The 65504-nt window shown below is 53.2% G+C and overlaps 3 protein-coding genes across 3 annotated transcripts; 1 reads left to right on the top strand and 2 right to left on the bottom strand.

Annotated features, from left to right (window-relative positions):
• Positions 1-6622: 6622 nt before the first annotated feature.
• Positions 6623-17702, bottom strand: LOC142243813 (TBC1 domain family member 20-like). Its single transcript, XM_075316018.1, has 8 exons — positions 17603-17702; positions 13572-13760; positions 13083-13163; positions 11242-11428; positions 11063-11164; positions 9781-9922; positions 9222-9406; positions 6623-7161 (listed from the first exon to the last, which is right to left on the bottom strand). The coding sequence occupies exons 1-8, from the start codon at positions 17664-17666 to the stop codon at positions 6930-6932; spliced, it is 1182 nt and encodes a 393-aa protein (XP_075172133.1). The 5' UTR covers positions 17667-17702; the 3' UTR covers positions 6623-6929.
• Positions 17703-18027: 325 nt separating this feature from the next.
• DGAT1 (diacylglycerol O-acyltransferase 1) lies at positions 18028-37018 on the top strand. The gene is made up of 17 exons (XM_075352790.1): positions 18028-18232; positions 25451-25538; positions 28581-28621; positions 28709-28794; positions 28940-28992; positions 32046-32151; positions 32364-32492; positions 32581-32655; positions 32729-32832; positions 33419-33457; positions 34368-34409; positions 34518-34562; positions 34689-34801; positions 34923-34988; positions 35316-35403; positions 36114-36176; positions 36245-37018. Exons 1-17 carry the CDS (start codon positions 18114-18116, stop codon positions 36389-36391), a joined length of 1404 nt encoding a protein of 467 aa, XP_075208905.1. The 5' UTR covers positions 18028-18113; the 3' UTR covers positions 36392-37018.
• Positions 37019-37347: 329 nt separating this feature from the next.
• On the bottom strand, positions 37348-48577 carry CFAP20 (cilia and flagella associated protein 20). Its single transcript, XM_075316015.1, has 6 exons — positions 48360-48577; positions 40841-40920; positions 39723-39834; positions 38948-39136; positions 38728-38838; positions 37348-37499 (listed from the first exon to the last, which is right to left on the bottom strand). Exons 1-6 carry the CDS (start codon positions 48441-48443, stop codon positions 37494-37496), a joined length of 582 nt encoding a protein of 193 aa, XP_075172130.1. The 5' UTR covers positions 48444-48577; the 3' UTR covers positions 37348-37493.
• Positions 48578-65504: the final 16927 nt, after the last annotated feature.

The following is a 65504-nucleotide window of genomic DNA, read 5'->3' as shown; positions in this document are numbered from 1 at the left end:
AACCACCACTCCCGCACACCGCACCGCTAAAAGAATGCTGCTCCACCACAGCGCATCGCAACAAGAGCGACGCTCCACCACACCACAGCACTCTAAGACCGCTACTCCAGGACACCGCACGGCTCCAAGCGCACCGTTACACCACACTGCACAGCTACAAGAGCATCGCTCTAGTGCACTGATACAAGAGAGCTGCTCCACTAAACCGCTACAAGAGCGCCACTCCACCACACTGGACTTCTAGAAGAGTGCCGCTCCAGCACAGCACACAGCTGTAAGAGCGCTGTTTCAAGAGCACTGCTCCAGCACACCGCTACAAGAGCTCCACCGCACCGCTACAGCACAGCTCCACCACACTGCACCGCTACAAGAGCTCTGCTCCACCACACTACACCTCTACAAGAGCTCTGCTCCACCACACTGCACCGCTACAAGAGTGCCGCCACACACCTTATTGTCTATAAATGTGTATTGCTTCAGCCCCTCTGATTGCAGAGTTCAGAGGAAAATTATGCAGTCGGATTGAACTTGCGATCAATGAGAGAGCAGATATCTCCACCAATCCTGTAAGAGAAGTGATAGCCATAAAAGAGCCCTGCTTCTGTCACCAGGTTAGACTCTACATGACCCCAGGTGAGGAGCTTCGGTTCCAGCTGGGGAATCACTGAACTGCTTCACTTTGAATAGTCTACAGGATTCCAGCTGAAGGGTCACAGAACTGCTTCCTGAGCTTGCCGCTATCTCCTCTCAGTGGGTGCCCACCAAAAGCGGGGTGCTGCTGGCTGGGATAGTTGTCCCTGGAAGCCCTGACATCATAAAGACTCTAATCCCTTCCGGGCCAAGGGTGTTGCTTGCACCTTCTTGTGTTCTTGCTGGGAATGTACGATATGTTATTGCCTGTGGGAGAACCAATAAAGTCTTACCAATGTGTGGTTCCCTCACTCTGTGTTGTCTGTAGTTTTTTGCAAACGGGAAAGGAGTGTGAGCGTTCAGTGGAATGAGACCTGGTCCGTGTAGTCTGTAGACCGCCCGGCCAGTGGACGAGAGCACCTACTGACCCTCGTGTCTATACAGGTATCACAGCGATGCACTCACATCAGTCCGTGCAGAGAGGGATCACGAGAGCACTTGTGTCGCCCAAGGAAGGGGGTACTCGGTCCCGGGCGGTTGAAAACGGGAATGTCACTTCGGGTGGCTGTTGCCTGGTCCCCGTGCCATGGGGACGCTTAATATAAGGGCAGTATTTACAGGGGATAATAGAGTTAATGTTCGTGACGCCACCTGCGGGTTGCAGTTAAGGATGGGGAACCGCCGTTGCTCAACGTGGGTACTCCCAAGGATTATGATAGTGGCAGCTATGGTGGTAGGCCCTCCGCAGGTAGTGCTGTGCCTGGGAGATGTATGGTGTATAATGATGGAGACCACACCAGGTTAACTTTAACAGTCTCTACTCACTGTGGACCCAGAGGTTGTTGGTTCCGGTCCCAGGAGGACCAGTGCCAATGTAGTGACCCAGGTTGCTCTATCCCCGGCACTCTCTGTAGATTGAGTCCCCGTAGCGTGAAGCGTTTGGGAACCCCGACTGTCCCTTTTGGGGTACAGTCTCCTTCTCCGTACGGCGGGCAGTGCGGACCCTGTGGGGAGGTAAGTGTCCAAACCCCGACCCTAGTTTACTGCTGATGCCCCCGAATTATTTGGTTTGATGAAGTTCGTGGAGGTGTCCTCACCGGGCAGGTATTTATCAAACCGTTTAAAACTTGACCTAGGGCCCTGTGCCCCGTGCGTGCTCCGGTCCCAGCGATATCCTGGTACCCGTCCTGGTGACCTCTCTCCTGTGCCCCCCTGGTCACCGTTACACGGACCCAGCTCAGGCATGTCCGCACACCTCTCCTGTGCGCTACACTCTCTATCGACTCTCTACTGACTGCTGACCCCTCCCACCAGGCTGGCTATACCCAGGGACTCATTCCCATGGCAACCATCCCCTTACATGGTTAACCCTTTATGCCCAGTGTGGAGAGGAGAACTAGGATTTTAGATGTGTGTTGGTGGAATCGACACTGGTACTCCAGGTTCCAGGGGGTAGGTCCTACATCTCCTAGAGGATGCAGTTCCTTGTAGTGCCCTGAGGCTCTCAGGGGCGCTACACACTTCACATCAGTCCGTTGCGCAGGAGAGGGATCACAGTGAGCGCACTCACATCAGCCTGTGAACAGCTACGCTCCTGGATTCATCTCAGTTGTAGTTACCTATTATCAGTTCTTTCTTATGTCTAAAATGAAATGCTAGAAAAATTTCTAAAAGCTCCTGTAAAAAGTATTCACCAAAAAGCTCTGTTACAGATTGATTGTGTATAAGGGGATCACAGCATGAGTAGGTGTGCAGGTAGTGGATGCGTTTCCACGGTGGGTATGAGTTATTAGCCAGAGCATCCCCTTTACCGCTACAAGTCACCATGGGACCCCCCCATCTATCACTCCAAAATCTCTCTGAAATCTCGAATCTCTGAAGCGTGGATCCTTTATTATATACTACAAATGAATCATGCATAAATATAGGGGTTTGTAAAATAGTAACAAATAGCAGAATACATAGCTGCATAGTAAATACAGACACTCCCAGTATCCACCCAGCTTAGCCAAACCCCCTCAACAGCTCTTTGTTTCAAGAGTGGAATCCCACCCCGTAACAAAACAGAATTTGTTTTGGTCTTATAGCTTGTCTTATACATCTTGTCTTATAACTCATGATGTAATGGGAAGCAGCTATCACAGATGGGAGCGAAGCTTCACATTTCTATACACAGCCCTACTGCTCTTATTGGTGCACAGTTCGAAGGGACCTTGTTCTTTGTTCTCAAATACTACATAAACTGGTCACATTGTTGTTGCATTTTCATTGGTGTCAGATTACTGGGTGGCGCGGATTTGTACCATTTCCCTTGCAGACACTAAGGAAATACACCGCGTGCAGAATTATTATGCAAGTTGTATTTTAGAGGATTTTTTTTATTATTGATCAACAACTATGTTCTCAATCAACCCAAAAGACTCTCAAATATGAAAGCTTAACATTTTTGGCAGTTGGAGTGGGTTTTTTTTTTTTAGATTTATCTATCTTAGGAGGATAAATGCCCGGAGAGGAGAGTCACAATCCTCCAGATGTCTTTGTTCCAGGGTAATCGGAGTTTCTCAAAGTCTCTCTGGGGTGTTGGCCGCATCATCAGCGTCCCACAAAGGATCCATCTACTGCTTCTCTCTTGTCCTCCTCAGGCTCCCTCATTATATCCAGTGGTAGGCAGAGAGGTTGGATGGTTTTCAGGCCTCCCTAGCTAATCAGGTCCATGTGTAAGGTAAATCCTCTCAAAGAATCCCTGGTTGTAAAATGTTGGGAACTGAGGTGAAGCAGGTAGGAAAGTCCCGAGGATGCGGGTAGCTTGTTCCTATATAACTCCTGATATACCCAGAATTGGTCACAAAACAGGAGATTGTGAGAGAACAGAATCCATTTTATTCTTATAGTCTCCATCTTGACTTATAGCTTATTATGTCATGGGGTTCAGCTACCACTGATGGGTGGAGACATTTCACATTTCTTCACGCCCCTACTGCTCTTATTGGTGCATCGTTCAGAGGAACCTTGTTCTTGGTCTGAGATCCTAAATAAATTGGTCACAAGAGCCAATAAACCAGATGTCTTCAGTACACCATGAGGGGTTGTCCTGCTTGTTCTCAAATGCTCCTAAAACAAATCTTACTAATTTGAAGTTCAAATGGCAAAAAAGGAGTGGATTTCACTCAAATCACCACCGGACCCCCCTCTATATTACTCTAAGTCAACATCGTACTCCACCTCTATCAATCCAGATGACTGATGGACATCACTATCAGGTCACCATGGGAAACCCCCTATGTCACTCCAGGTCTACGTTGGATCTCAGTGTGACAAACAGCAAAGGGGGTCACACAGACATCCCAACGCTGCCACCAATATGTCAAATATGTCATAAACAGCTGGATGGGGTCAAGCAAACGCCCCACCGCTGTTCATCAACTGTGACAACACTGCATCGTTCATCCCCACCCTGACATCTCTAATACATTGGCGCCACGCAATACGGCCTTGTCACTTCCACCAACACGTGACGTTCTGCACCCTGAGGCGTACCTAAGATCAGCTTGGCACAGTGTTACATTGACACTCCCTGTCTACACAGGCACAGGGAAGCACGGGTAGGGAGACATAGGGGGCCCCGCGACCTCCGGCGCGACACCCCACTTGCTCATCACAACCTTGACAGACCCTTTCCACTAACCCCAGGGAAACAGGGCCCTGTCAGCCCAGACGTCTGCCACCAGTTCCTCGTTAGATATAAGCCTGGTCTGTTACTAGGACTATAAAGGGCCAAAACCCAGCCCAGGTAGCGTGTAATACTAAACCGAGCGCATGGACATGGGATTCATGGACTGAGACAAAAGAACAACCCAGAATTCAATTATATATATTTAATCACCTCAAGGGCTTACTAGATAAAACACTATATACATGACAAATTTACAGAAATTATGGTAAAAAATCCAGATACAAATAAGATGTACATATTAATAAGTTACCCATTAGGCCTGGTACCCCCCACACAGGACGTGAGCTCCTGAGAAGAACGCCTCTAAAATGTTCGCTTTGGTTTTTAATAACCCATGTAGCTCCCACATACTGCCCACCTGGTGACGTATGACGGGGCTGGGCATAGGATGTGCCTTCAGGTTCCAGGGAATGATGAAATGGCAGCTTTCCTCATATCTCTGCCTCTGAGTGTCCCACGCAGAAGATATTACCCTCATGTTTCCTATTATGATTTTATCTATCCATAGCTAGGAAACATGATGGGTCTATTGTTTTCCCTCGGCTAGTTATTAATTATTGACTGATACACATGTCCCACAATTAAGGCAAAATATGTGTTACATGCATCTTGCTGTCAAGAGACCAGAAATATGGCTGCGATATTTATAGGAACTACCTACACCCTAATTTTATAACTTTTATTTGGGAGCCTGTCTGTCTGAGGTGCCTGTTATGATTCAGTGACCGAGAAGGATCAACAAAAAAAAGGCACAAACTAGGAAATCCCGAGTGTCACCAGAGTGGTTGGAAACTCAGCTGACTGCAGACCTCATACTGACAACACAACTAGAAGTAGCCGTGGGACGAGCCTACGATGACCTGGTCATCTTGACACAGCCCGAAAAAGAATTCTTCCTAAAGGGAGTAAAACACGAAAAGCTAATCTGCCTCGGAGCAGTTCCCCAAAGATATTGATAGCCCCAAAACCTATAAAACCGGGGAGACAAGATGAAACACAGTACACAGGTAGAAAACAGATTCAGCAAAGATGAGGCCCAAGCTATCTATATAGGAAAGGACAGAAAAGAGCACTGTCTGTAGCCACGCAATACCCTAGAAAAAACCAACACACCTGATAGGAAAAAAGTTGAGACTACACGGCCTCTCCCCCACTATATCAGTACTCTGGTGTTACTGGGATTCAAGCAAAACACTAATATAGAGGAAGGAGTAACCAAGCATGACAAAACAAAAATACATTGCAGAATATAGAGCAAGGTACACAGATATTCACAGTAGGGAATGATCCAACTCCACCCAGGACTCCACAAGCAAAATCAGGAGACCAGCCTTAATACCTCCAATATAACAACAGAAAAATGAAAACAAAACCAGTAGAGGTAAAAAGACCAAACTTATCTGTTAGGCATTCAGGTGGAGACAGAAGATAGGGCAGGCTTCAGAATATCCATAGCACCACAGGAAGCAACATTGATCACTGGCCCAGACCAAGAAAAAATTACTCAGTTATATAGGCCCAGTCTGAAGAACCTGATTTCCAATCATCATCAACTGTCTGGCTTCTGTTAAGGAGACTAACTCCACTACCAGCACTGGCCACAAGACGGAGCCCCAAACCAGAACCCAGTCCAAATGTGTTCACAACAGGTGCCCCTTTGAAGCTTCTCTGAAACTAGCAATCGCCCGCCCACTTCCCTAGCTGAATTACTTTTGTCATCAGGGGGTCTGCTCTGCTCAGGGGCTTCTTCCTTCCTATAACTAATTTTCACCTCTAACGATTTGGCCCAGAATGGAGGTACTGGATTTCTATACTGAATACGGTGGCCTCTTGATGCAGATCAGGATGTGTGTAAATGTATTGGCAGGTGACTGGCATGTATGGATATACCATATTTCTCACACCCCCTCTTTTACTGCAGGTCACCATTGGACCCCCCCCCCCCCTCTATCACTCCAGGTCACTGTTGGACCCCCTCCTCTATCACTTAAGGTCATCGTCGGACCCCCTTTATCACATTAGATCACAATTGTACCCCTTCTATGACTCCAGGTAACCATTGGAAATCCCCTCTATCACTCCAGGTCAGCATTGGACCCCCCTCTATCACGCAAGGTCACCACTGGACCCCCCTCTATCACTCCCGGTCACAGTCGGACCTCTCTATCACTCCCGGTCAACGTTGGCCCCCCTCTATCACTCCAGGTCACCGTTGGACCCCCCCCCTCTATCACTCCAGGTCACCGTTGGACCCCCCCTCTATCACTCCAGGTCACCATCGCACCAACCTCTATCACTCCAGGTCATCGTTGGACCCCATTTATTACTCCAGGTCCCCATCTGACCCCAATTTATTACTCCAGGTCACTGTCATACTCCCCCTCTATCACTCCAGGTCACCGTTGGACCCCCCTCTATCACTCCATGTCACCGTTGGACCCCCCTCTATCACTCCATGTCACCGTTGGACCCCCCTCTATCACTCCATGTCACCGTTGGACCCTCCTCTCTTACTCCAGGTCACCGTTGGACCCCCCTATATCACTCCAGGTCTCTGTTGGCCTCCTCAGAAAAGGCCCAGCAGTAAATCGGGTCCCCACTCCAGTGCGGTCTGAGTCACAGCAAGAGCTGCAGCCCCCAAGGAAGCGGAGATCCCCCAGACGGCCAGCTTTAGTAGGGTGTTCTGAGACCGGGCGGGCAGCACATCAGACAGCGGGGTCATCTGCTGACAAAGCACAAAGTCTGGCCGCTGCTGTGCGCTGGAGATCTGCAGGGAGCGGAAGGACGCGGCCGAGATACTGAAAGACAGAACAGGAGACGATGAGAGGGGGTGACCCCGAACCCCAAAATATACAGAGAAGGTTCAATACATGTACACATGTGAGAGTACAGAGGGATCACAGCGAGTGCACTCTCATTAGTCCCTGTACAGAGGGATCACAGCAAGTGCACTCACATCAGTCCCTGTACAGAGGGATCACAGCGAGCGCACTCACATCAGTCCCTGTACAGAAAGATCACAGCGAGTGCACTCACATCAGTCCCTGTACAAAGAGGGAACACAGCGAGCGCACTCACATCAGTCCCTGTACAGAGGGATCACAGCGAGCGCAATCACATCAGTCCCTGTACAGAGAGATCACAGCGAGCGCACTCACATCAGTCCCTGTACAGAGGGATCACAGCGAGCGCAATCACATCAGTCACTGTACAGAGAGATCACAGCGAGCGCACTCACATCAGTCCCTGTACAGAGGGATCACAGCGAGCGCAATCACATCAGTCACTGTACAGAGGGATCACAGTGAGTGCACTCACATCAGTCCCTGTACAGAGAGATCACAGCGAGCGCACTCACATCAGTCCCTGTACAGAGGGATCACAGCGAGTGCACTCACATCAGTCCCTGTACAGAGGGATCACAGCGAGCGCACTCACATCAGTCCCTGTACAGAGGGATCACAGCGAGCGCAATCACATCAGTCCCTGTACAGAGGGATCACAGCGAGTGCACTCACATCAGTCCCTGTACAGAGGGATCACAGCGAGTGCACTCACATCAGTCACTGTACAGAGGGATCACAGCGAGTGCACTCACATCAGTCCCTGTACAGAGGGATCACAGCGAGTGCACTCACATCAGTCACTGTACAGAGGGATCACAGCGAGTGCACTCACATCAGTCCCTGTACAGAGGGATCACAGCGAGTGCACTCACATCAGTCACTGTACAGAGGGATCACAGCGAGTGCACTCACATCAGTCACTGTACAGAGAGATCACAGCGAGTGCACTCACATCAGTCCCTGTACAAAGAGGGAACACAGCGAGCGCACTCACATCAGTCCCTGTACAGAAAGATCACAGCGAGTGCACTCACATCAGTCCCTGTACAAAGAGGGAACACAGCGAGCGCACTCACATCAGTCCCTGTACAGAGGGATCACAGCGAGCGCAATCACATCAGTCCCTGTACAGAGAGATCACAGCGAGCGCACTCACATCAGTCCCTGTACAGAGGGATCACAGCGAGCGCAATCACATCAGTCACTGTACAGAGAGATCACAGCGAGCGCACTCACATCAGTCCCTGTACAGAGGGATCACAGCGAGCGCAATCACATCAGTCACTGTACAGAGGGATCACAGTGAGTGCACTCACATCAGTCCCTGTACAGAGAGATCACAGCGAGCGCACTCACATCAGTCACTGTACAGAGGGATCACAGCGAGTGCACTCACATCAGTCCCTGTACAGAGGGATCACAGCGAGTGCACTGACATCAGTCCCTGTACAGAGAGATCACAGCGAGTGCACTCACATCAGTCCCTGTACAGAGAGATCACAGCGAGTGCACTCACATCAGTCCCTGTACAGAGGGATCACAGCGAGTGCACTCACATCAGTCCCTGTACAGAGGGATCACAGCGAGCGCACTCACATCAGTCCCTGTACAGAGGGATCACAGTGAGTGCACTCACATCAGTCCCTGTACAGAGGGATCACAGTGAGTGCACTCACATCAGTCCCTGTACAGAGGGATCACAGCGAGTGCACTCACATCAGTCCCTGTACAGAGGGATCACAGCGAGTGCACTCACATCAGTCCCTGTACAGAGAGATCACAGCGAGTGCACTCACATCAGTCCCTGTACAGAGGGATCACAGCGAGTGCACTCACATCAGTCCCTGTACAGAGGGATCACAGCGAGTGCACTCACATCAGTCCCTGTACAGAGGGATCACAGCGAGTGCACTCACATCACACCTGGCTCTGCTGGATGCTGGGTGGGGTCAGAGGAAAAAAAAAATAAAAAAACATAACCCGTCTGACGATCCTGACAATCCCCCACTCACCTCTTCAGCCGCTGTAGAGACGTCGGCCGCTCCAGCTCAGACGGGGGGCGACTCCTGAGCAAGCTGTGAGCGCGGGAGATCAGGGTCTCATACGGGAAATTCGAGGGGATCTGGGAGAGGAGCTGGTGGACGCTGGGCATGTCACAGTCTGCCCGGAGGACCTCCGCCTCCCGAATCAGAACCATCTGTGGACAGAACATGAATATACGAGTCAGGTCACCCCCAGACGGCGCCGATACCAAATAATCAGCCCAAATATACTATCACATAGAGACAGACCCGGTACACTAGAGGAAGAAGACGACATCATCCATACACCCCAATAACCCCCGCCCCCGAGGACCCCAATACCATACAATACACAAGGGGCGACCTCATCCAAACACCGCAATAACCCCCGCCCCCGAGGACCCCAGTTCCAGTGCAGTACATTATACAAAAGGCGCCTCATCCACACACCCCAATAACCCCCAGCCCCGAGGACCCCAGTACAGTACAATACAAAGGGGGCACCTCATCCACACATCCCTATAACCCCCACCCCTGAGGACCCCAGTACCTGTGCAGCACAATACACTGGGGTTAGAGGGTGAGACGCCAGGAAGAAGTCATATAAACGAAGGACTTGGTGGAAGTCGCTCAGGACGTGTCCATACCAGGTGATCAACCAGCTCAGAGCGAAAATGCAGCCGACCTCCGACCTGCGGGTGATCACTGATCAGATGCTGTAACATAATAATCTTACACCTGTGCCCCCGCCCCGTACACCTGTGACCCCCGGCCTGTACACCTGTGACCCCCGTCCCGTACACCTGTAACCCCCGCCCCGTACACCTGTGACCCCCGCCCCGTACACCTGTGACCCCCGTCCTGTACACCTGTGACTCCCGTCCCGTACACCTGTGACCCCAGCCCCGTACACCTGTGATTCCCGCCCCGTACACCTGTGACTCCCGTCCCGTACACCTGTGACCCCAGCCCCGTACACCTGTGATTCCCGCCCCGTACACCTGTGACCCCCGTCCTGTACACCTGTGACTCCCGTCCCGTACACCTGTGACCCCAGCCCCGTACACCTGTGACTCCCGTCCCGTACACCTGTGACCCCAGCCCCGTACACCTGTGACCCCCGCCCCGTACACCTGTGACCCCCGTCCTGTACACCTGTGACTCCCGTCCCGTACACCTGTGACCCCAGCCCCGTACACCTGTGATTCCCGCCCCGTACACCTGTGACTCCCGCCCCGTACACCTGTGACCCCAGCCCCGTACACCTGTGACTCCCGCCCCGTACACCTGTGACCCCAGCCCCGTACACCTGTGACTCCCGCCCCGTACACCTGTGACCCCAGCCCCGTACACCTGTGACCCCAGCCCCGTACACCTGTGACCCCAGCCCCGTACACCTGTGACCCCAGCCCCGTACACCTGTGACCCCAGCCCCGTACACCTGTGACCCCAGCCCCGTACACCTGTGACCCCAGCCCCGTACACCTGTGACCCCAGCCCCGTACACCTGTGATTCCCGCCCCGTACACCTGTGACCCCAGCCCCGTACACCTGTGACTCCCGCCCCGTACACCTGTGACCCCAGCCCCGTACACCTGTGACCCCAGCCCCGTACACCTGTGACCCCAGCCCCGTACACCTGTGACCCCAGCCCCGTACACCTGTGACCCACTCTCGCTGCCCACAGTTGTTAGTGTCCCTCTTAAAGTAAGGTTATGAACTCAGCGTGGTCACTTGATGTGATATAACAGCCCCCAGGGCTAAGGAGATCATCACCACCATCTACCCTACATGCTGATGGTCTCTACCGTCTCGGCCATGAGGCTGCGCACCTAAGCAGGAAGTGGTGCAGCGCGGGGCTCTCACTCTGGATTAGGGGCATCAGGTGGCTCAGCACACAGCGGGTCCTCTCCATTGTCGGGTCCATGAAATCTCTGCCAAAAAGAAAAGACAAAGATGGCGCATCCTGACTGCAGAAGGATAAAGACAGAGATGAGAACAGCGCACATACCTGAGATGATGTGTAGAAAGGGTCTGCAGCATGGCGGTCCCCAAACGAAGGCCGACCGTCAACAGCAGAGTGACGGCCACATCATGGAAGCCCTGGTAATAGTGCAGCTCTGGGTGTGAGCGGAGGACGCACAGGATCATGTCTACCAGCTGCTCTTGTAACACAGAGCGCTCGGCCTCCACCATTCCTGGAAGGGTCATATGGGGCAAAGTAAAAACAGGCCACCCATAAAGGGGGTAAGTGTACACTACCTACAATACATGAGACAGCCCTCCACCCAAAAGAACAACCAACGAGGCCCTCCACCAAACCGAGACTCTCGCCCCACCAATGACAGCCTACATATACACGAAAGCCCTCCATCCAACCAACCAGGTCCTCCACCAAACAGAAACCCTCTTCCCCACCGACACCCTACAAATACATGACAGCCCTCCATCCAACCAACGACAATCTACACATACAAAACAGTCCTCCACCCAATGAACAAGACTCTCCACCAAACCGAGATCTTACGATCCCCCAACGACAGCCTACAAATACATGACAACCCTTCATTCAACCAACGACAGCCTACACATACAGATCAGTCCTCTGCTGAATCAATGAGACCCTCCACCAAACCGAGACCCTCTGCGCCATCGACAGCCTACATATACACGACAGCCCTCGATCCAACCAACAACCTACACAAAGAGAACAGCCCTCCGCCCATTGAACGAGGCCCTGCACTCAACGAACAGTCTACACATACACGACAGCCCTCCATCCAATCAACGAGGCTCTTCACCCAACCAACAACTACCTACATATACACAACAGTCCTCCACCCAATCAGCGAGGCCCTCAACCTCTGCCCAACCAATGACAGCGTACACATACACAACATCCCTCCGTACAATAAACAAGCCCCTCCACTCAACCAGCTACAACGTACAGATACACTTTACCCAAATAATGACAGTCTACACATACATGAAAGCCCTCGATTCCACCAATGAAAGCCTACACAACACAGACCTCCACCCAACCAACAAGACCCTACAGACACAACAGGCCTCCACTCAATCAACAAGACCCTACACGTACACAACAAACCTCCACTCAACCAACAAATCCCCCCCACATACAACAGGCCTCCACTCAACCAACCAGACTCTACGCACACACACAACAGATCTCCACTCAACCAACAATACCCCACACGTACACAACAGACCTCCACCAACCAACAAGACCCTACACGCACACAACAGACCACCAAAACAACAAGACCCTTCACACACACACATACACAACAGACCTCCACTCAACCAACAAGAACCTAAACACACACAACAGAACTCGACTCAAACTCAACCAACAAGATGCTGAACACACACACAACTGACCTGAACTCAAAAAACAAGACCTTACATGCACACAACAGACCTCCACCCAACCAATGAGACTCTACATGTACACAATAGACCTTCACCTGATTAATGAGACTCTACATATACACGATAGACCTCCACCTGATTGACGAGACAATACAAATACAGGATAGACCTCCACCTGATTGACGAGACAATACAAATACAGGATAGACCTCCACCTGATTGATGAGACCCTACAAATACAGGATAGACCTCCACCTGATTGATGTGACCCTACAAATACACAATAGACCTCCAGCTGATTGATGAGACCCTACAAATACACGATAGACCTCCACCTGATTGACAAGACCCTACAAATACAGGATAGATCTGCAGCTGATTGAAAGACCCTACAAATACAGGATAGACCTCCAGCTGATTGACAAGACCCTACAAATACAGGATAGACTGTCTACTTACCTTTAGGAAATCTCTTGAGTGAACGTCTGACGTCCATCAGCACCTGGTTATAGTCGCGGTGATTGGTGCGGATGCAGGGTCCTGATGACACAGGAAACAACGCACATTATTTCAATAATACAGAACGTAATTAGGAATCAAAAAATTGCAAAAGATAAAACATCTAATTTGCAAATGAATGTTTCCTACAGTTTGATAACCCATCATCACTGGTGTATTCCCACCTTCGTGATGTCCTTCCTTGGCAATCGCTTTCTCAGTATTGATATGTAAGAGGACATTCCCCGAGCCAGAAAATTCCAAACTCACCGCCCTCTGCTATTTTCTGCCTAAGAACGGGGGCATTTCCCCGAAACGTAGCTAAAGCCAGCCACTGTGTTTGGAGCTAATTAGATTTTTTTCTTGATTGTACATTGGAAGGACCACCGAACCCCAGAAAGACGCGAAACCTTGGAACCTTCCAGAACACGGGGTCCCGAGGAAACTGACCTGGTTTGGGGGGCAGACAAAATACATTGATGTTGAGCAGTTTTGGCCACACCTTGCGCCTGATCTCCTGACTGAGGAGCCCACCCTCGCTGACCGCCGCTGCCCGCAGGACCCCCACATCCACAGGGTCACACGTCAGAGCTTCATGAATCCGGACAGACTTCTCCTTCCGCCAAGATAGGCTGTGCCCTGCGGGGAAGACCACACAGGCGTCAATGCCACATTCTTCTCACCACCCGGCCATTTCCGTCAATACTACCATATGAGGGATGATTTTTGTGGCCATTTGCATAAAACCATTAATTTTACCATATAGTGAACTATAGAAAGCGGGAAAAATCCAAGTGCGGAGAAATGACAAAAAAATGGGAATTTCACAAATGTTTTTTGGGGAGTTTTATTTCCCGTGTTCACTATATGATAACACTGAGCTGACGTTGTCACCCCCGGGGCAGGACCGGCCGCTTACACTTTATTTAACTGGTTAAAAAAAAATTCTGATGTTTGTAAAAAAATTATTAAAACATTTTTCCTTTTGGCGCCATTTTCTGAGACCCGCAACATTTTCATTTGTCAGCATTTATTCTCACTTTCTATTGTATTTACTCAGGGTCCCCAACTCCAGTCCTCGAGGGCCACCAACACGGCAGGTTCTCAGGATGTCCTTAGCATTGCATGGGTGCTGGAATCATCAACTGTGCAGGTGATTAAATTATCACCTGTGCAAGACTAAGGAGACCCTGAAAACATGCACTGCTGGCGGCCCTCGAGGACTGGAGATGGGGACCCAAATTTACTAGTCCACTTCTGGGACTTCAATCTGCGGTCATCATATCACTTGTACAGAGAAGTGCATCAGCCTCAGCCTCATCATCATCAGCCTCATCATCAGCCTCATCATCATCATCAGCCTCATCATCATCATCAGCCTCATCATCATCATCAGCCTCACCATCATCATCAGCCTCACCATCATCAGCCTCATCATCATCAGCCTCACCATCACCATCATCATCATCAGCCTCATCATCAGCCTCACCATCATCAGCCTCATCATCAGCCTCATCATCATCACCAGCCTCATCATCAGCGTCATCATCATCAGCCTCATCACCATCAGCCTCACCATCATCAGCCTCATCATCATCAGCCTCACCATCATCAGCCTCATCATCATCAGCCTCACCATCACCATCATCATCACCAGCCTCATCATCAGCGTCATCATCATCAGCCTCATCACCATCAGCCTCATCACCATCAGCCTCATCACCATCAGCCTCACCATCATCATCATCAGCCTCATCATCATCATCAGCCTCATCATCATCATCAGCCTCATCATCATCATCAGCCTCACCATCATCAGCCTCATCATCATCAGCCTCACCATCACCATCATCATCATCACCATCATCAGCCTCATCATCAGCCTCATCATCATCAGCCTCACCATCACCATCATCATCACCAGCCTCATCATCAGCGTCATCATCATCAGCCTCATCACCATCAGCCTCATCACCATCAGCCTCATCACCATCATCATCATCACCATCATCATCATCAGCCTCACCATCAGCAGCAGCAAAGTCACAACCTTCTATGAATGTCAGCTCGCTGACCCCATGTGGTCTTAAACCCACGATCACGCAATGTGCAAGATCATGAAGGGGTTAATATACAAGTTTCCTTTCTTCCTGCCCCTCTTCTCTCTCCTGCGCTCTGCTCTCCTCCTCTGCGCTCTCCTCTCCTCCTCTGCGCTCTCCTCTCCTCCTCTGCGCTCTCCTCTCCTCCTCTGCGCTCTCCTCTCCTCCTCTGCGCTCTCCTCTCCTCCTCTGCTCTCTGCTCTCCTCCTCTGTTCTCTGCTCTCCTCCTCTGTTCTCTGCTCTCCTCTGTGCTCTGCTCTCCTCCTCTGTGCTCTGCTCTCCTCCTCTTCTCTCCTCTGTGCTCTGCTCTCCTCCTCTGTACTCTGCTCTGCTCCTCTTCTCTCCTCTGTGCTCTGCTCTCTTCCTCTGTGCTCTGCTCTCTTCCTCTGTGCTCTGCTCTCTTCCTCTGTGCTCTGCTCTCTTCCTCTGTGCTCTGCTCTCTTCCTCTGTAATCTCCTCTCTTCCTCTGTACTCTTCTCTCCTCTGTACTCCGCTCTGCTCCTCTTCTCTCCTCTGTGCTCTGCTCTCCTCCTCTGTACTCTCCTCTCTTCCTCTGTGCTCTGCTCTCCTCCTCTGTGCTCTGCTCTCCTCCTCTTCTCTCCTCTGTACTCTGCTCTGCTCCTCTTCTCTCCTCTGTACTCTTCTCTCCTCTGTGCTCTGCTCTCCTCCTCTGTACTCTCCTCTCTTCCTCTGTACTCTTCTCTCCTCTGTACTCTTCTCTCCTCTGTACTCTGCTCTCTTCCTCTGTACTCTGCTCTCCTCTGTACTCCGCTCTGCTCCTCTTCTCTCCTCTGTGCTCTGCTCTCCTCCTCTGTACTCTCCTCTCTTCCTCTGTACTCTTCTCTCCTCTGTACTCTGCTCTCCTCCTCTGTACTCTTCTCTCCTCTGTACTCTGCTCTCCTCCTCTGTACTCTTCTCTCCTCTGTACTCTGCTCTCCTCCTCTGTTCTCTGCTCTCCTCCTCTGTACTCTGCTCTCCTCCTCTGTACTCTGCTCTCCTCCTCTGTACTCTGCTCTCCTCTGTACTCCGCTCTGCTCCTCTTCTCTCCTCTGTGCTCTGCTCTCCTCCTCTGTACTCTTCTCTCCTCTGTACTCCGCTCTGCTCCTCTTCTCTCCTCTGTACTCTTGTCTCCTCTGTACTCTGCTCTCCTCCTCTGTTCTCTGCTCTCCTCCTCTGTACTCTTCTCTCCTCTGTACTCTTCTCTCCTCTGTACTCTTCTCTCCTCTGTTCTCTGCTCTCCTCCTCTGTACTCTACTCTCCTCTGTACTCTGCTCTCCTCCTCTGTACTCTGCTCTCCTCCTCTGTACTCTGCTCTGCTCCTCTTCTCTCCTCTGTACTCTCCTCTGTACTCTCCTCTCTTCCTCTGTACTCTACTCTTCTCTCCTCTGTGCTCTGCTCTCTTCCTCTGTGCTCTGCTCTCCTCCTCTGTACTCTGCTCTTCTCCTCTTCTCTCCTCTGTTCTCTGCTCTCTTCCTCTGTACTCTACTCTTCTCTCCTCTGTACTCTACTCTCTTCCTCTGTACTCTGCTCTCTTCCTCTGTACTCTGCTCTCTTCCTCTGTACTCTCCTCTCTTCCTCTGTACTCTCCTCTCTTCCTCTGTACTCTCCTCTCTTCCTCTGTACTCTTCTCTCCTCTGTACTCCACTCTGCTCCTCTTCTCTCATCTGTGCTCTGCTCTCCTCCTCTGTACTCTCCTCTCTTCCTCTGTACTCTGCTCTCCTCCTCTGTTCTCTGCTCTCCTCTGTACTCTCCTCTCTTCCTCTGTACTCTTCTCTCCTCTGTACTCTGCTCTCCTCCTCTGTACTCTGCTCTCTTCCTCTGTACTCTCCTCTCTTCCTCTGTACTCTCCTCTCTTCCTCTGTACTCTCCTCTCTTCCTCTGTACTCTTCTCTCCTCTGTACTCCACTCTGCTCCTCTTCTCTCATCTGTGCTCTGCTCTCCTCCTCTGTACTCTCCTCTCTTCCTCTGTACTCTTCTCTCCTCTGTTCTCTGCTCTCCTCCTCTGTACTCTGCTCTGCTCCTCTTCTCTCCTCTGTACTCTCCTCTCTTCCTCTGTACTCTTCTCTCCTCTGTACTCCACTCTGCTCCTCTTCTCTCATCTGTGCTCTGCTCTCCTCCTCTGTACTCTCCTCTCTTCCTCTGTACTCTTCTCTCCTCTGTTCTCTGCTCTCCTCCTCTGTGCTCTGCTCTGCTCCTCTTCTCTCCTCTGTACTCTCCTCTCTTCCTCTGTACTCTACTCTTCTCTCCTCTGTACTCTGCTCTCTTCCTCTGTACTCTGCTCTCTTCCTCTGTACTCCGCTCACTGGACCTGTCACATTATCTCTGGTCAGTGTCTGCAGGAATGCTGAGGTTTGTAGTTCCCCTGCCCTTAACTCCTCCCACCTGGCGCTCCGGAGCACGTGACATTCCGCCGCCGTTTGCTCTTTCCCGGAGCGGTTTCCGTCATTTCTGAACAGCTGGAATCAGTCACACGGATCCAATCACTTCCGCCAATCTGCATCATCCACGTCACGCAATCCCCGCCCGGAGTTACGTCACGCCACACGTGGCTCTCGGGACGTTCACACTACATTTCCCAGCAGGCCATGCGCTGATGGGCTGAGGCGGGGCGGTCTATTGTGCGGAAAGCGGGAAGTAGATAATGGGCGTGGCCAAATATTACTTCTGGGTGTGGCTTGAAGTTTTTGTATTTCCTGAGTGGACACAAAGTTTGTCCGTGTTGGAGGCGGAGTTTGCTCGGCGTCTCTAGTTGTTGATTAGTCAGGGGGCGGAGACTCGGCAGCGCTCCTCTGAGGGATTGGAGGATTGGCTTAGTGGGTGGGATCTATCTTACGGCCTCCGAGTGTGGAAAGCGAGAAAGCGGGTGACCCGCGGGTGAGAGGGAACCGGAGAGATGGCGGAGGGCAGCGGAGGAGCGGCGCGGAGGAAGAAGCCGGTGCAGAGGCTGCAGAGCGCGAACCACAGCCCCGAGGAAGCGGAGCCCGAGAGAGACCGAGGGGAGGCGGAGTTCCGGTACTGACCTCTGACCATGAGAGACCGAGGGGAGGCGGAGCTCCGGTACTGACCTCTGACCATGAGAGACCGAGGGGAGGCGGAGTTCCGGTACTGACCTCTGACCATGAGAGACCGAGGGGAGGCGGAGCTCCGGTACTGACCCCTGACCCCGAGAGACCGAGGGGAGGCGGAGCTCCGGTACTGACCTCTGACCCTGAGATACCGAGGGGAGGCGGAGCTCCGGTACTGACCTCTGACCATGAGAGACCGAGGGGAGGCGGAGCTCCGGTACTGACCCCTGACCATGAGAGACCGAGGGGAGGCGGAGCTCCGGTACTGACCTCTGACCATGAGAGACCGAGGGGAGGCGGAGCTCCGGTACTGACCTCTGACCATGAGAGACCGAGGGGAGGCGGAGCTCCGGTACTGACCTCTGACCCTGAGAGACCGAGGGGAGGCGGAGCTCCGGTACTGACCTCTGACCCTGAGATACCGAGGGGAGGCGGAGCTCCGGTACTGACCTCTGACCATGAGAGACCGAGGGGAGGCGGAGCTCCGGTACTGACCCCTGACCATGAGAGACCGAGGGGAGGCGGAGCTCCGGTACTGACCTCTGACCATGAGAGACCGAGGGGAGGCGGAGCTCCGGTACTGACCTCTGACCATGAGAGACCGAGGGGAGGCGGAGCTCCGGTACTGACCTCTGACCATGAGAGACCGAGGGGAGGCGGAGCTCCGGTACTGACCTCTGACCATGAGAGACCGAGGGGAGGCGGAGCTCCGGTACTGACCTCTGACCATGAGAGACCGAGGGGAGGCGGAGCTCCGGTACTGACCCCTGACCCTGAGAGACCGAGGGGAGGCGGAGCTCCGGTACTGACCTCTGACCATGAGAGACCGAGGGGAGGCGGAGCTCCGGTACTGACCCCTGACCATGAGAGACCGAGGGGAGGCGGAGCTCCGGTACTGACCTCTGACCATGAGAGACCGAGGGGAGGCGGAGCTCCGGTACTGACCCCTGACCATGAGAGACCGAGGGGAGGCGGAGCTCCGGTACTGACCTCTGACCATGAGAGACCGAGGGGAGGCGGAGCTCCGGTACTGACCCCCCGACCCCGAGAGACCGAGGGGAGGCGGAGCTCCGGTACTGACCCCTGACCATGAGAGACCGAGGGGAGGCGGAGCTCCGGTACTGACCTCTGACCATGAGAGACCGAGGGGAGGCGGAGCTCCGGTACTGACCTCTGACCATGAGAGACCCGAGGGGAGGCGGAGCTCCGGTACTGACCTCTGACCATGAGAGACCGAGGGGAGGCGGAGCTCCGGTACTGACCTCTGACCATGAGAGACCGAGGGGAGGCGGAGCTCCGGTACTGACCTCTGACCATGAGAGACCGAGGGGAGGCGGAGCTCCGGTACTGACCTCTGACCATGAGAGACCGAGGGGAGGCGGAGCTCCGGTACTGACCTCTGACCATGAGAGACCGAGGGAGGCGGAGCTCCGGTACTGACCTCTGACCATGAGAGACCGAGGGGAGGCGGAGCTCCGGTACTGACCTCTGACCATGAGAGACCGAGGGGAGGCGGAGCTCCGGTACTGACCTCTGACCATGAGAGACCGAGGGGAGGCGGAGCTCCGGTACTGACCTCTGACCATGAGAGACCGAGGGGAGGCGGAGCTCCGGTACTGACCTCTGACCATGAGAGACCGAGGGGAGGCGGAGCTCCGGTACTGACCTCTGACCATGAGAGACCGAGGGGAGGCGGAGCTCCGGTACTGACCTCTGACCATGAGAGACCGAGGGGAGGCGGAGCTCCGGTACTGACCTCTGACCATGAGAGACCGAGGGGAGGCGGAGCTCCGGTACTGACCTCTGACCATGAGAGACCGAGGGGAGGCGGAGCTCCGGTACTGACCTCTGACCATGAGAGACCGAGGGGAGGCGGAGCTCCGGTACTGACCTCTGACCATGAGAGACCGAGGGGAGGCGGAGCTCCGGTACTGACCTCTGACCATGAGAGACCGAGGGGAGGCGGAGCTCCGGTACTGACCTCTGACCATGAGAGACCGAGGGGAGGCGGAGCTCCGGTACTGACCTCTGACCATGAGAGACCGAGGGGAGGCGGAGCTCCGGTACTGACCTCTGACCATGAGAGACCGAGGGGAGGCGGAGCTCCGGTACTGACCTCTGACCATGAGAGACCGAGGGGAGGCGGAGCTCCGGTACTGACCTCTGACCATGAGAGACCGAGGGGAGGCGGAGCTCCGGTACTGACCTCTGACCATGAGAGACCGAGGGGAGGCGGAGCTCCGGTACTGACCTCTGACCATGAGAGACCGAGGGGAGGCGGAGCTCCGGTACTGACCTCTGACCATGAGAGACCGAGGGGAGGCGGAGCTCCGGTACTGACCTCTGACCATGAGAGACCGAGGGGAGGCGGAGCTCCGGTACTGACCTCTGACCATGAGAGACCGAGGGGAGGCGGAGCTCCGGTACTGACCTCTGACCATGAGAGACCGAGGGGAGGCGGAGCTCCGGTACTGACCTCTGACCATGAGAGACCGAGGGGAGGCGGAGCTCCGGTACTGACCTCTGACCATGAGAGACCGAGGGGAGGCGGAGCTCCGGTACTGACCTCTGACCATGAGAGACCGAGGGGAGGCGGAGCTCCGGTACTGACCTCTGACCATGAGAGACCGAGGGGAGGCGGAGCTCCGGTACTGACCTCTGACCATGAGAGACCGAGGGGAGGCGGAGCTCCGGTACTGACCTCTGACCATGAGAGACCGAGGGGAGGCGGAGCTCCGGTACTGACCTCTGACCATGAGAGACCGAGGGGAGGCGGAGCTCCGGTACTGACCTCTGACCCTGAGAGACCGAGGGGAGGCGGAGCTCCGGTACTGACCTCTGACCATGAGAGACCGAGGGGAGGCGGAGCTCCGGTACTGACCCCTGACCCTGAGAGACCGAGGGGAGGCGGAGCTCCGGTACTGACCCTCTGACCATGAGAGACCGAGGGGAGGCGGAGCTCCGGTACTGACCCCTGACCATGAGAGACCGAGGGGAGGCGGAGCTCCGGTACTGACCCCTGACCATGAGAGACCGAGGGGAGGCGGAGCTCCGGTACTGACCCCTGACCATGAGAGACCGAGGGGAGGCGGAGCTCCGGTACTGACCCCTGACCATGAGAGACCGAGGGGAGGCGGAGCTCCGGTACTGACCCCTGACCATGAGAGACCGAGGGGAGGCGGAGCTCCGGTACTGACCCCTGACCATGAGAGACCGAGGGGAGGCGGAGCTCCGGTACTGACCTCTGACCATGAGAGACCGAGGGGAGGCGGAGCTCCGGTACTGACCTCTGACCATGAGAGACCGAGGGGAGGCGGAGCTCCGGTACTGACCCCCCCAAGAGACCGAGGGGAGGCGGAGCTCCGGTACTGACCTCTGACCATGAGAGACCGAGGGGAGGCGGAGTTCCGGTACTGACCTCTGACCCTGAGAGACCGAGGGGAGGCGGAGCTCCGGTACTGACCTCTGACCATGAGAGACCGAGGGGAGGCGGAGCTCCGGTACTGACCCCTGACCATGAGAGACCGAGGGGAGGCGGAGCTCCGGTACTGACCTCTGACCATGAGAGACCGAGGGGAGGCGGAGCTCCGGTACTGACCCCTGACCATGAGAGACCGAGGGGAGGCGGAGCTCCGGTACTGACCTCTGACCCTGAGAGACCGAGGGGAGGCGGAGCTCCGGTACTGACCTCTGACCATGAGAGACCGAGGGGAGGCGGAGCTCCGGTACTGACCTCTGACCATGAGAGACCGAGGGGAGGCGGAGCTCCGGGTACTGACCTCTGACCATGAGAGACCGAGGGGAGGCGGAGCTCCGGTACTGACCTCTGACCATGAGAGACCGAGGGGAGGCGGAGCTCCGGTACTGACCTCTGACCCTGAGAGACCGAGGGGAGGCGGAGCTCCGGTACTGACCTCTGACCCTGAGAGACCGAGGGGAGGCGGAGCTCCGGTACTGACCTCTGACCCTGAGAGACCGAGGGGAGGCGGAGCTCCGGTACTGACCTCTGACCCTGAGAGACCGAGGGGAGGCGGAGCTCCGGTACTGACCTCTGACCCTGAGAGACCGAGGGGAGGCGGAGCTCCGGTACTGACCTCTGACCCTGAGAGACCGAGGGGAGGCGGAGCTCCGGTACTGACCTCTGACCCTGAGAGACCGAGGGGAGGCGGAGCTCCGGTACTGACCTCTGACCCTGAGAGACCGAGGGGAGGCGGAGCTCCGGTACTGACCTCTGACCCTGAGAGACCGAGGGGAGGCGGAGCTCCGGTACTGACCTCTGACCCTGAGAGACCGAGGGGAGGCGGAGCTCCGGTACTGACCTCTGACCCTGAGAGACCGAGGGGAGGCGGAGCTCCGGTACTGACCTCTGACCCTGAGAGACCGAGGGGAGGCGGAGCTCCGGTACTGACCTCTGACCATGAGAGACCGAGGGGAGGCGGAGCTCCGGTACTGACCCCCCAAGAGACCGAGGGGAGGCGGAGCTCCGGTACTGACCCCTGACCCTGAGAGACCGAGGGGAGGCGGAGCTCCGGTACTGACCTCTGACCATGAGAGACCGAGGGGAGGCGGAGCTCCGGTACTGACCCCTGACCATGAGAGACCGAGGGGAGGCGGAGCTCCGGTACTGACCCCTGACCATGAGAGACCGAGGGGAGGCGGAGCTCCGGTACTGACCTCTGACCATGAGAGACCGAGGGGAGGCGGAGCTCCGGTACTGACCCCCCAAGAGACCGAGGGGAGGCGGAGCTCCGGTACTGACCCCTGACCCTGAGAGACCGAGGGGAGGCGGAGCTCCGGTACTGACCTCTGACCATGAGAGACCGAGGGGAGGCGGAGCTCCGGTACTGACCCCTGACCATGAGAGACCGAGGGGAGGCGGAGCTCCGGTACTGACCCCCCGACCCCGAGAGACCGAGGGGAGGCGGAGCTCCGGTACTGACCTCTGACCATGAGAGACCGAGGGGAGGCGGAGCTCCGGTACTGACCCCTGACCATGAGAGACCGAGGGGAGGCGGAGCCCCGGTACTGACCTCTGACCATGAGAGACCGAGGGGAGGCGGAGCTCCGGTACTGACCCCCCGACCCCGAGAGACCGAGGGGAGGCGGAGCTCCGGTACTGACCCCTGACCCAGAGAGACCGAGGGGAGGCGGAGCTCCGGTACTGACCCCCCCAAGAGACCGAGGGGAGGCGGAGCTCCGGTACTGACCCCCCGACCCCGAGAGACCGAGGGGAGGCGTAGTTCCGGTACTGACCTCTGACCCTGAGAGACCGAGGGGAGGCGGAGCTCCGGTACTGACCCTGAGAGACCGAGGGGAGGCGGAGCTCCGGTACTGACCCCTGACCCTGAGAGACCGAGGGGAGGCGGAGCTCCGGTACTGACCCCTGACCCTGATAGACCGAGGGGAAGCGGAGCTCCGGTACTGACCCCTGACCCTGAGAGACCGAGGGGAGGCGGAGCGCCGGTACTGACCCCTGACCATGAGAGACCGAGGGGAGGCGGAGCTCCGGTACTGACCCCTGACCCTGAGAGACCGAGGGGAGGCGGAGCTCCGGTACTGACCCCTGACCCCTGACCCTGAGAGACCGAGGGGAGGCGGAGCTCCGGTACTGACCCCTGACCCTGAGAGACCGAGGGGAGGCGGAGCTCCGGTACTGACCTCTGACCATGAGAGACCGAGGGGAAGCGGAGCTCCGGTACAGACCTCTGACCATGAGAGACCGAGGGGAAGCGGAGCTCCGGTACAGACCTCTGACCATGAGAGACCGAGGGGAAGCGGAGCTCCGGTACAGACCTCTGACCATGAGAGACCGAGGGGAAGTGGAGCTCCGGTACTGACCCCTGACCCCGAGAGACCGAGGGGAGGTGGAGCTCCGGTACTGACCCCGAGAGACCGAGGGGAGGCGGAGCTCCTGTACTGACCCCCCCCAAGAGACCGAGGGGAGGCGGAGCTCCGGTACTGACCCCCCGACCCCGAGAGACCGAGGGGAGGCGTAGTTCCGGTACTGACCTCTGACCATGAGAGACCGAGGGGAGGCGGAGCTCCGGTACTGACCCTGAGAGACCGAGGGGAGGCGGAGCTCCAGTACTGACCCCTGACCCTGAGAGACCGAGGGGAGGCGGAGCTCCGGTACTGACCCCTGACCCTGAGAGACCGAGGGGAAGCGGAGCTCCGGTACTGACCCCTGACCCTGAGAGACCGAGGGGAGGCGGAGCGCCGGTACTGACCCCTGACCCTGAGAGACCGAGGGGAGGCGGAGCTCCGGTACTGACCCCTGACCCTGAGAGACCGAGGGGAGGCGGAGCTCCGGTACTGACCCCTGACCCTGAGAGACCGAGGGGAGGCGGAGCTCCGGTACTGACCCCTGACCCTGAGAGACCGAGGGGAGGCGGAGCTCCGGTACTGACCCCTGACCCTGAGAGACCGAGGGGAGGCGGAGCTCCGGTACTGACCCCTGACCCTGAGAGACCGAGGGGAGGCGGAGCTCCGGTACTGACCCCTGACCCTGAGAGACCGAGGGGAGGCGGAGCTCCGGTACTGACCCCTGACCCTGAGAGACCGAGGGGAGGCGGAGCTCCGGTACTGACCCCTGACCCTGAGAGACCGAGGGGAGGCGGAGCTCCGGTACTGACCCCTGACCCTGAGAGACCGAGGGGAGGCGGAGCTCCGGTACTGACCTCTGACCCTGAGAGACCGAGGGGAGGCGGAGCTCCGGTACAGACCTCTGACCATGAGAGACCGAGGGGAGGCGGAGCTCCGGTACTGACCTCTGACCATGAGAGACCGAGGGGAGGCGGAGCTCCGGTACTGACCCCCCAAGAGACCGAGGGGAGGCGGAGCTCCGGTACTGACCCCCGACCCCGAGAGACCGAGGGGAGGCGGAGTTCCGGTACTGACCCCGAGAGATCGAGGGGAGGCGGAGTTCCGGTACTGACCCCCGACCCCGAGAGATCGAGGGGAGGCGGAGCTCCGGTACTGACCTCCGACCCCGAGAGATCGAGGGGAGGCGGAGCTCCGGTACTGACCGACCTGGGAGATCGAGGGGAGGCGGAGCTCCGGTACTGACACCCCCCCCCCCCCCGAGTTCTTTCGCCCCGGTGACCTGAGCCCCCGTCTTTCTCCCCATGGCACCTTGTGTCGCTCCCATCCTCCTCTGTCCTTACAGATGTCACCGGCTGCAGGAATCTCTTCTCAGCTCGGCCAGCGGCTTCAGCAACTACCGGGGGGTCCTGAACTGGTGTGTCATCATGCTGGTGAGTGCGTCCCCCAATACACAGAACGCAGCCTTTCTCTGGGGTCTGTGCCATCGCTGGACGTGATTGGGGGGGGGGGGGGGGGCTGTGCCATCGCTGGGGAGGGGTCTGTGCCATCGCGGAGGTGATGGGGGGGGGGGCACTGTGCCATCGCTGGAGGCGATTGGGGGGGGGGGGCACTGTGCCATCGCTGGAGGCGATTGGGGGGGGGGGGGCACTGTGCCATCGCTGGAGGCGATTGGGGGGGGGGGGGGCACTGTGCCATCGCTGGAGGCGATTGGGGGGGGGCACTGTGCCATCGCTGGAGGCGATTGGGGGGGGGGGGCACTGTGCCATCGCTGGAGGCGATTGGGGGGGGGGGCACTGTGCCATCGCTGGAGGCGATTGGGGGGGGGGGGGCACTGTGCCATCGCTGGAGGCGATTGGGGGGGGGGGCACTGTGCCATCGCTGGGGGCGATTGGGGGGGGCACTGTGCCATCGCTGGAGGTGATTGGGGGGGGGCACTGTGCCATCGCTGGAGGTGATTGGGGGGGGGGGCACTGTGCCATCGCTGGAGGTGATTGGGGGGGGGCACTGTGCCATCGCTGGGGGCGATTGGGGGGGGGGGGCACTGTGCCATCGCTGGAGGTGATTGGGGGGGGGCACTGTGCCATCGCTGGAGGTGATTGGGGGGGGGGGCACTGTGCCATCGCTGGAGGTGATTGGGGGGGGGCACTGTGCCATCGCTGGAGGTGATTGGGGGGGGGCACTGTGCCATCGCTGGGGGGGCACTGTGCCATCGCTGGAGGTGATTGGGGGGGGTCTGTGCCATCGCTGGAGGTGATTGGGGGGGGGGTCTGTGCCATCGCTGGAGGTGATTGGGGGGGGGGGGTCTGTGCCATCGCTGGAGGTGATTGGGGGTGGGGGGGGTCTGTGCCATCGCTGGAGGCGATTGGGGGGGGGGCACTGTGCCATCGCTGGAGGCGATTGGGGGGGGGGCACTGTGCCATCGCTGGAGGCGATTGGGGGGGGGGGCACTGTGCCATCGCTGGAGGCGATTGGGGGGGGGGGCACTGTGCCATCGCTGGAGGCGATTGGGGGGGGGGGCACTGTGCCATCGCTGGAGGCGATTGGGGGGGGGGGCACTGTGCCATCGCTGGAGGCGATTGGGGGGGGGGGCACTGTGCCATCGCTGGAGGCGATTGGGGGGGGGTCTGTGCCATCGCTGGAGGCGATTGGGGGGGGGTCTGTGCCATCGCTGGAGGCGATTGGGGGGGGGTCTGTGCCATCGCTGGAGGTGATTGGGGGGGGGGGTCTGTGCCATCGCTGGAGGTGATTGGGGGGGGGGGGGTCTGTGCCATCGCTGGAGGTGATTGGGGGGGGGGGGGGCACTGTGCCATCGCTGGAGGCGATTGGGGGGGGGGCACTGTGCCATCGCTGGAGGCGATTGGGGGGGGGGGCACTGTGCCATCGCTGGAGGCGATTGGGGGGGGGGGCACTGTGCCATCGCTGGAGGCGATTGGGGGGGGCACTGTGCCATCGCTGGAGGCGATTGGGGGGGGGCACTGTGCCATCGCTGGAGGCGATTGGGGGGGGGCACTGTGCCATCGCTGGAGGCGATTGGGGGGGGGCACTGTGCCATCGCTGGAGGTGATTGGGGGGGGGCACTGTGCCATCGCTGAAGGTCAGGCGGACATTTGGGGGAGGCGGTCGTCGGAGGCTTTCAGATGCGATTAAAGATCTCTCTGCTGCAGAGGATCCAGGCAGAGATGGGAGCGGAGAGGCGGAGGAGGATAACCCTGACATTCTGCTGATAACATGGGAGGGGCACTGCGATCCGTGCGGGGGTCAGAGTCCTCTCTTATCAGCCGATCATGTGACTGCCTGTGGCAGACGAGGCAGAGGTCGCAGGGCAGTGATGGAGGGCCAGGGGCAGAGGTCGCAGGAGAGTGATGGAGGGGCAGAGGTCGCAGGAGAGTGATGGAGGGCCAGGGACAGAGGTCGCAGGGCAGTGATGGAGGGCCAGGGGTAGGGGCAGAGGTCGCAGGAGAGTGATGGAGGGCCAGGGGCAGAGGTCGCAGGAGAGTGATGGAGGGCCAGGGGCAGAGGTCGCAGGAGAGTGATGGAGGGCCAGGGGCAGAGGTCGCAGGAGAGTGATGGAGGGCCAGGGGCAGAGGTCGCAGGAGAGTGATGGAGGGGCAGAGGTCGCAGGAGAGTGATGGAGGGCCAGGGGCAGAGGTCGCAGGAGAGTGATGGAGGGGCAGAGGTCGCAGTAGAGTGATGGAGGGGCAGAGGCAGAGGTCGCAGGAGAGTGATGGAGGGGCAGAGGTCGCAGGAGAGTGATGGAGGGCCAGGGGCAGAGGTCGCAGGAGAGTGATGGAGGGCCAGGGGCAGAGGTCGCAGGAGAGTGATGGAGGGCCAGGGGCAGAGGTCGCAGGAGAGTGATGAGGGCCAGGGGCAGAGGTCGCAGGACAGTGATGGAGGGCCAGGGGCAGAGGTCGCAGGAGAGTGATGAGGGCCAGGGGCAGAGGTCGCAGGAGAGTGATGGAGGGCCAGGGGCAGAGGTCGCAGGAGAGTGATGGAGGGCCAGGGGCAGAGGTCGCAGGAGAGTGATGGAGGGCCAGGGGCAGAGGTCGCAGGACAGTGATGGAGGGCCAGGGGCAGAGGTCGCAGGACAGTGATGGAGGGCCAGGGGCAGAGGTCGCAGGACAGTGATGGAGGAACCGGGCCAGGGGCAGAGGTCGCAGGACAGTGATGGAGGGCCAGAGGCAGAGGTCGCAGGAGAGTGATGGAGGGGCAGAGGTCGCAGGAGAGTGATGGAGGGCCCGGGCCAGGGGCAGAGGTCGCAGGACAGTGATGGAGGGCCAGGGGCAGAGGTCGAGGTCGCAGGAGAGTGATGAGGGCCCAGGCCCGGTTGTGTCTGCAGCTCCTGCGCTTCCAGCCACGCGTGGTCTGACACCTCCCCCGCCTCTATAGTCATGTGACTTCTGGAGGGGGGGCGGGCGGGTGCATTTACAGTCATGTGACTTGCGCCCACCTATATTTCTGTGCTCGTGTTTCAGGTTCTGGGGAACGCGCGCCTCTTCTTGGAGAACATCATTAAGTAAGTGCCCCCCTCCTGCTCCGCCCTGTACAGGTCACGTGACTGGTAGGTAGGGGGTTATTAACGCCTGCTCTCCCCCTCCTCCAGGTATGGAATATTGGTGGACCCCATCCAGGTGGTGTCGCTCTTCCTCAAGGACCCCTACAGCTGGCCCTCGCTCATTCTGATATTGGGTAAGGCCCCATCTTGTGCTAACTCAATCTCCAATCCTCATCTTCTGGCGGCTCCCCCCATCGTTTGCTCGTTCCTCAGCCCCCCACCCCCTTCCCTGTCTGGTGGTTTTCTTCCCCCATCTGACACCTTGTTTCTCTCTCGTAGGCTCCAACATTTTCATATTGGGGTCTCTGCACTTGGAGCGGCGCCTGGCATCAGTAAGTAGACGCAAGCTTGTCCTTAATATATTCCCACTATTAAAGAGCCAGTGGGAGCGCCTGACTCTTTCCTTGGGGGGAGGGGGAGCCGGGAGGGGCTGAATCTTTTCTTGGGGGGAGGCGGGAGGGGATGACTCTCTTTTTTTTGGGGGGGGGAGGAGGAGCCGGGAGGGGTTGACTCTCTTTTCGTGGGTGGGTGGGGGAGGGGGAGCCAGGAGGGGCTGACTCTTTCCTCTTTTTGGGGAGGATCTGACTACTCGGGGGGGGAAAGCGGAATTTAGTAGAACGTCATGGGAAGCGGGAGTGGTCCCTCTAGATTAAAAAAGGGCAAATGTGCTCTCCTCTACAAAAGGGTGAAAAATGAGGATCCAGGGGATCACAGACCAGTAAACCTGACCTCCATAGAAGGAAAATTTTCCTGAAAATTGTCCAGGAGCATTTCCTGAGGCACCTGGATGTGACGCCATTAAACCATTAATACCGGAGCCACGCAGCTTTATAGCCAATAAACCTCGTTACACCAACCTGATCTCCTTCTATAACAAAGTCCCTGAATGGCTGGAGCTGTGGATATAGTATATACCTTGTGTCACAGGATCCTTCTCCGGTATCACACAATCAACAGAGCGAGAGATGAATGAACAATCCAAAGATCCTTTATTATATGAAAACCAAAAGGGCCATAAAACAATCCACCACACAGAGGGTAAAATAGTCCAGTAACAGGATAAATGCCAGGAGATGGGAGTCACAATCCTCCAGATGTCTCTGTTTCAGGGTGATTAGAGTTTCTCCAAGTCTCTCTGGGGTGCAGGCCGCAGCTTCAGCGTCCTACAAAGGATGAATCTTACTTAAAAGGACCGGAGCATAAAACTAAGAGAGAGCACCGGAGAAAAGGACCGGAGCATAAAACTAAGAGAGAGCACCGGAGAAAAGGACTGGAGCATAAAACTAAGAGAGAGCACCGGGGAAAAGGACCGGAGCATAAAACTAAGAGAGAGCACCGGGGAAAAGGACCGGAGCATAAAACTAAGAGATAGCACCGGGGAAAAGGACCGGAGCATAAAACTAAGAGATAGCACCGGGGAAAAGGACCGGAGCATAAACCTAAGAGATAGCACCGGAGAAAAGGACCGGAGCATAAAACTAAGAGAGAGCACCGGGGAAAAGGACCGGAGCATAAACCTAAGAGATAGCACCGGAGAAAAGGACTGGAGCATAAAACTAAGCGATAGCACCGGGGAAAAGGACTGGAGCATAAAACTAAGAGCGAGCACCGGGGAAAAGGACCGGAGCATAAAACTAAGAGATAGCACCGGGGAAAAGGACTGGAGCATAAAACTAAGAGATAGCACCGGAGAAAAGGACCGGAGCATAAAACTAAGAGCGAGCACCGGGGAAAAGGACTGGAGCATAAAACTAAGAGAGAGCACCGGAGAAAAGGACTGGAGCATAAAACTAAGAGAGAGCACTGGAGAAAAGGACCGGAGCATAAAACTAAGAGAGAGCACCGGGGAAAAGGACTGGAGCATAAAACTAAGAGAGAGCACCGGGGAAAAGGACCGGAGCATAAAACTAAGAGACAGCACCGGGGAAAAGGACTGGAGCATAAAACTAAGAGACAGCACCGGGGAAAAGGACTGGAGCATAAAACTAAGAGAGAGCACCGGGGAAAAGGACTGGAGCATAAAACTAAGAGAGAGCACCGGGGAAAAGGACCGGAGCATAAAACTAAGAGAGAGCACCGGGGAAAAGGACCGGAGCATAAAACTAAGAGAGAGCACCGGGGAAAAGGACTGGAGCATAAAACTAAGAGAGAGCACCGGGGAAAAGGACCGGAGCAGAATAGTAAATCCCAGATTCATAATGAGTCACAGTGCGGAGCTGCAGCTAAAAAGGAGAAATTCTGGGATGTATGAATACAAGCATTGAACCTAGAGAGAGGGGATTATTCCCCTATACTCTGCCCTGGTCAGACCCCACCTGGAATACTGTGGAAAGACATCAATATATTGGAGCAGGTCCAGGGAAGAACAACAAAGATGATGGAAGATCTGCAGACCATGTCCTGTGAAGACCGGCTACAAGAACTAAAGAGCAGGCTGAGAGGAGACTTAATAGTTGTCTACAAATATCTGAAAGATCAGAGGGAACCACGATATTCTCATTATCACAAGGAAGTACAAGAAGCAATGGGAGGAAACTAAAAGGAAGGAGACACAGTAGACATTTGGAAAAACTTCCTGACAGTAAGAGCAGTCCGAGAGTGGAACAGGCGGCCACAGGAGGCAGTGAGGGCAGTCCGAGAGTGGAGCAGACTGCCACGGGAGGCAGTGAGAGCAGACCGAGAGTGGAGCAGACTGCCACGGGAGGCAGTGAGCTCTCCATCAATGGAATTCTTAAAGAGGAAGCCAGAGAAACGTATAGCTGGGCGTTTTTGGGAAAACCTGCATTCGCAGGGACTGGACCTGATGGCACTGGAAGTCCCTTCTAACGCTATTATTCCATAAAAAACCGACCCTTTATTTCCCTTGGGTGGGTAGGAGATGACTCATCGGGGAGGTGGGATTTGGGAGAAGCTGACTTTTTTTTTTTCCTCCGGGTAGGAAGGAGCTGATTCCTGGGGACGGGGGGGGGGGGGGGGGGGGGGTTTGTAAGAAGCTGACTCCGATTCAGGGGGGATGACTCCTTCCTGGGTGGTGGGGGGGGGGGGGTCTGGCTCTTTCTTTTTGAGTAGGTATTTTGGAGACGCTGACTCCTCTGGCTGAGGAGTAGTTGACTCCTCGGGGAGGGAGGATTTGGGAGGAGCTGAGGTGTTTTCTATGGCTGGGAAAGAGCTGAGTCCTTGGGGGGGAGAGAGGGATTGGGGAGGAGCTAATTCCGGGGGAGAAGGGATTTGGGAGAAGCCGACGGTTTCCTCTGGTTGGGGAAGAGTTGACTCCTCGGGGGAGGAGGTGTGTAGGAGAAGCTGACTCTTCTCTGGGTGTGGAGGATGTGGAATGAGCGCTCTTGACTTGGGGAAATTATGTGACTCTTTATTTCGCTTTCTGCAGGGAGCTTTTCCGGAACGTGTGGGGCTGGTGCTATATGCCGTCCTCCTCCCCGCCATCCTGTGCATCCCGGTGCTGGTAGTTTTTACGGTTCTGTCCATAACACCAGGTAACATCTCTGCAGATAAGTCTGTGCCATCCAGCAGTTGGGGATGGGGTACAAGGGACAGGAGGTCGGAGTGTGGAGGAGGTGGGTTTGGGATTAGTTTGTAGTAGACAGATGGTGTAGTGTGGGAGGGGCTTAACAGGAGGGTGGGATCTCACTGAGTATTTGCGGGGTTTTGGGGCTGCGCTGATTTCCATCCTGTCCTGTCTCTGCAGTGGGCTCCGTCGTCGCCCTCATGGTCTACACCATCCTCTTTCTGAAGCTCTTCTCCTATAAAGATGTGAATCGCTGGAGCCGGGAGAGGAGGCGGGCGCAGGTCCGGGCGCTCAGCCGCACTCAGTCTGGTGAGATTGACCCCCCAACCCCCAACCCACCACCCCCGGGGTCCATATGGGACTCGTCATCTATGACACTCATCCATTCTGTTCTCAGCTCCTGTGATGAGAAAAGTGGCGGGAGATGTCGGGAAGCAGGAGGTGATGTATCCCGGGAATCTGACGCACCGAGGTGGGTGATACCTGCCGCTCCAGCTGTGTGGTCTGCGCCGCCCCTGTCCTAACCGCATCTCTTCACCCCTCAGATATCTATTACTTCATTCTTGCCCCAACTCTCTGCTACGAGATGAACTTCCCTCGTTCTCCGAGGATTCGCAAGAGATTCCTGCTCAGACGTCTGTTAGAAATGGTGAGAAGGAGATGACGAAAGGAGGAAGCGAGCGGCCGCCCGACACTGCCCCCACACTCGTGAGACATATCTATCACTTCTCCACCTCCAAAAGCATGAGCCTTGCTTTATATTGCACCACATCTGTCTACTGTTCCCACCACACCTTCCCCATCGCACCCAACTACCTCCCTCTGTACTCCCCCCATCACATGCGGCTACCGACCTCTTTACCCCCCCCCCCATCACACCCAACTACCGCCCTCAGTGCACCTCCCCCATCACGTCTGTCCCCACTGCAGCTCCTCCATCACACCTGACTACCGTCGTCCTCAGTACTTCTCCTCCATCACACCCGACTACTGCCCTCAGTACTCCTCCCCCATCACACCTATCGCCCCCATTACCTCTGTCTACTGTCCTCACTGCAGCTTTTCCATCACACCCAACTACTGCTCTCAGTGCAACTCCCCCATCATACCAGACTGCTGTCCCCGCTGCACTTCACCCATCCTCTTCCTTCGCTGCACATTCCCCATCCTCCTCCTTCCCCGCACCTGCCCTTGTTCTTGCCACTCATCCTGACTTCGTCTTCTCTCACATCCAGCTATTCATCATGCAGCTCCTGGTTGGACTGATCCAGCAGGTAAGTTTATGAACCAGTGGTCCATCTTACTGTGTAGAGGCCGATAGAGAAGGCTGAGGGGTTGGGCTGGCGGTCAGCCGATTAGGGACTGAGAGAGAAGGTTGAGAGGTCGGCAGTTTGGGGGCTGATGGAGAAGGCTGAAGGGGTCGGGCTTAGGGGTTGGTCGATTGTCTATTGGGGGCTCTTCAAGGATGGGCCAGGTTTGGCCGTCGGCTGGTTGGGGGCTGACTAAGGAGGGGCTGGGCATGGTAATTGGCCGGTTTGGGGGCTGAAGGAGGAGGGGCCGGGTGTAGTGATTGGCCAGTTGGGGGCTGAGGGGTCGGATCTGGAAATTGGCCGGCTGAGGCAGAGGAGTGGGGCTTGGCAGTCAACCGATTGGGGGCTGATGGAGAAAGCGGAAAGGTAGGGCCTGGCGATCGGCCAGTTGGGAGCTGATGGAGGAGCCAGATCTGGCGGTCAACCGGTTGTGGTCTGATGGAAAAGGCAGAAGGGCCTGGCTCTTGGACGGTTGGGGGCTGAGGGGTCGGATCTGGAAGCTGGCCGGCTGAGGCAGAGGGGTGGGGCTTGGCAGTCAAGCGATTGGGGGCTGATTGAGCAAGGGGAAAGGTGGGGCCTGGCGATCGGCCAGTTGAGAGCTGATGGAGGAGCCAGATCTGGCGGTTGACCGGTTGGGGTCTGATGGAAAATTCAGAGGGGCCTGGCTCTCGGACGGTTTGGGACTGAGAGCGGCAGAGATGGCCTGGTGATCACTCGGTTTGGGCCTGATGGACAAGGCAGAGGGTCGGGCGGTCGTCCGGTTTGGGCCTGATGGCGGAGGGGTCGTTAGGGCTGTAGCCGCCAAGTAGCAGAACCGTGTTGTTAAGACTGTGTAGGGCTGGACTGTGGGTGATCGTCTTGTGTTGTGTTTTAGTGGATGGTCCCAGCAATCCAGAACTCCATGAAACCTTTCCGGGTGAGTATCCCATTTTGTGCTCACACTCTTCAGCTACTAATCCCTACAGACGGCCGGAGAGGAGTCTCCTCTGTGCCTCCCTTCTTACTCTGCTCTTCTCACCTCTAGGATATGGATTATTCGAGGATTGTTGAACGGCTCCTGAAGTTAGCGGTGAGTGTAGTCGTCCCCCTGACCTCTCTGCCCTTCTGTCTGCCTTTTGTTGTACGCCTACCTTGACTTCTCGTCTCATGTCGTATGTCCATTTTCGGGGCGCACTGACACTGCCGCTCTTTGCAGGTCCCCAACCACCTGATCTGGTTGATCTTCTTCTACTGGTTCTTTCATTCTTCCATGAACTTTGTGGCTGAGTTGATGCGTTTTGGGGATCGTGAGTTCTACAGGGACTGGTGGTGAGTGATATCTGCTGCCTGCAATCCGGGACCATCCACTAGGAGTGACCTGATCATTGTCTGTGGTTAATCTGGGACCAGGAGCCAAAATCCATAATAATCTACTAATCTGATTCTCCAGGAACTCTGAAACGGTGACCTACTTCTGGCAGAACTGGAATATCCCCGTTCACAAATGGTGCATCAGGTAGTATGAGGAGGTGCAGACACATCGGCGGGACGGGGGACTGAGGAGACCTTTGTATCGGCAGGGCAAGGGGGCACAGTCATGTTAGCCGGTGCAAGAGGGCGAGGAGCGCGTGTGGGTAATTGTCACAGAATACAGGGTAAGGAGCTGTCAGTAGCTGGAGGGGACAGTGTGGGTGAGGAGCCGTGGAGCAGGGAGGACTGCTGTCAGCGGACACAAGGAGAGGGACCAGGGAGCGACTGCAGGTAGGGCTCAGGAGCGGCGGGTCAGAGGATAGAATTGAGGGTACATGACAATAAATTTCTTGCACCATTTTGTTTCTTTCAGACACTTCTACAAGCCAATGATGAGACGTGGGGTCCCCAGATGGGCCGCACAGACGGCCGTTTTCTGCGCTTCAGCTTTTTTCCACGAGGTTAGAACATATTATGAGCCAATGCACTAGAGGCCGGGTGGGGGGGGTCAAAGCCGGCTGTGTCTCGGTTGAGCAAAGTTTTGGTTTTAAGGGATGGTCCGCGGTGGGTTGATGATCCCGCCAGGTAGGGTCTGGGCGCTCCAACGGGTAGTGTCGGGGCAAGAGGAGGTTGGTGCTCTGCTGGGCAATGTCTGGGCGCTTCTCTGGGGGAGGTGTTGGAGCATCTTCGGGAGGGGGATGGCACTCTGCTGGACAGTGTCTGCAGCCTTGGTGCTCCACCGGGCAGTGTATGGGTGGGAGGGTTGGTGCTCTGGCAGGATCCCTTGCTCTGCAGTCTCGTGACCTCTGCTTTGTGTCCTCAGTACCTGGTCAGCATTCCTCTGAAGATGCTCGGGGTGGGGTGGGGTGGGGTGGCGCTGCACCGGGCTGTGGTTGCTGGTGTTGCGCCGGGCTGTGGTTGCTGGTGTTTCGCTGGGCAGTTGGGGGGGGGGGGGGTTGGTGCTTAGCTCTGCAATCTCGTGACGTCTCCTCAGTACCTGGTCAGCATTCCTCTGAAGATGCTCTGGGTGGGGGGGTGGTGCTGCACCGAGCAGTGTTTGGGCGGGTGGTGGTTGGTGGTGTTTCATCGGGCAATGTATGGGTGGGAAGGTTGGTGCTCCGGCAGAATCCATTGCTCTGCAGTCTCGTGACCTCTGCTTTGTCTCCTCCAGTACCTGGTCAGCATTCCTCTGAAGATGTTCCGGCTCTGGGCTTTCATGGGGATGATGTCTCAGGTTTGTACTAGTCTTCGGCCTGTTCTCTGCTGTGAGCGCCATGTCTGACTTCGCCTTCTTTTCTGCAGCTCCCTCTGGCCTGGTTCGTAGGGCGGTTTCTCCGGGGGAATTATGGGAACGCAGCGGTGTGGATCTCTCTGATGATAGGGCAGCCTATCGCGGTGCTCATGTATGTACACGACTATTACATTCTGAACTATGGGATCGGAGCCTGAGAATCCCGGAGCTGATGCAGCTGTGGACTGGAGCACTCTACGTCTTTGGTGAAGAAGTCTTCCATTTCATCAGATCCGTACAATATCTACGATGGAGGATCTGATGGTACCTAAGAACCGATGCCCCGGCTCCCACAACGCAGCACTCAGTCTGCACTTCTGCTGCTCGTCATAGAACGTCCGTCCACGACCTCTGGTTTTCTGTCCTTCGTTCCGTCCTGTCTGAACCAATAATTGATCCGTCCTTCTGGGAGCGCTCACGGCCACTTTCTTCACTCCCTTCTTGATTTTGCACTGGTTTATCTGCTGTGGCCGGAGAGATGTGCACTATGTCCTGCAGTCACCGCTGCAGCCTCCTGGGCAGGTGATGACCACTGACTATGGTAACTCGTGCCTGTCCGTCATATCCTGGGGTCGAGGGGTGATCTTCGGCACCAGGTTCATGGCCTGGTGGGTGGAGCAGAGCTGGTGATGGCAGGGTCTCCGGGCAGAGTGTACGGCGGCTCTCACTTGCTGTGTCTGGAGTAATGTCGCTGCTTTTTTGGTCTCGGCAGGAGCTTTGGCTTCTCGAGATTCAGGTTAATCACGTTTTGCAAACTGTGAAATTAAAATTGTTGGTTTTCATCCTCTGGCGAGATTAATTTATCCATCGTCTCCTCTAGTGAACGGGGTTTAGATTACTACCGGGGTCCATGTTAAGAGAAACTGGTTTCATTTTGGGGTCCTGGTGATTGTTGTCCAGAGAGAACGAGATCTGCTAACCCCGCACAGCCTGGTTTGTCCTCAGGGCCGCTCCGAACAGGTGCGATTATTGGGAGCTCCGATCTGGGGGAGGGGTGGTTGGGTGGGTCTCATAATGAGCCAGCATTCACTGCTAGACTCGCATCATTACGGAGATGTCTCCCTCAGATCAGCACCGACCGTGACCCAGAAGCCCCATGAGAACGAGAAGCACAAACAGTCAAAATCAAATTTATTACAAAAACAGCTGCAGTTCTGCGTCACTCGGCCCGAAACACTTCATAAGTTAGACGTCGATGCAAAGCGGGAACTGCTCAATGTAGAAAACACAAAATCCCGGGAGAAGTCGAGCTGGTGCCAGTCACTGCTGCAAGACAACGGAAGGAAGGTCAATGCAAAGAAGAGGAAGGATAAGAGGGAGCGAAAGGAAGCGAGAGGTCGGAAGGATGAGAGAGAGGAAGCGAGAGGTCGGAAGGATGAGAGAGAGGAAGCGAGAGGTCGGAAGGATGAGAGAGAGAAGAGGAAGCGAGAGGCCGGAAGGATGAGAGAGGAAGCGAGAGGTCGGAAGGATGAGAGAGAGAAGAGGAAGCGAGAGGCCGGAAGGATGAGAGAGAGGAAGCGAGAGGCCGGAAGGATGAGAGAGGAAGCGAGAGGCCGGAAGGATGAGAGAGAGAGAGGAAGCGAGAGGCCGGAAGGATGAGAGAGGAAGCGAGAGGTCGGAAGGATAAGAGAGAGAGGAAGCGAGAGGTCGGAAGGATGAGAGAGAGGAAGCGAGAGGTCGGAAGGATGAGAGTGAGGTCGGAAGGATGAGAGAGGGGGAAGCGAGAGGTCGGAAGGATGAGAGAGAGGAAGCGAGAGATCGGAAGGATGAGAGAGAGGGAAGCGAGAGGTCAGAAGGATGAGAGAGAGGAAGCGAGAGGTCGGAAGGATGAGAGAGAGGAAGCGAGAGGTCGGAAGGATGAGAGAGAGGAAGCGAGAGGTCGGAAGGATGAGAGAGGGGGAAGCGAGAGGTCGGAAGGATGAGAGAGAGGAAGCGAGAGGTCGGAAGGATGAGAGAGAGGGAAGCGAGAGGTCGGAAGGATGAGAGATCGGAAGGATGAGAGAGAGGGAAGCGAGAGGTCGGAAGGATGAGAGAGAGGGAAGCGAGAGGTCGGAAGGATGAGAGAGAGGGAAGCGAGAGGTCGGAAGGATGAGAGAGAGGGAAGCGAGAGGTCGGAAGGATGAGAGAGAGGGAAGCGAGAGGTCGGAAGGATGAGAGAGAGGGAAGCGAGAGGTCGGAAGGATGAGAGAGAGGGAAGCGAGAGGTCGGAAGGATGAGAGAGAGGGAAGCGAGAGGTCGGAAGGAGGAGAGATCGGAAGGATGAGAGAGAGGAAGCGAGAGGTCGGAAGGATGAGAGAGAGGGAAGCGAGAGGTCGGAAGGAGGAGAGATCGGAAGCGAGAGGTCTGAAGGGAGAGAGATCGGAAGGAGGAGAGAGAGGAAGCGAGAGGTCGGAAGGAGGAGAGAGACCGGAAGAGAGGGAGCTAGAGGCCGGAAGGAAGGGGGAGCAGAATGGAAGCTAGGAGTGTGAGAGAGGAAGGGGCCGGGTGTACTTACTTTCGCCTTGTTCTGGACGGGAAGGTACAGCTTGAACTCTGCGGGCAGCTCATCTTCAGAATACAGACGATCTGAGAAATATACTCGTCGAATTCTGCAGTTTGCGTGAATCTAAAACAAGAAGCAGAAATGTCCTGGATGTCACAGCTCATCACAGGGTGGAGGGGGGATGTGTAGGGTGTGAGTGGCACGGGAGCAGGTGCAGGGAGGACAATTCAACCTGTACTCGGAGGGTCTCGATGTAATTTGTGCCGTAGGCCCGGCGGGTGAAGTCTGAGAGGTTAAACTGTATCTGGTTCCAGCCATCGTCCAGTCTCATGGGCATCGTGCAGATGAACGGCTTCACCCGCGTTGTGCTCTGGTAGTTACTGGCACGAAACCTCCGCCGCACGTTCTTATCATCCAGCACCTGCATAAAACAAGACATGTTGTAACGCCCTGCAGCGGGAAGACATGACGCCCTATATCACCCAACACCCTGCAGTGGGAGGAGATGACCCCACATATCACCCAACACCCTGCAGTGGGAGGAGATGACCCCACATATCACCCAACACCCTGCAGTGGGAGGAGACGACCCCACATATCACCCAACACCCTGCAGTGGGAGGAGACGACCCCACATATCACCCAACACCCTGCAGTGGGAGGAGATGACCCCACATATCACCCAACACCCTGCAGTGGGAGGAGACGACCCCACATATCACCCAACACCCTGCAGTGGGAGGAGACGACCCCACATATCACCCAACACCCTGCAGTGGGAGGAGATGACCCCACATATCACCCAACACCCTGCAGTGGGAGGAGACGACCCCACATATCACCCAACACCCTGCAGTGGGAGGAGACGACCCCACATATCACCCAACACCCTGCAGTGGGAGGAGACGACCCCACATATCACCCAACACCCTGCAGTGGGAGGAGATGACACCGCATATCGCCCTCCGTCGCCCTGCAGAAGCACAGGCAGGACGCCGGCCGCTCACCTGCACTTCGAAGGTGAAATATTTCTTCAGGTTTTTGATGATCATGACCAGGAAGGGCAGCTTGATGCCCAGGGTTTTCTTGGGGTCTGCTGGGCACGTTATGTATGTGGTACTAGAAAAGGAAGATGGGAGGTCATCATATACAACATCTGGGGCGCTACCCCTGCGTCAGAACACGCAGACCCCCAAACTAAGCATTACAAACTAAGCAGAGACATTACATCAGAGTACCAAGAGATGGGGAAACAAGTCTATCAGAAACCGGTGAAAAGCCTCCAGACCCCACCGCCCCTCCCGTGACATCAGCAGCAGCCCCCACCGCCCCTCCAGTGACAGCAGCAGCAGCCCCCACCGCCCCTCCAGTGACAGCAGCAGCAGCCCCCACCGCCCCTCCAGTGACAGCAGCAGCAGCCCCCACCGCCCCTCCAGTGACATCAGCAGCAGCCCCCACCGCCCCGCCAGTGACAGCAGCAGCAGCCCCCACCGCCCCGCCAGTGACAGCAGCAGCAGCCCCCACCGCCCCGCCAGTGACATCAGCCCTCACCCCAGACCCCACCAGTGCCATCAGCAGCAGCCCCCACCGCCCCTCCAGTGACATCAGCCCTCACCCCAGCCCCCACCGCCCCTCCAGCGACATCAGCAGCAGCCCCCACCACCCCTCCAGCGACATCAGCAGCAGCCCCCACCGCCCCTCCAGCGACATCAGCAGCAGCCCCCACCGCCCCGCCAGCGACATCAGCAGCAGCCCCCACCGCCCCGCCAGTGACATCAGACCCCACCGCCCCTCCAGTGACATCAGCAGCAGCCCCCACCGCCCCGCCAGTGACAGCAGCAGCAGCCCCCACCGCCCCTCCAGTGACAGCAGCAGCAGCCCCCACCGCCCCTCCAGTGACAGCAGCAGCAGCCCCCACCGCCCCGCCAGTGACAGCAGCAGCAGCCCCCACCGCCCCGCCAGTGACATCAGCAGCCCCCACCGCCCCGCCAGTGACATCAGCCCTCACCCCAGCCCCCACCGCCCCTCCAGTGACAGCAGCAGCCCCCACCGCCCCTCCAGTGACATCAGCCCTCACCCCAGACCCCACCACCCCTCCAGTGACTCCCTGGCTGCAGACATTCACCTGACATTGGTTCCCTCCACCTCCAGCACCAGGGACTGGATGTCGTTGTCAGTTATCCTCTTGATGTGACCGTTCCGTACCTGCCGAGGAGACACAGGAGGCGGAGTCAGTGGAGGAGGGTCTTATGTGGACACGCCCTCTGCTCACAGACTACAATTGACACGGAGTAATGACAGCAAATCTATAAGGGCCATATACATTATACACAGATGTTACCTCAGGGTCATTGCACATCTTTAGATTACATATACATTATGTACTGGGTATCTGCACATCTATAGGAGCCATATACATTATACATAGGGTCACACTGCACATCTATAAATGCCATATATATTATACATAGGGTCACAAGGCACATCTATAGGGCCATATACATTATACACTGGGGCACATTGCAAATCTATAGGGGCCATATACATTACACACAGGATCACACTGCACATCTATAGGTACCATATACATCATACAGGTGGGGTAACACTGCACATATACAGAGGCCATGCTGCACATCTATAGGAACCTTATACATAAACACTCGGGATCACACTGCACATCTATAGGGGCCATCTATACAGTTGATACCAGAAGTTTCCCTCCGCTCTCTATACAGACACATCTGCAGGTTTTTCCCTCTGCTCTCTATACAGACACATCTGCAGGTTTTTCCCTCCCTCTATACAGACACATCTGCAGGTTTTTCCCTCCGCTCTCTATACAGACACATCTGCAGGTTTTTCCCTCCGCTCTCTATACAGACACATCTGCAGGTTTTCCCTCTGCTCTTTATACAGACACATCTGCAGGTTTTTCCCTCCGCTCTCTATACAGACACATCTGCAGGCTTTCCTTCCGCTCTCTATACAGACACATCTGCAGGTTTTTCCCTCCGCTCTCTATACAGACACATCTGCAGGTTTTTCTCTTCATGAAATCAGAATAAACCTTTACAGTTTTCGGTTAATTAGAAACCAAAATTATTTCTATTTGCCAAATTCCACAATAATGAGAGAGAGAGAGGTTTTAAGGCATTTTTATCATTTTCTGCAAAGTCAGAAGTTTTCATACACTGAGAATACTGTGCCTTTAAACACTATGGGACCGCCCATATGATGATGTCATGTCTTTGGAAGCTTCTGATAGGTTTATTGGCAACATCTGAGTTAATTACAGACGCACCTGTGGATGTATTGTAATGCACACCTGAAACACACGGCTTCTTTGTGCAGCATCATGGGAAAGTGAAAAGAAATCAGCCGAGATCTCAGGAAGAGAATTGTGGACTTGCACAAGTCTGGTTCATCCATGGCTGCAATATCCAGATTCCTGAAGGTGCCTCATTCATCTGTACAAACAATTATACACAATTACACACAAGCTGGGAATGTGCAGCCATCATACCGCTCAGGAAGGAGACGGGTTCTGTGCACCAGAGATGACCGTGCTTTGGTCAGACGAGTGCAGATCAACCCAAGAACAAAAGCAGAAGACCTTGTGAAGATGCTGGCGGAAGCTGGTAACATTGTGTCATTATCCACAGTGACACGAGAACTTTATCATCATGGGATGAAAGGCCGCTCTGCCATTACCCCAAAAGAAACGGAAAAAGCCAGATTAATGTTTGCAAATGCACCCAGGAACAAAGACCTTCATTTTTGGAGACCTGTCCTGCATACGTCCTGGCTTCAGAGAGGTCTAGAGCACATGACTAGAAGTACCGGGACTTCTGATCATGAGCACTGCCCGGCGTCTGATGCAGTGACAGCAGATACAGGTGACGCTGGGCAATGGGCATTGAATAGCATGTTAGTACGCCCCTTTGGGTGTGCTAACATGCTAAGAGGGCAGACAAGTAGGGGGATTTAACGCCCTTGGGACTAGTCCCTGCGCTCATTAGCATATCATAAAGGATCTATAGAAATACTTTTTTACTTTATCTACGCTAGTGGACAATTAGGCAGGGATTAACAATACGCACCCAGAACTGCTCGTGGTCTCGGGTGCATATTGGACCTGACAGGTTCCCTTTAAATATCAATTATTTTGATCACGTCCGTCCACAGTCTTACAGCAACTCCGGGTAGATGGCCAAAACGAGATGCCCCCAGTCCACAGGATCACAAATCGGGACTGGTAGGTCCACTGTCCCCATACGATACCCATACAGTCTCCCAATTTTTGGTTGCCCCCCCCAGCATTTGTATCTCCCGCCGGTGTAGTCTGTAATCTCAGCCTATGCTCCTCCAGACGACTGATTCCATGACCGTAACGCGTGGAAGTAGCACAAGCCACCCGGAAATCACCCCACTCCCTTTCCCGAGGCCGAGACACTCACTTGGACGGCTCCACTGGGTCCTGGGTCTACAATCCCCATCCACATAATGGGACTAGTGGCTGGAAGAACAGTGACTGAATTGAGGCCCCGGAGACATTAGTGAGAGTAATGGAATGATTGCCTTGTAGTTTAATTACCAATCTCCTGCCTGGCCTTCTGTGTACCTTACAGGGAATCTGTCACCAGGTTTTTGCTCCTCCATCGGAGAGCAGCACAATGTAGAAATAGACCCCGATTCCAGTGATGTGTCACTTATTGAGCCGTTTGCTGTCATTTTGATAAAAATGTTTTCTCTGCTGTAGATCTGGCAGGTATAGAGCTCATCGTTCCGGCCCCAGTGCAGCACAATGTTCAGCAGTTGGGGATACGGATGACGTGGGCTACAATGTTTCCACCATTCAATGGCAAAGTGTCCCCTGTGTCCACAGTTATGGCAGTTTAGCCCCTCTCGCCCTGACGTGGGCCACACGTGGGGGCTTGGGAAATCTCCCCATGTAAGTGAAGTCTGAAATCCTCAGGGTTCCTCCTCTCGCTGATCCATGGGTCTCACTGGCCTCACTGTAAGCCCATGTTCCCCATTCACTGGGACTGTCCTTCCAGCTAGCCCTGGTCGATTGGCAGACCAATCATCTGCCATTCTTATGGCCTCATCCAGACTGAGTGGTTTTCTATCCTCCACTCATTCTTTTAGGTCACCTGGGACCTTGGACATAAATTATTCCTGCACGAATATATCCTGGAGATGTTCTGCTTCCCGAGCCTCCAGTCCTATCCACTGTGTGCATGCTGTACGTATGCGTATGTGCATCGGGTTTGACAGTCTCCCGACTCTTCCTCTGATACCTCTCTAGTAATGCGCGGTGAATGGTAGAGTAACATCTCTGATCCCTGGAAGACAAGTTATTGAAAGCTTCTCTTGCTTTTTCGGTCAGGCCAATGCTCGAAAATCTCAAACAGCCGTCAATTGTCACCTCATGTAGCCGGCAGAGGTCCTCAAATAACCAGAGATGGTCATCAGTATCTGAGGTGTCTTCAGTGAACTGTGGTATGTCCTGATACCTTAAAGGACCGGGTCCCTCTCTCCTGATATCCACTGTCCTCTGCGCTGGGGAGGGGGATACTGCTACATGCACGTCCAGATATCTGATCACCACTGCCGCTCCATCTCTGTTACCCGCTCTCCAGAATCTGCCTCAACTCAGGCGGTCGATCCTCTACCCTCTGGATGACATCCCAGGGCTGTGGTCCCTCCACGGAGCTGGCCTCTTCCACGTCTGAACCGACCTTCTCCTGTGGGTATCTTTGGTCCCACTTGGCCACGCGTTGTATTAGTGTTGCCCGATTTTCCTCTGGCAACCACAATAGCTCTCTCCCAGAGCAAAGGGCTCTCGGCTCCTCCTTCTTGAGCCTCTTGTAGATGGAGTCTGCCATCTCTTCTGCCAAGTCTCCGCTCTGGAACTTTCCCCGGTGTTACAGCAACTCTGGGTAGATGACTACAACGAGATGTCTCCACTCCACAAGATCACAAATCGGGACCAGTAGGTCCATTGCCCCCATACCAGGCGATACCCGTTGTCTCCCAACTTTTGGTTGGTCCACAGCTTCTGTATCTCCCGCCGGTATGGTCTGCAGCTACAGCCTATCCTCCAGACGACAGATACCATGACCATAGCAAGTGTATCCAGCTCCAGCCAGCAACAACCCCCATCCTCTCGTCAGTGTCTTAAGTTCGAGCTCATTTCTCAGAAATCACCCCCCTCCCCAGAAGCTAACTGTGCATTGGTGGAGGTATTGTCCTGAGGCCGAGACCCTCTGTGGTGACAGCTCCACTAGGTGTACAATCCCCATCCTCATAATGGGATTAGTGGCTGGGAGAGCAATGACCCTGAGACACCGAGAGTAATGGAATGACTGCCGATGGCGATAAGGTGGCGAGTGGGAGTGTACACACTAACTTACCATGTTGCTCAGGCACCTCCCCTAGTGGGAGGGTGCCTTACGTACCTAGTGCCCCTCAGGCATAGGCTGAGAGGCAAGTCCGGGAATAGGTGCGCTGGTCCTTTAAAGAGAGCGAGAATGCGTGCCCTAAGCGCACTCCCGTGTGAGTTGTGCACAGGCTCTGGGAGCAGAAGGCAGGAGAGACACACGTGGAGGACCACGCGGAAGCGAGGCAGGGCGGTGTAGTCCGGCCTTGGCAGTGAGTAAGTCGGCGTCTCTGCTGGGTAGAGGCAGGGTACAGCAGGGACACCGGTGCTACATTGCTTTACTCTAATTACCAATCTTGTGCCTGGCCTTCTGTGTACCATATATTGACAAGCAAGAAAATATCTAATACAACACAATGAGATGGACGTCATCAGCGCTCCGAGCTGGAAAAGGCAGAATCGCAGAAAGCCGTGGACTCCGCTCTAGGTCCATTCACCCCATAGTCTTCAGTCCTCAGCCAGCTCCTCACAGGGGCCATATACATTACACACGGGATCACACTGCACATCTACACTGCCATGCAAAAGTTTGGGAACCCCCGGTCACAATCACTGTTATTGTGAACAGTTAAGGAAAGGGTCACACTGCACATCTATAAGGCCCATATCCTTTAGCCATCTGGGGTCACAGAGCACATATATAGGGGACTGGTCACGTATATGTTACACATAGGGGTACGCATCACATCTGAAGGTGCCATGTACATTACATAATGGGGGCAAGAACGTCTATAAGGGCCATATACCTCACACACACGACGCTCAGTGATTCTATAGGGGCCTTATACATTACACAAAGGGGCACACAGCAGATCTATAGGGCACATTACACACAGAACATGTATAGGGGCCTCACATGTGACAATCGGGGGCACAAAGAGCACATACATACAGTACACATGAAGAGTACACACACACAGTACAGCTACAGAATACAGACAATATACAGTACACATATGTACACACACAGCAAACAATGTACGTAAACACAGTACACACACACAGTAGACACACACAGTAGACACACACACAGTACATACACACACACACACACACACAGTACATACACTACACGCACACATTACACACAGAACATGTATAGGGGCCTCACATGTGACAATCGGGGGCACAAAGAGCACGCACACGACTGTCGGGGGAACGCGAGCACAAAGAGCACATACATACAGTACACATGAAGAGTACACACACACAGTACAGTTACACAATACAGACAATATACAGTACACATATGTACGCACACACAGTACATGGCGCACAGCACGCGCACAGACAGTACAGGCACACAGTACACGCGCAGGACACACACGCGCACACAGTACACACACACGCATACAGTACACGCGCACACACACAGTACACAGTACACACGCACACAATACAGACAATATACAGTACACCTATGTACGCACACACAGTACACGGCGCACAGTACACGCACGCGCACAGACAGTACAGGCACACACGCGCACACAGTAAACACATACGCATACAGTACACGCGCACACACAGTACATGCACACACAGTACATACACAGTACACACAGTACACACAGTACACACGCACACAATACAGACAATATACAGTACACATATGTACACACACTGCAAACAATGTACGCACACAGTACAGGCACAGACAGTACAGGCACACAGTACACGGCGTGCACACACACGCATACAGTACACACACGCGCGCGCACACACACACACACAAAGTACATAAACAGTCACACACACACACACAGGACACATACACAGGACACATACACAATATACACACACAGTATACACACAGGACACACACAGTATACACACAGGACACATACACAGTATACACACACAGTATACACACAGGACATATACACAGTATACACACACACACAGTATACACACAGGACACATACACAGTATACACACACACAGTATACACACAGGACACATACACAGTATACACACACACAGTATACACACAGGACACACAGTATACACACAGGACACATACACAGTATACACACACACACACACAGTATACACACAGGACACATACACAGTATACACACACACAGTATACACACAGGACACATACACAGTATACACACAGGACACATACACAGTATACACACAGGACACATACACAGTATACACACACACAGTATACACACAGGACACATACACAGTATACACACACACAGTATACACACAGGACACATACACAGTATACACACACACAGTATACACACAGGACACACACAGGACACATACACAGTATACACACAGGACACACACAGTATACACACACACAGTATACACACAGTATACACACACAGTATACACACAGTACACATACACAGTATACACACACAGTACACATACACAGTATACACACACTGTACATAGTACATATACAGTACACAGTATATACACACACACTGTACACAGTACATATACAGTACACAGTATATACACACACACACTGTACACAGTACATATACAGTACACATACACAGTATACACACACAGTATACACACAGGACACACAGTATACACACAGGACACACAGTATACACACACAGTATACACACAGGACACACAGTATACACACACAGTATACACACAGGACACACAGTATACACACACAGTATACACACAGGACACACACAGTATACACAGTATACACACAGGACACACAGTATACACACACAGTATACACACAGGACACACACAGTATACACACAGGACACACAGGACACACAGTATACACACAGGACACACACAGTATACACACAGGACACACAGTATACACACACAGTATACACACAGGACACACACAGTATACACACAGGACACATACACAGTATACACACAGGACACATACACAGTATACACACTGTACACACACTGTACACAGTACATATACAGTACATATACAGTACATATACAGTACACACACACAGTACATATACAGTACACACACAGGACACACACACTGTACACAGTACACATACACAGTATACAGTACACATATACAGTACACACACACTGTACACAGTACATATACAGTACATATACAGTACACACAGTACACATACACAGTATACAGTACACATACACAGTATACAGTACACACACACACAGTACATATACAGTACACACTGTACACAGTCAGGGGCGCCCTCACCTTCTTGTCCCAGATCTGCAGGGGCTTGCTGCCGATGCTGTACAGGATGGACAGGAAGCCGGACTGGAAGGTGTTCTTGAACATGGTGCCGCCGTCTCTGCCGTCTCCTCCGCAGCACCGCGTTGCTATAACACGTCACTAGGCCGCGGTTGCTGGGGTGACGCCTCCTCCGTCCTTTCCCGTCGCCATGACAGTAGGCCCCGCCCACCCCCGCGCTTGTGTTGATTAGTACACAGTTCTGTCTCTTGGAGACCCGCCTGAATCAGCTGACCGGAAAAGGAGGGGCCAGGAGGCTGAGCGCCCGCCATGTTTGGTGAGGGCAGCTGCTGTGCACGTGATAAAGCAGTCAAAGAGAGGATAGAGCGCCTACCACCCTCACTCAGCGGTGGTATCAGTCATCACTAATCACTGCTGTCCACCTACTCTCCCTGCTATGTAGCAACAGTGCTGCCTACACGTGCGTTGGACGGGATCCGTTGCATTGCGTTGTGTGACGCATGTAACGGATGCGTTGCATATAGTGGCACAACGGATGCTACAGATCGTACAAAATAACGCAATCCGTTGTAGTTTTTTTTCCTTGACTTTACACATCTGAGCATGCGCAGTTGTGTAAAGACGGATGCGTTAACGGAATCCGTCAAACGACGCATTCTAACGGAATCCGCCACCATAGGTGTCCATTATAAAAACAACGGACGCAAAACGGATTCCTGCAGGTTGCATTTTTTTGACACTCCGCCAAGCGCAGAAAAACGTTACATGCTGCGTTCCATCCGCCCGACGCAGCGTCAAAATAACGACGCTGCGTCATCCAGCGGATGCAACGCAGACACTTGCTTTACAGTGCGTCGTCCATACAAGTCTATGGAGAATAGCACAGTGCGTTAACGGACTGCGCTATTCTCCATAGTGACAGAATGCGCTGAACGCAAGTGTGAAACTAGCCTTACGGAAGGAAAATAACGCAAGTGTGAAAGTACCCTAACACAGGGGATGGCCACTAACAATCAGACCAGAGTAATCGTCACCGGAGAGATCAGACCAGAGTAATCATCACTGAGGATCAGACCGGAGTAATCATCACCGAGGATCAGACCAGAGAGTAATCATCACTGAGGATCAGACCAGAGTAATTATCACTGAGGATCAGACCAGAGTAATCATCACCGAGGATCAGACCAGAGTAATCATCACCAGGGGATCAGACCAGAGAGTAATCATCACTGAGGATCAGACCGGAGTAATCATCACCGGGGATCAGACCAGAGTAATCATCACCGGGGATCAGACCGGAGTAATCATCACCGGGGATCAGACCGGAGTAATCATCACCGGGGATCAGACCAGAGTAATCATCACTGAGGATCAGACCGGAGTAATCATCACCGGGGATCAGACCAGAGTAATCATCACTAAGGATCAGACCAGGAGTAATCATTACTGAGGATCAGACCGGAGTAATCATCACCGGGGATCAGACCAGAGTAATCATCACTGAGGATCAGACCGGAGTAATCATCACTGAGGATCAGACCGGAGTAATCATCACCGGGGATCAGACCAGAGTAATCATCACTGAGGATCAGACCAGAGTAATCATCACCGAGGATCAGACCAGAGTAATCATCACCGGGGGATCAGACCAGAGAGTAATCATCACTGAGGATCAGACCAGAGTAATCATCACCGGGGATCAGACCAGAGTAATCATCACTGAGGATCAGACCAGAGTAATCGTCACTGAGGATCAGACCGGAGTAATCATCACTGAGGATCAGACCGGAGAGTAATCATCACTGAGGATCAGACCAGAGTAATCATCACTGAGGATCAGACCAGGAGTAATCATCACTGAGGATCAGACCAGAGTAATCATCACTGAGGATCAGACCGGAGAGTAATCATCACCGGGGATCAGACAAGAGTAATCATCACTGAGGATCAGACCAGGAGTAATCATCACTGAGGATCAGACCAGAGTAATCATCACTGAGGATCAGACCGGAGTAATCATCACTGAGGATCAGACCGGAGTAATCATCACCGAGGATCAGACCAGAGTAATCATCACCGGGGGATCAGACCAGAGAGTAATCATCACTGAGGATCAGACCAGAGTAATCATCACTGAGGATCAGACCAGAGTAATCGTCACTGAGGATCAGACCGGAGTAATCATCACTGAGGATCAGACTGGAGTAATCATCACCGGGGATCAGACCAGAGAGTAATCATCACTGAGGATCAGACCAGAGTAATCATCACCGGGGATCAGACCAGAGTAATCATCACCGGGGATCAAACCAGAGTAATCATCACTGAGGATCAGACCAGAGTAATCGTCACTGAGGATCAGACCGGAGTAATCATCACTGAGGATCAGACTGGAGTAATCATCACCGGGGATCAGACCAGAGAGTAATCATCACTGAGGATCAGACCAGAGTAATCATCACCGGGGATCAGACCAGAGTAATCATCACCGGGGATCAGACCAGAGAGTAATCATCACTGAGGATCAGACCAGAGTAATCATCACCGGGGATCAGACCAGAGTAATCATCACTGAGGATCAGACCAGAGTAATCGTCACTGAGGATCAGACCAGAGTAATCATCACCGGGGATCAGACCAGAGTAATCATCACTAGAGATTAGACCAGAGTAATCATCACCGGGGGATCAGACCAGAGTAATCATCACTGAGGATCAGACCAGGAGTAATCATCACTGAGGATCAGACCGGAGTAATCATCACTGGGGATCAGACCAGAGTAATCATCACTGAGGATCAGACCGGAGTAATCATCACTGAGGATCAGACCGGAGTAATCATCACCGGGGATCAGACCAGAGTAATCATCACTGAGGATCAGACCAGAGTAATCATCACCGAGGATCAGACCAGAGTAATCATCACCGGGGGATCAGACCAGAGAGTAATCATCACTGAGGATCAGACCAGAGTAATCATCACCGGGGATCAAACCAGAGTAATCATCACTGAGGATCAGACCAGAGTAATCGTCACTGAGGATCAAACCGGAGTAATCATCACTGAGGATCAGACCGGAGTAATCATCACCGGGGATCAGACCAGAGAGTAATCATCACTGAGGATCAGACCAGAGTAATCATCACCGGGGATCAGACCAGAGTAATCATCACCGGGGATCAGACCAGAGAGTAATCATCACTGAGGATCAGACCAGAGTAATCATCACCGGGGATCAGACCAGAGTAATCATCACTGAGGATCAGACCAGAGTAATCGTCACTGAGGATCAGACCGGAGTAATCATCACTGAGGATCAGACCGGAGTAATCATCACCGGGGATCAGACCAGAGAGTAATCATCACTGAGGATCAGACAAGAGTAATCATCACCGGGGATCAGACCAGAGTAATCATCACCGGGGATCAGACCAGAGAGTAATCATCACTGAGGATCAGACCAGAGTAATCATCACCGGGGATCAGACCAGAGTAATCATCACTGAGGATCAGACCAGAGAGTAATCATCACCGGGGATCAGACCAGAGAGTAATCATCACTGAGGATCAGACCGGAGTAATCATCACCGGGGATCAGACCAGAGAGTAATCATCACTGAGGATCAGACCAGAGTAATCATCACCGGGGATCAGACCAGAGTAATCGTCACTGAGGATTAGACCAGAGTAATCATCACCGGGGATCAGACCAGAGTAATCATCACTAGAGATTAGACCAGAGTAATCATCACCGGGGGATCAGACCAGAGTAATCATCACTGAGGATCAGACCAGAGTAATCGTCACTAGAGATTAGACCGGAGTAATCATCACCGGGGATCAGACCAGAGTAATCATCACCGGGGGATCAGACCAGAGAGTAATCGTCACTAAGGATCAGACCAGAGTAATTGTCACTGAGGATCAGACCAGAGTAATCATCACTGAGGATCAGACCAGACTAATCATCACTGAGGATCAGACCAGAGTAATCATCACCGGGGATCAGACCAGAGTAATCATCACCGGGGATCAGACCAGAGAGTAATCATCACTGAGGATCAGACCAGAGTAATCATCACTGAGGATCAGACCAGAGTAATCATCACTGAGGATCAGACCAGAGTAATCATCACTGAGGATCAGACCAGAGTAATCATCACCGGGGATCAGACCAGAGTAATCATCACCGGGGATCAGACCAGAGAGTAATCATCACTGAGGATCAGACCAGAGTAATCATCACCGGGGATCAGACCAGAGTAATCATCACTGAGGATCAGACCAGAGTAATCGTCACTGAGGATCAGACCGGAGTAATCATCACTGAGGATCAGACCAGAGTAATCATCACCGGGGATCAGTACAAAATAATCATCACCGGGGGATCAGACCAGAGAGTAATCGTCACTAAGGATCAGACCAGAGTAATTGTCACTGAGGATCAGACCAGAGTAATCATCACTGAGGATCAGACCAGACTAATCATCACTGAGGATTAGACCAGAGTAATCATCACCGGGGATCAGACCAGAGTAATCATCACCGGGGATCAGACCAGAGAGTAATCATCACTGAGGATCAGACCAGAGTAATCATCACTGAGGATCAGACCAGAGTAATCATCACTGAGGATCAGACCAGAGTAATCATCACTGAGGATCAGACCAGAGTAATCATCACCGGGGATCAGACCAGAGTAATCATCACCGGGGATCAGACCAGAGAGTAATCATCACTGAGGATCAGACCAGAGTAATCATCACCGGGGATCAGACCAGAGTAATCATCACTGAGGATCAGACCAGAGTAATCGTCACTGAGGATCAGACCGGAGTAATCATCACTGAGGATCAGACCGGAGTAATCATCACCGGGGATCAGACCAGAGAGTAATCATCACTGAGGATCAGACCAGAGTAATCATCACCGGGGATCAGACCAGAGTAATCATCACCGGGGATCAGACCAGAGAGTAATCATCACTGAGGATCAGACCAGAGTAATCATCACCGGGGATCAGACCAGAGTAATCATCACTGAGGATCAGACCAGAGAGTAATCATCACCGGGGATCAGACCAGAGAGTAATCATCACCGGGGATCAGACCAGAGAGTAATCATCACTGAGGATCAGACCAGAGTAATCATCACCGGGGATCAGACCAGAGAGTAATCATCACTGAGGATCAGACCAGAGTAATCATCACCGGGGATCAGACCAGAGTAATCGTCACTGAGGATTAGACCAGAGTAATCATCACCGGGGATCAGACCAGAGTAATCATCACTAGAGATTAGACCAGAGTAATCATCACCGGGGGATCAGACCAGAGTAATCATCACTGAGGATCAGACCAGAGTAATCGTCACTAGAGATTAGACCGGAGTAATCATCACCGGGGATCAGACCAGAGTAATCGTCACCGAGGATCAGACCAGAGAGTAATCATCACTGAGGATCAGGCCGGAGTAATCATCACTGAGGATCAGACCAGAGTAATCAACACTGAGGATCAGACCGGAGTAATCATCACCGGGGATCAGACCAGAGTAATCATCACTAAGGATCAGACCAGGAGTAATCATTACTGAGGATCAGACCGGAGTAATCATCACCGGGGATCAGACCAGAGTGATCATCACTGAGGATCAGACCGGAGTAATCATCACTGAGGATCAGACCGGAGTAATCATCACCGGGGATCAGACCAGAGTAATCATCACTGAGGATCAGACCAGAGTAATCATCACCGAGGATCAGACCAGAGTAATCATCACCGGGGGATCAGACCAGAGAGTAATCATCACTGAGGATCAGACCAGAGTAATCATCACCGGGGATCAGACCAGAGTAATCATCACTGAGGATCAGACCAGAGTAATCGTCACTGAGGATCAGACCGGAGTAATCATCACTGAGGATCAGACCGGAGTAATCATCACCGGGGATCAGACCAGAGTAATCATCACTGAGGATCAGACCGGAGAGTAATCATCACTGAGGATCAGACCAGAGTAATCATCACTGAGGATCAGACCAGGAGTAATCATCACTGAGGATCAGACCAGAGTAATCATCACTGAGGATCAGACCGGAGAGTAATCATCACCGGGGATCAGACAAGAGTAATCATCACTGAGGATCAGACCAGGAGTAATCATCACTGAGGATCAGACCAGAGTAATCATCACCGGGGATCAGACCAGAGTAATCATCACTGAGGATCAGACCGGAGTAATCATCACTGAGGATCAGACCGGAGTAATCATCACCGGGGATCAGACCAGAGTAATCATCACTGAGGATCAGACCAGAGTAATCATCACCGAGGATCAGACCAGAGTAATCATCACCGGGGGATCAGACCAGAGAGTAATCATCACTGAGGATCAGACCAGAGTAATCATCACCGGGGATCAAACCAGAGTAATCATCACTGAGGATCAGACCAGAGTAATCGTCACTGAGGATCAGACCGGAGTAATCATCACTGAGGATCAGACCGGAGTAATCATCACCGGGGATCAGACCAGAGAGTAATCATCACTGAGGATCAGACCAGAGTAATCATCACCGGGGATCAGACCAGAGTAATCATCACCGGGGATCAGACCAGAGAGTAATCATCACTGAGGATCAGACCAGAGTAATCATCACCGGGTATCAGACCAGAGTAATCATCACTGAGGATCAGACCAGAGTAATCGTCACTGAGGATCAGACCAGAGTAATCATCACCGGGGATCAGACCAGAGTAATCATCACTAGAGATTAGACCAGAGTAATCATCACCGGGGGATCAGACCAGAGTAATCATCACTGAGGATCAGACCAGGAGTAATCATCACTGAGGATCAGACCGGAGTAATCATCACTGGGGATCAGACCAGAGTAATCATCACTGAGGATCAGACCGGAGTAATCATCACTGAGGATCAGACCGGAGTAATCATCACCGGGGATCAGACCAGAGTAATCATCACTGAGGATCAGACCAGAGTAATCATCACCGAGGATCAGACCAGAGTAATCATCACCGGGGGATCAGACCAGAGAGTAATCATCACTGAGGATCAGACCAGAGTAATCATCACCGGGGATCAAACCAGAGTAATCATCACTGAGGATCAGACCAGAGTAATCGTCACTGAGGATCAAACCGGAGTAATCATCACTGAGGATCAGACCGGAGTAATCATCACCGGGGATCAGACCAGAGAGTAATCATCACTGAGGATCAGACCAGAGTAATCATCACCGGGGATCAGACCAGAGTAATCATCACCGGGGATCAGACCAGAGAGTAATCATCACTGAGGATCAGACCAGAGTAATCATCACCGGGGATCAGACCAGAGTAATCATCACTGAGGATCAGACCAGAGTAATCGTCACTGAGGATCAGACCGGAGTAATCATCACTGAGGATCAGACCGGAGTAATCATCACCGGGGATCAGACCAGAGAGTAATCATCACTGAGGATCAGACCAGAGTAATCATCACCGGGGATCAGACCAGAGTAATCATCACCGGGGATCAGACCAGAGAGTAATCATCACTGAGGATCAGACCAGAGTAATCATCACCGGGGATCAGACCAGAGTAATCATCACTGAGGATCAGACCAGAGAGTAATCATCACCAGGGATCAGACCAGAGAGTAATCATCACCGGGGATCAGACCAGAGAGTAATCATCACTGAGGATCAGACCAGAGTAATCATCACCGGGGATCAGACCAGAGAGTAATCATCACTGAGGATCAGACCAGAGTAATCATCACCGGGGATCAGACCAGAGTAATCGTCACTGAGGATTAGACCAGAGTAATCATCACCGGGGATCAGATCAGAGTAATCATCACTAGAGATTAGACCAGAGTAATCATCACCGGGGGATCAGACCAGAGTAATCATCACTGAGGATCAGACCAGAGTAATCGTCACTAGAGATTAGACCGGAGTAATCATCACCGGGGATCAGACCAGAGTAATCATCACCGGGGGATCAGACCAGAGAGTAATCGTCACTAAGGATCAGACCAGAGTAATTGTCACTGAGGATCAGACCAGAGTAATCATCACTGAGGATCAGACCAGACTAATCATCACTGAGGATCAGACCAGAGTAATCATCACCGGGGATCAGACCAGAGTAATCATCACCGGGGATCAGACCAGAGAGTAATCATCACTGAGGATCAGACCAGAGTAATCATCACTGAGGATCAGACCAGAGTAATCATCACTGAGGATCAGACCAGAGTAATCATCACTGAGGATCAGACCAGAGTAATCATCACCGGGGATCAGACCAGAGTAATCGTCACCGAGGATCAGACCAGAGAGTAATCGTCACTGAGGATCAGGCCGGAGTAATCATCACTGAGGATCAGACCAGAGTAATCATCACTGAGGATCAGACAAGAGTAATCATCACCGGGGGATCAGACCAGAGTAATCGTCACTGAGGATCAGACCAGAGTAATCATCACTGAGGATCAGACCAGAGTAATCGTCACTGAGGATCAAACCGGAGTAATCATCACTGAGGATCAGACCGGAGTAATCATCACCGGGGATCAGACCAGAGAGTAATCATCACTGAGGATCAGACCAGAGTAATCATCACCGGGGATCAGACCAGAGTAATCATCACCGGGGATCAGACCAGAGAGTAATCATCACTGAGGATCAGACCAGAGTAATCATCACCGGGGATCAGACCAGAGTAATCATCACTGAGGATCAGACCAGAGTAATCGTCACTGAGGATCAGACCGGAGTAATCATCACTGAGGATCAGACCGGAGTAATCATCACCGGGGATCAGACCAGAGAGTAATCATCACTGAGGATCAGACAAGAGTAATCATCACCGGGGATCAGACCAGAGTAATCATCACCGGGGATCAGACCAGAGAGTAATCATCACTGAGGATCAGACCAGAGTAATCATCACCGGGGATCAGACCAGAGTAATCATCACTGAGGATCAGACCAGAGAGTAATCATCACCGGGGATCAGACCAGAGAGTAATCATCACTGAGGATCAGACCGGAGTAATCATCACCGGGGATCAGACCAGAGAGTAATCATCACTGAGGATCAGACCAGAGTAATCATCACCGGGGATCAGACCAGAGTAATCGTCACTGAGGATTAGACCAGAGTAATCATCACCGGGGATCAGACCAGAGTAATCATCACTAGAGATTAGACCAGAGTAATCATCACCGGGGGATCAGACCAGAGTAATCATCACTGAGGATCAGACCAGAGTAATCGTCACTAGAGATTAGACCGGAGTAATCATCACCGGGGATCAGACCAGAGTAATCATCACCGGGGGATCAGACCAGAGAGTAATCGTCACTAAGGATCAGACCAGAGTAATTGTCACTGAGGATCAGACCAGAGTAATCATCACTGAGGATCAGACCAGACTAATCATCACTGAGGATCAGACCAGAGTAATCATCACCGGGGATCAGACCAGAGTAATCATCACCGGGGATCAGACCAGAGAGTAATCATCACTGAGGATCAGACCAGAGTAATCATCACTGAGGATCAGACCAGAGTAATCATCACTGAGGATCAGACCAGAGTAATCATCACTGAGGATCAGACCAGAGTAATCATCACCGGGGATCAGACCAGAGTAATCATCACCGGGGATCAGACCAGAGAGTAATCATCACTGAGGATCAGACCAGAGTAATCATCACCGGGGATCAGACCAGAGTAATCATCACTGAGGATCAGACCAGAGTAATCGTCACTGAGGATCAGACCGGAGTAATCATCACTGAGGATCAGACCAGAGTAATCATCACCGGGGATCAGACCAGAGTAATCATCACCGGGGGATCAGACCAGAGAGTAATCGTCACTAAGGATCAGACCAGAGTAATTGTCACTGAGGATCAGACCAGAGTAATCATCACTGAGGATCAGACCAGACTAATCATCACTGAGGATCAGACCAGAGTAATCATCACCGGGGATCAGACCAGAGTAATCATCACCGGGGATCAGACCAGAGAGTAATCATCACTGAGGATCAGACCAGAGTAATCATCACTGAGGATCAGACCAGAGTAATCATCACTGAGGATCAGACCAGAGTAATCATCACTGAGGATCAGACCAGAGTAATCATCACCGGGGATCAGACCAGAGTAATCATCACCGGGGATCAGACCAGAGAGTAATCATCACTGAGGATCAGACCAGAGTAATCATCACCGGGGATCAGACCAGAGTAATCATCACTGAGGATCAGACCAGAGTAATCGTCACTGAGGATCAGACCGGAGTAATCATCACTGAGGATCAGACCGGAGTAATCATCACCGGGGATCAGACCAGAGAGTAATCATCACTGAGGATCAGACCAGAGTAATCATCACCGGGGATCAGACCAGAGTAATCATCACCGGGGATCAGACCAGAGAGTAATCATCACTGAGGATCAGACCAGAGTAATCATCACCGGGGATCAGACCAGAGTAATCATCACTGAGGATCAGACCAGAGAGTAATCATCACCGGGGATCAGACCAGAGAGTAATCATCACCGGGGATCAGACCAGAGAGTAATCATCACTGAGGATCAGACCAGAGTAATCATCACCGGGGATCAGACCAGAGAGTAATCATCACTGAGGATCAGACCAGAGTAATCATCACCGGGGATCAGACCAGAGTAATCGTCACTGAGGATTAGACCAGAGTAATCATCACCGGGGATCAGACCAGAGTAATCATCACTAGAGATTAGACCAGAGTAATCATCACCGGGGGATCAGACCAGAGTAATCATCACTGAGGATCAGACCAGAGTAATCGTCACTAGAGATTAGACCGGAGTAATCATCACCGGGGATCAGACCAGAGTAATCGTCACCGAGGATCAGACCAGAGAGTAATCATCACTGAGGATCAGGCCGGAGTAATCATCACTGAGGATCAGACCAGAGTAATCAACACTGAGGATCAGACCGGAGTAATCATCACCGGGGATCAGACCAGAGTAATCATCACTAAGGATCAGACCAGGAGTAATCATTACTGAGGATCAGACCGGAGTAATCATCACCGGGGATCAGACCAGAGTGATCATCACTGAGGATCAGACCGGAGTAATCATCACTGAGGATCAGACCGGAGTAATCATCACCGGGGATCAGACCAGAGTAATCATCACTGAGGATCAGACCAGAGTAATCATCACCGAGGATCAGACCAGAGTAATCATCACCGGGGGATCAGACCAGAGAGTAATCATCACTGAGGATCAGACCAGAGTAATCATCACCGGGGATCAGACCAGAGTAATCATCACTGAGGATCAGACCAGAGTAATCGTCACTGAGGATCAGACCGGAGTAATCATCACTGAGGATCAGACCGGAGTAATCATCACCGGGGATCAGACCAGAGTAATCATCACTGAGGATCAGACCGGAGAGTAATCATCACTGAGGATCAGACCAGAGTAATCATCACTGAGGATCAGACCAGGAGTAATCATCACTGAGGATCAGACCAGAGTAATCATCACTGAGGATCAGACCGGAGAGTAATCATCACCGGGGATCAGACAAGAGTAATCATCACTGACGATCAGACCAGGAGTAATCATCACTGAGGATCAGACCAGAGTAATCATCACCGGGGATCAGACCAGAGTAATCATCACTGAGGATCAGACCGGAGTAATCATCACTGAGGATCAGACCGGAGTAATCATCACCGGGGATCAGACCAGAGTAATCATCACTGAGGATCAGACCAGAGTAATCATCACCGAGGATCAGACCAGAGTAATCATCACCGGGGGATCAGACCAGAGAGTAATCATCACTGAGGATCAGACCAGAGTAATCATCACCGGGGATCAAACCAGAGTAATCATCACTGAGGATCAGACCAGAGTAATCGTCACTGAGGATCAGACCGGAGTAATCATCACTGAGGATCAGACCGGAGTAATCATCACCGGGGATCAGACCAGAGAGTAATCATCACTGAGGATCAGACCAGAGTAATCATCACCGGGGATCAGACCAGAGTAATCATCACCGGGGATCAGACCAGAGAGTAATCATCACTGAGGATCAGACCAGAGTAATCATCACCGGGTATCAGACCAGAGTAATCATCACTGAGGATCAGACCAGAGTAATCGTCACTGAGGATCAGACCAGAGTAATCATCACCGGGGATCAGACCAGAGTAATCATCACTAGAGATTAGACCAGAGTAATCATCACCGGGGGATCAGACCAGAGTAATCATCACTGAGGATCAGACCAGGAGTAATCATCACTGAGGATCAGACCGGAGTAATCATCACTGGGGATCAGACCAGAGTAATCATCACTGAGGATCAGACCGGAGTAATCATCACTGAGGATCAGACCGGAGTAATCATCACCGGGGATCAGACCAGAGTAATCATCACTGAGGATCAGACCAGAGTAATCATCACCGAGGATCAGACCAGAGTAATCATCACCGGGGGATCAGACCAGAGAGTAATCATCACTGAGGATCAGACCAGAGTAATCATCACCGGGGATCAAACCAGAGTAATCATCACTGAGGATCAGACCAGAGTAATCGTCACTGAGGATCAAACCGGAGTAATCATCACTGAGGATCAGACCGGAGTAATCATCACCGGGGATCAGACCAGAGAGTAATCATCACTGAGGATCAGACCAGAGTAATCATCACCGGGGATCAGACCAGAGTAATCATCACCGGGGATCAGACCAGAGAGTAATCATCACTGAGGATCAGACCAGAGTAATCATCACCGGGGATCAGACCAGAGTAATCATCACTGAGGATCAGACCAGAGTAATCGTCACTGAGGATCAGACCGGAGTAATCATCACTGAGGATCAGACCGGAGTAATCATCACCGGGGATCAGACCAGAGAGTAATCATCACTGAGGATCAGACCAGAGTAATCATCACCGGGGATCAGACCAGAGTAATCATCACCGGGGATCAGACCAGAGAGTAATCATCACTGAGGATCAGACCAGAGTAATCATCACCGGGGATCAGACCAGAGTAATCATCACTGAGGATCAGACCAGAGAGTAATCATCACCAGGGATCAGACCAGAGAGTAATCATCACCGGGGATCAGACCAGAGAGTAATCATCACTGAGGATCAGACCAGAGTAATCATCACCGGGGATCAGACCAGAGAGTAATCATCACTGAGGATCAGACCAGAGTAATCATCACCGGGGATCAGACCAGAGTAATCGTCACTGAGGATTAGACCAGAGTAATCATCACCGGGGATCAGATCAGAGTAATCATCACTAGAGATTAGACCAGAGTAATCATCACCGGGGGATCAGACCAGAGTAATCATCACTGAGGATCAGACCAGAGTAATCGTCACTAGAGATTAGACCGGAGTAATCATCACCGGGGATCAGACCAGAGTAATCATCACCGGGGGATCAGACCAGAGAGTAATCGTCACTAAGGATCAGACCAGAGTAATTGTCACTGAGGATCAGACCAGAGTAATCATCACTGAGGATCAGACCAGACTAATCATCACTGAGGATCAGACCAGAGTAATCATCACCGGGGATCAGACCAGAGTAATCATCACCGGGGATCAGACCAGAGAGTAATCATCACTGAGGATCAGACCAGAGTAATCATCACTGAGGATCAGACCAGAGTAATCATCACTGAGGATCAGACCAGAGTAATCATCACTGAGGATCAGACCAGAGTAATCATCACCGGGGATCAGACCAGAGTAATCGTCACCGAGGATCAGACCAGAGAGTAATCGTCACTGAGGATCAGGCCGGAGTAATCATCACTGAGGATCAGACCAGAGTAATCATCACTGAGGATCAGACAAGAGTAATCATCACCGGGGGATCAGACCAGAGTAATCGTCACTGAGGATCAGACCAGAGTAATCATCACTGAGGATCAGACCAGAGTAATCATCACTGAGGATCAGACCAGAGTAATCATCACTGAGGATCAGACCAGAGTAATCATCACTGAAGATCAGACCAGAGTAATCATCACTGAGGATCAGACCAGAGTAATCGTCACTGAGGATCAGACCAGAGTAATCGTCACTGAGGATCAGACCAGAGTAATCGTCACTGAAAATCCTCATAGAACCCCAACATGTTGGTCAGACACGACTTATCTGTCATGAATCCATGCCGTCTGTCAGTTATTATATTATTTTCTGCAATATATCGTTACATGTCATCTATTAAAATGCCCTCAAAAACTTTACACACCACTTATGTTGCCTGAATCCACCCTCTTACCTTTCTTAAATATCGGTACCACATCCTCTAATCCTGAGGCACCAACCCTGTTACAAGCGAGTCTAAAAAGATGAGATACAGCGGTCTGTCAATTACTGAGCTCAGCTCCCTCAATATTCGTGGATGAATGCCATCTGGCCCGGGGATTTGTCAGTACATTGCTAAGACGCAGGCGTACTTCTTCTTGTGTTAAATTAATTATATCGGGTGGTGAACTTTGATTTTTGACTTGTTGAATGATTCCTGGAACAGTCAGTTCCTTGGTGAACTCAAATGAAAAGTACCTGTGCAATATCTCAACATTTTATTTGTCCACTATAAATATCCTGTTATAATCTTTTATGGGGCCGATACCATCCTTTTTTTTCCTTTTGGCCTTGATGTATTTATAAAAAAATTTGGGATTTATTTTAATGTCTTTGGCGATTTTTGTTTCAGTAGCTAGTTTTGCTTGTTTGATTTCTTTTTTGCATTTCCTATTGATCTCGTTATACTTCTGAAATGCGATTTCTGTATTCTCAGCCTTCAAGATTTTAAACCCTCTTTGTTTTTGTTTTATTATACTTTGTACAGTCTTATTTATCCATAGTGGTTTCTTTTTATTCCTGGACATTTTATTACCAGAGGGTATACGTTTTTTACATTACTCTAGTAGTATATCCTTAAACTTTCCCCATTTATGTTTGATATCCCCAGTTACCATGACTTTGTCCCAATGTAAACGATTAAGCTCTTCCCCTAATATTTAGAGTTGTAGCAGCGTTGAAGAACAGCACGGAGTTGTGGAAGTATGTAAGGACAACATGGAGTTGTGAGAGCGTGGAGGGACAGTGTGGAGTTGTAGGAGAGTGACGGGACAGTATGGCATTGTAGAAGCGTGGAGGGACAGTATGCAGTTATAGGAGAGTGGAGGGACAGTGTGGAGTTGTAGGAGTGTGGAAGGACAGCACGAAGTTGAGGGAACATGTAAGGACAGCATGGAGTTGTGGGAGCATGGTGGTACAGTATGGAGTTGTAGAAGCGTGGAAGGACAGTATGGCATTGTAGAAAGGTGGAGGGACAGTATGGAGTTATAGGAGAGTGGAGGAACAGTGTGGAGTTCCTGTAGCGTGGAGGGACAGTATGGAGTTGTAGGAGCGTGGAAGGACAGTATGGAGTTGGAGCATGGAGGGGCAATGTACAATTGTAGGAGTGTGGAGAGACAGTATGGATTTGTAGGAGCATAAAGAGACATTATGGAGTTGTAGGAGCATGGAGGGACAGTATGGAACTGAAGCAGCATGAAGGGACAGTATGGAGTTGTAGGAGCATGGCGGGACAATATGGATTTGTGGGAGCGTGGAGAGACAGTATGGAGACATGGTGTTGTAGGAGAGTAAAGGAACAGTCTGTAGTTGTAGGAGCGTGTAAGGACAGCATGGAGTTGTGGGAGGGTGGAGGGACAGTATTGAGTTGTAGGAATGTGGAGGGACAGTATGGAGTTGGAGCGTGTAAGGACAGCATGGAGTTGTAGGAGTGTGTCAGGACAGTATTGAGTTGTAGGAATGTGGAGGGACAGTATTGAGTTGTAGGAGCATGGAGGGACAGTATGGCGTTATCGGAGTGTGGAAAGACAGCACGGAGTTGTGGGAGTGTGTAAGGACAGTATGGAATTGTAGGAGCATGGAGGGACAGTATGGATTTTTGGGAGTATCGAGGGACAGTATGGAGTACTAGGAGCGTTAAAGAACGGTACAGAGTTGTGGGAGTGTGGAGGGACAATATGGAATTATAGGAGTGTGGAAGGACAGCACGGAGATGTGGAAGCGTGTAAGAATAGCATGGAGTGTGGAATTGTAGGAGCACAGAGGGGGACTTGTAGAAGCATGGAGTCGTGCGAGTGTGGAGGGACAATATGGAGTTGTAGTGAGTGTTGAAAAACAGCACAGTTGTGGGAGTGTGGAGGAGCAGTATGAAGTTGTGGGAGTGTGGAGGGACAGTATGGAGTTGTAAGAGCGTGGGGGAGCAGTATGAAGTAGGAGCATGGAGGAACAGTATGGAGTTGTAGGAGTCTGAAGGGACCGTGTGGAGTTGCAGGAGTGTGGAGGGACAGTATGGAGTTGTAGGAGCATTGAAGAACACATGGAGTTGTGGGAGGGTGGAGGGACAGTATAGAGTTGCAGGAGTGTGGAGGAGCAGTATGAAGTTGTGGGAGTGTGGAGGGACAGTATGGAGTTGCAGGAGTGTGGAGGGACAGTATGGAGTTGTAAGAGCGTGGAGGAGCAGTATGAAGTAGGCGCATGGAGGAACAGTATGGAGTTGTAGGAGTCTGAAGGGACCGTGTGGAGTTGTAGGAGTGTGGAGGGACAGTATGGAGTTGTAGGAGCATTGAAGAACACATGGAGTTGTGGGAGGGTGGAGGGACAGTATGGAGTTGTAGGAGTGTGAAGGGACCGTGTGGAGTTGTAGGAGTGTGAAGGGACCGTGTGGAGTTGTAGGAGTGTGGAGGGACAGTATGGAGTTGTAGGAGCATTGAAGAACACATGGAGTTGTGGGAGGGTGGAGGGACAGTATGGAGTTGTAGGAGTGTGAAGGGACCGTGTGGAGTTGTAAGAGTGTGAAGGGACCGTGTGGAGTTGTAGGAGTGTGGAGGGACAGTATGGAGTTGTAGGAGCATTGAAGAACACATGGAGTTGTGGGAGGGTGGAGGGACAGTACGGAGTTGTAGGAGCGTGAAGAGACATTTTGGAGTTGTGGGAGCATCGAGGGACAGTATGGACTTTGTAGAACTGTTGAAGGACAGCACTGAATTGTGG

The sequence above is a fragment of the Anomaloglossus baeobatrachus genome, chromosome 6, assembly GCF_048569485.1.
Source record: "Anomaloglossus baeobatrachus isolate aAnoBae1 chromosome 6, aAnoBae1.hap1, whole genome shotgun sequence".
NCBI lineage: Eukaryota > Metazoa > Chordata > Amphibia > Anura > Aromobatidae > Anomaloglossus > Anomaloglossus baeobatrachus.
This window is presented reverse-complemented; position numbering and strand designations above follow the sequence as displayed.

Excerpts from the sequence above, each read along its gene's own strand:
- CFAP20 (XM_075316015.1), bottom strand. The coding sequence starts at position 48,443 with ATGTTCAAGAACACCTTCCAGTCCGGCTTCCTGTCCATCCTGTACAGC. Across the intron at positions 40,921-48,359 it reads TGCAGATCTGGGACAAGAAG|GTACGGAACGGTCACATCAA; the intron begins GTGAGGGCGCCC and ends TCTCCTCGGCAG. Across the intron at positions 39,835-40,840 it reads GTGGAGGGAACCAATGTCAG|TACCACATACATAACGTGCC; the intron begins GTGAATGTCTGC and ends TTCCTTTTCTAG.
- LOC142243813 (XM_075316018.1), bottom strand. The coding sequence starts at position 17,666 with ATGACGGAAACCGCTCCGGGAAAGAGCAAACGGCGGCGGAATGTCACG. Across the intron at positions 11,429-13,082 it reads ACTCAAGAGATTTCCTAAAG|GAATGGTGGAGGCCGAGCGC; the intron begins GTAAGTAGACAG and ends TGACCCTTCCAG. Across the intron at positions 9,923-11,062 it reads CTGCACCACTTCCTGCTTAG|GTCGGAGGTCGGCTGCATTT; the intron begins GTGCGCAGCCTC and ends GATCACCCGCAG.
- DGAT1 (XM_075352790.1), top strand. The coding sequence starts at position 18,114 with ATGGCGGAGGGCAGCGGAGGAGCGGCGCGGAGGAAGAAGCCGGTGCAG. Across the intron at positions 35,404-36,113 it reads CTTCAGCTTTTTTCCACGAG|TACCTGGTCAGCATTCCTCT; the intron begins GTTAGAACATAT and ends TGTCTCCTCCAG. Across the intron at positions 36,177-36,244 it reads TCATGGGGATGATGTCTCAG|CTCCCTCTGGCCTGGTTCGT; the intron begins GTTTGTACTAGT and ends TCTTTTCTGCAG.